Raw genomic sequence first — 72,089 nt, 5'->3', positions numbered from 1 at the left:
TCCCGCATCATGGCCCGCATCATCACCTCCATCTTAGACCCTCCTTTACCACCCCTTGGTCCAGGCATGTTAATAACTGCTACACTCCTAGCGTCCCAATCGGGCGTACTTGTGTTCAGTACCTTCACCAGATGGAGGATCTCCAGGGGGCTTTCAGCACCATGCAACGGCAACCGCAACACCACCGGCTTATCCGGCTATGTAAGAGGTGAGTAAACCTAATGTAAACCCACCCGGCGGCCACCAGGAGCGATGAATGCCAGCCCCCGTTTCCCTCTTACCGACCGGTCCTGCGAACTCGCCGCCGATATCGATCTGCGACCACGCCCTACGTCCACGCCTTCGCGCTGACCAGTCAAAATTGCAGAAAATTCACGTTAGAATCTGAAATAGAAAATTGAATTAATACCTGGGAGGACGCAGCCGTTCACCACTAAGCTGGTACCCTTACTTACACATAGCACAGGTGTAGCCTTAATGGAACCACCCCTTTCTGTAATTTACCACACTAAACAGTTGAATTTGCCAAAATGTACAATAATCCTCACTCAAACATAGAGTAATTATAGCTGTAAATAATGAACCCTCTTGTGATTGTCAAACCCTCAAATTGGTAAACATGCACTCAAAACTTGCACAACTGCACCAGGGTCTCCCCTCCAGGTCCTGCCCTGGTCGACCCTGCTTCGCTTTCACCGTGTAGAATTGTATTTAAATCCGCCTGATTGGCCCCGTGTGATCGCGGCGTTAAATGAGCGCCAACCAACCCCCTCGACAAACCGATCCCAAACCTTCCCGCTCCGCTCTAATATGGCGGGAAATACTCTTTTTGTCGTATCGCCGCTACCGGGTCTGCCCTTGTTTTCACCCGGCTACTTCTTAAATATATACCCGCCGGTTGGTGCGCACGCCTCCAATGCGCCCTCACCGCCCTGACCCTCCGAAAAATACCTCAGCAATCTCGTGAGTAATCACCGCCTTGTGCGACCTGTGCCACGCTCCCCCGCCGCCGCACAGCACACCGGACCCGTGAGTTCCCGGGTGGGAATCTTCAATGCGACATGACGCGACCAGGATGCTCCAATCCGCCGGCAGCCCTGGAACGTTGTAAAACCTGTAAAACAAAAGAGAAAATTAAAAAACAAGAGGCCCCTGAGCGCGGGGCACGACAGGCTGCGTGGGAGCGTCCAGGAACAAGAGGGTCTCCTGGGCGCTCCCTGCCTCTATATTCCAAAGGGGCCCGGGGGGGGGCGGCTACGCCCCCCACCCGGCCCCTCCTGCGGCCCGCCCCCCTGACCCGGAAGTCCTATGATGACATCCGGGTCAGGGAGGGCGCCACCCAATCGGTGCTGAGGCGCGCCCAGAAGGGCACGCCCCCACCACCGAGAGGCCTGGAGAGGGGGGCGGTCGCCGCGCCGCCATGCGGGCGGGGGGGCCAAGAGCCCCCCCTTTTCATTTGTTTCACAAATTGCACAAGATCGTGAAATGGAGTTTGCTACTGCCCGATACTTCTCAGTGTGAAACATTTAATTTCAACATTTGTACTTGGTCGAAGGGCAATAGGTAAGATACCCAGATGAGATGCAAGGCTGTGTAATGGCTCGCAATGGATGCGTCCACGAGTGAGGGAGGCTAGCCTTTTTAATATTTCAGAGATGCAGAAACCTTTGTTGCACGATTGAGGCAGCGAGTGAAAGAGGGAGGGGGAGAGAGTGTACATGTATATTACCGGTGTCTCAGAATGACTGAAGGAACTGTACAAGTCAATGACATGTCAAACTTACCCTTAGATGCACCAATTTGTTGGAAAACATCATAATTTCCCTATAGTCAAGTGAGCCTCTGCGTCTACCAAACACACTGGCTGCCTAGTTCATCTAAAGCATGTTTTCTTATATCGACTCCTTAGTTCCCAGACTTCCACTTTCATGCCACATCAGGGTCGGCTTTTGCACTGCTGGGCCACATGCAACAATCTTTTTGCCTCCACCCTCACAGGACCTCCTTTTCCATAAATTCCCTCACTGCCACCCTCCAGCAGTGCCCCCCATCTATACATAGCCCCTCTCCTCTGACACACATTTTATTTTTTAAACTGCTACTCATAGTCCACTCACATTCATCTGCTTGGTACATGTTTGCTGCTCGAACGACTGTAAACTGTTACACAGAGTCTAATGACAAGCTAATGAGGAGGAGTCTCACTATATCACATGATGGTAGGTCAATAATGTACCTAGCAGGAAGTTCTTGCATATAGCACACTCTATGTTTGTCTACCCTAAACACGGTAGGTAAACACTGCAGTGTTTGCCGACTGCCTGTGTCTGAGGGATTACGCGAACGATATAAATCTTTCTCCTGCGAAACATGAAACCCAGTTTTGTTGCTTTTTATGAGCTCCTTTATAATACAGGTATGAGACAAACTGGCCAATATTGCCAAAATTAACAATGTTGGCCATAAATAAATCAACCCAATTTTCTGAACGGGAGCTCGGGATGCAGTCCAAATTCTTGCTGAAGCATTGCGGAATTAGTACTAGGAATGCTCTGACTTACATGTTTTATCGTCTTATCCTTAAACAACAGAAACAGATTCCAAATTGTCAGATGGCAACCCTGGACAATAAACTGTTTGTTATGTTATACTGATTTATACAGCGCATAGCTGCCCTAAAACGGGGCTTACCAGCGCTCTCCCACTACACCAAGATGATTAGTCACAGAGCCAAAACAGGTAGACCGAAGCTGCAAACTGTCAGGTCTTCAGCTGCTTTCTAAATGAGAGACGATTATGAGTATTATGTAAATGTAAAATCAGGTTGTTCCATAAAGCCGGAGCTATCGCTTGAAATGAGCGACCTCTCAACCTGTTCCTATTGGTACAAAGTATCACAGCTAAATTCAAGTCAGCTGATCGGTGGGGCCCTAACAGTTTTATATGACTGCACCAGGGATGCCAAACTGGGCGCACCCTGCTTGTACATAATGCGATGGACTAAGCATAAGGCTTTAAATCGAATAGTTCCTCTATGGGAGTCAATGAAGTTTACCAAGCAGCTTAGAGACAGCGCTGAATTAAAATTAACCCAGATGAAAAAGTAATCTCGCTGCTGCATTGTGAACAATCCATAGCCTACCTTTTAAATTCCTTGTAGTGCCCAAATACAGAATATTGCAATAGTCGAGGGTGAGATAATTGGAGTGCCAGAACAAGTTCCAGGCAGGTGGAACCATCGAATCCTTGCATTTTTTACACAGATCACAAATTCTGATGGGCCTTTTCCAGATGTTTAAGGCTGGTGCATGGATTCTTGTTGGACTAGGTTCAAGCAGCATATTGCACTTTCATTTTTGTTAACATAGTAAATAGAGAATAGCAGGGGGTAGTGTAAAATTGAAAATAACAAGTGGACAGGGCTATTCTACCCATAATGGACAGGGAAATTATCTTTCATCTATCCACTAAATTATTAACTTCTTTGTTTAAGGGAGAGAAATTCTGTTCTTACAAATCTGAAAGATCATCCATTGCCCAGACATCCAAGTATCTTTCTAGGAGGAGGAGCTTCACGTGCACCCAAGATGGTCGCGTGAGCACAGGGCTCCCGGACCCTCGCCACCTCCATCGACTATCCTGTACTTTATCCTGGTTCTGACGACGGGTGTTTATTGGCGTAGTTCTACTGATCATTTATCTGTTTCAAAAAACTTTTTGGGACTTCGGGGTCCAGAGCTACAGATCGCCGCAGTTTTCTGGCCTGCTCCTAGGTGACGCCCCGAGCTCTCTTGTCTGGCCTGCCGTCCAGTAAGTGAACAACAACGGACTACCGGACTGGCATGGGCTGGCGACCGCTTTTGGTTTCGATTCCTGTCCGGAGATCAACCTGAATTTGCTAGCTACGTAGACGGCCGGACGTGCCTATATTTTTGGTCTATCCGTTTCTGATGCCGATCTGTCGTGGCTTTCAGTTCTGAGACTGGCACCACCTTCGCCCTTTTGGTCCTGCATTTGCCACTGCAGTCATCATTTTCACCCGACAACAGGCGACCCGTACGGGTCCAGGATTTAAGATGGCCACCAAGCCAGAGAGTGAGAGGCGCAAGTCTAAACCGGGCGTTCGAGGGAGTGCTTTGCAGACGAACATTATGGACCGGTACACCCTTACTAAAGGATCGCCGGGCACAGCGTCTAAACCCTCGACGACAATGCCGGAGGACTCATCGATTGCGGAGGAGCCCTCGTTGAGGGATCTCATGGGCGCCATTACCGGTATGAAGGCTTCATTGGGGCAACAATATGAGGCCTTGACTCTCAAGCTGGATACTGTGTCGATTGATGTCAATTTGATCAGGGCGGATTTGGCGAAGACAAACGAAAAGGTCAAATCCCTGGATCTCAAGAGCACTAGTCTGGTCACTGACGTCTCTGACTTACAGGCTGAAGTCGGGAATCTGCGGAAAGCTAATGACTATTTCTCTGGGCGCCTAGAGGACTATGAAAGCCGTGGCAGGCGCAATAACATCCGCCTGGTTGGGGTCCCGGAATCATCGACTGCTGCCTCGACGGACTTATTGGTGGAAGACCTGGTGCTGAATCACTTGGCGCCCAAGGGCCTCAGCAAGTTTTTCGCTGTCGAGCGTGCACATAGGATCCCCGGCGGCACGCCTAAATCGGGTGCTAACCCACGACCCATCATTGCGAGGATCTTTCATTTCCGGGACAGAGACGCTATCCTGCAGGCTTCGAGGCAGTCTGGTCCCGTTGCCTTTGAGAACTCTACTGTCAGTTTTTATCCGGACTTTACACAACAGGTCCAGAAACAGAGGCTGGGGTTTCAAGGGGTCAAGAAGAGACTCCGGGAAAGGTCTATGAAGTATGCCATGCTCTTCCCGGCCCGTTTGCGGGTGGTTCATAGGGATCGTACTTTTTTCTTCGACCATCCTGGGGTCGTGAGTGACTGGCTTGACTCGCTGCCTGCGGATCAAGAACCATTTGAGGACTCTGGCAGATCGGATCGGGCGGAAGGTGGCCCGACGGAGCAGGAATAGATGTCGACTTTGACCCCGTACCCTTCAAGTTGGCTTTGAACTGTGCTATGCTGTGTCATTAATGTTTGCAAGTAATAGTCCTTTTGGGGGTGGGTGGGGGGTGAGCGGGTCCTTTCTCCTCCTGGGTTTTCTTTTCGTAGATTAGTTGGGAGGTTGGGCGACAGGCACACTGCAAGTTTATGGGGCTTTTTGGTCTTCAGCAGGGGTGCGGGGTGGGGGGTATAGTTGTATTGGCATTGTTGGGGGGACTGGGTTATTTGTTTGAATTTTATTGTTATTTGCAAGGTGAAGGAAAGGCAAACTCCTGTTTTCTGCAGTTGCTTTGGATGTGGGGCGGGGGAGGGGCTGAATTTGGGGATGGGGGGTAGGGGACTTCAGATATTGTGTTGGAACGTGAACGGGTTGGGGGATGGGATCAAGAGGAGGGTGGTGCTGCAATTGCTGAAACGTTTGTCTCCTGATGTTGTCTTACTGCAGGAGACTCATTTGCTCGGCAACAAGTGCTACGCTCTGAATAGGCGTGGTTATCGCCTTGTGGCGCACTCGGGTTTTACTTCGGGCTCCAGAGGGGCGGGCATTCTGGTTCGGACCTCCCTCCCCTTGGCCATTGATGATGTCATACTGGATGATAAGGGACGATACGCCGCCATTGTGGGGCGCTGGGAAGGGAAGGTTCTTATTCTGGTTTCCGTGTACGTGCCCCCGGGCCTCCAAGCCACCACATTCGCTGATCTGAGTGGACTTATCCTGGGTCTCCCCGAGGGTCTGCTTTTGGTTGGGGGTGATTTTAATGCGGTGGTCTCGGGGATGCTTGACCGTCACCCTCCCAGGGAACTGCCGAAGGCCCAGACTTGGTTGAGTGACTTCCTAGAGACGCTGGGGCTCACTGATTGCTGGCGCTTGCTTCACCCGGGGCAGTTGCAATATACCTATCATTCTGGTGCTCATGGTAGTCTCTCGAGGTTAGATCATATATTATTGCCCTCGGCCCATGCATCCCTCATACGGGAAGTTAAACATCTGGCAAGGGGTATTTCGGACCATTCTCCGCTTTGGCTGGTGGTTGATGCACGGCGGGGTAGGCGGGCCGAGTGGCTCCGATTAACCCCTGGTATTTGAAGGACCCCAGGGTCAGGGCTGAGCTGGTTAAAATGCACGATTGTTATTTTGCGGAAAATGTGGGCTCTGTTTCCTCCCCAAGTTTACTTTGGGAAGCTTACAAGACTGTCATTCGTGGCCAGGCCCTCTCGTTGATTGGTAGCGTGAAGTTGGCCAACCGTGCTGAGATGGTTCGCCTGGAGGGGGAGGTCACAGCCCTGGAGGGGTGCTTGGAATCTGGGGTCACCGCTGAGGGGTTACATCTATTGGAGTTGAAACAACATGAATACAGGGCTCTGGTCACGGAAGCCGCTAAGGAAATGGGAAGGGACCAGCAGGGCCGCTTGTATGATGTGGGTGATAAGGCTGGGAAATTACTTGCTTGGCTGGATAAGAGGGAGAATGCAAGTCGTGTCGTCCCTGTGATTGTTGCGGAGAATGGAGAGTGTTGTACTGACCCTGCTGATATTGTTACATGTTTTGCCGATTACTTCCGCGAGGTGTATTCCCAGGTGTCTGATCGATCTGAGCAGGACTCCCACCTGCTATTGCGGGATATTGCACTACCCCGATTGCCTGACATTGATAGGGATGCTCTGGATGCGCCGCCTACTGTGGACGAGATTGCCGCTGCTGTCCGTTCGGTCCGATCCGGCAAGGCTTCGGGCCCTAATGGGCTCCCCATTGAGCTCTATAAACTACGCCCGGACACGCTAGCTCCGCATCTGCGCTCTATGTTTCTCGAGTCTTAGGAGGTGGGCTCTCTCCCACCAGACCAGAGACTGGCCACTATAGTCGTCATCCACAAAGATGGTAAACCTCGGGATCGCTGTGCCTCTTTTAGACCCATTTCGTTGATTAATGCGGAGCTAAAATTTTGGCCAAGCTGCTGGCGACACGTTTGGCGACTGTCATTGGGGACCTGGTTCACCCTGATCAATCCGGCTTTATACCGCATCGCAACACGGCGCTTAACCTCCGACGGTTTCATGGCGTCTTGGCGCAAGCCGAGACGCTGCGTGAGCCTGCCATCTTGGCGTCCTTGGACGCTACGATGGCGTTTGATACAATAGAATGGCCGTATTTGTGGGCGGTTCTTGCCAAGTTTGGTTTCGGTCCTGAGTTTGTTCGGTGGGTCAAATTGCTTTATGCCGGTCCCATGGCTCAGGTGGTGGTCAATGGTCGGGTCTCTGCACCCTTTGCTCTGGGCAGGGGCACGCGACAGGGCTGTCCCCTGTCCCCCTTGTTGTTTGCTCTCGTCTTGGAACCGCTGGCGGCCTGGTTGAGGTGGGAACCGTCCCTGAAGGGCATTAGATGGAATTCGGAGTTTGAGGACCGTGTATCTCTCTATGCTGATGATATTCTGCTGTATCTCACATCTCCCCGTAAATCCCTCATTGTATTGTTCGATGTCTTAACGTCCTTTCGCAAAAACTCGGGTCTTGTCATCAATTGGTCGAAGTCCTGTGTATACGTCCTGTCGGGAGACGCCCCTCTTCTGCCAAGTGGTTGTCCTATTGCGATTGTGAGAGATGGATTTAAATACCTAGGCATTTTTATCACTCTGAAACCTGAACTGCGGTTTGACCGGAACTTGCTGCCCCCTCTTCAGCGCCTTCGGGCAGATGTTGTTGCTTGGGGGAAACTCCCTCTCTCTCCCCTGGGTAGAGCGGCATTGTTTAAGATGATGTCACTGCCCCGCTTCCTCTACGCATTGCAAAACACACTTGACGTTGTCCCGGCTAAATATTTCCGTGAGGTTGAGAGTTTACAGAGACAACTGGTGTGGGGGGGTAGGCCCCGGATCGCCATCGCTAAACTGTCGCTCCCGTGGTACGACGGTGGAATTGCTTTGCCTGATATCCGTCGCTATTATTGGGCGTCTCAATTGGGGGCAATAAATCATTGCATGTATGGCCCTTGGCCGAATCCGGCCTTCGAGATGGACAAATGGTTGTTGCCGGGGGGTGACTATAATAGAGCCCTCTACTCGAGACTCACCCCTCGAAACGTAACGGGCCCCACTAGGACGGCTGTCCAGGTGTGGAGACATGCTTCCATGGCGCTTGGGTGGACTGATAAATTAACTCGTGCCACCCCACTGTATGCATCCGATAGACTTGGCTCTCTCTGGCAGTCGAAGGGGTTTGATAGGTGGGACTTGATAGGTATCAGCAGGATTGATGATGTTTGGACTAAGGGGAGAATGAAGACGTTTGAGGAATTGAAAACTGAGTACGCTCTGAGCGATCACGAATTTTTTCGCTATGCGCAGGTCCGCCACGCGGTACTCTCGGTCTTCCCTTCGGGTGTGGAGATTCCGGAGTCGTCCCCGCTTGAGGACAGGGTACTGGACGGACATGTTCCGGATAGTACGATTTCGCTTATTTATAAAAAGTTGATCAACTCCAGGTCTGATCTCCTGCTTCGCCTTAGAGAGGTCTGGATTGGTGACGGGCTGGAGCTGGACGATGAGGACTGGCAGGCGGCGATCTCCTCCCCTAAAGAGGTGGCCATCCAGGCGCGCCTTAGATTTGTGCAACTTAAAATCCTACATAGAGTGTATGTGACTGGTCCCCGTTTGGTGCACATGGGCTTTTCTGTGGATGGTTTGTGTCGGCGTGGATGCGGTCTCCTGGGCATCTTTTTCCATATCATTTGGGAGTGCCCTGAGGTAGTGCGATTCTGGACCCGTGTGCACGAGGTGATGAGTGAGGTTACGGGGGTGCGATCGATGCCGGAGGCTAGGAGATGCTTGCTGAATGTATGGGAACCGAACGACTACTCCGTTTCGCAGCTTCGATGGGTGACCTTGGGCAATATGATCGCTAAAAGAGACATTGCGCAACTGTGGGGCGCTCAGGGACCACCCGGGATTCGGAAATGGACACAAAACATGGACTGGTGCATGTTCAGGGAAAAAACTGTATATATTTCTCGGGGTACCCCCCGAAAATGGGGGAAGATATGGACTCAGTGGAACACTTACCGTGGCGATATATGTTCCCCCCCTCTCCCTGACCCAGATGTTGCACCTACGTCCCCGTAACCCGAGGGTTCCTCCACTTACTACTGTATATTGGATACATTTTGTTCCTTCTGCCCCCCCCCATGCGAGACTCTTTCTTGATAGCACATACGCTCATTGGTTGACCTTCCCGCTCTCACACCATGTAATGCAACGTTGTTTATATTGCTGTCTTTTCTTTCTCTTTTTCCTTGCAAATTGTTTGTGTTTGTATTTATAAAATTAATAAAAAGTTTCAACAACAAAAAAAGTATCTTTCTAAAGCATCTAGAGTGCCCCAACTGAAGGACTTCTAGTAAAACAGTCTCAGAGGTATTGAAGATTAAGGCCCCCAAATGGATGCATTTGGTGATCCATAAACAGTCCAATTGATTCAAGGACCTAATTCATATTTTCCTGCTTGGCTGATAAATATATTGTCATGAGCATATCATTTTAGTTAATCAACGACATTGATAAGTAGGAGTATTTCCTGAGATGTGTTTATTGCAATTGCCAATGGCTTTAACAACTTGTCGAAGGGAATGAGGGATTAGGGACATCATTGACCCATGCCCTGGTAACTGAGATGGAGCCTACCTTTTCTTGGTTGATGACCATAGAAGTAAATGAGTCAAAGTAGAGTGCATGATAACTGTGGCAACAATTGTATTCTATTGAATATGAGAAAAAGTGAATTCTACCCCTTAAAGTCTTTTCTATATCCGATAATGGGACCACTGCTGGAATCTTTGGTGTTTTACATAAATCAGTAACTCTGTTGAATAGTGGGTATTGGTAGCCACCAGCTACGCAGTCAAACTGCTGTTTTATGAGTTTTGAAGTTTGCTGAATGAGAGACCCCTAGTGCACCACCGACACTGCCCGCCATTCGCCAACCTCCTTAATGGCGGTCAGGGAAAAGCAGATGTTAAAGGGCGGTACAGAGACATTCACCACCTTCCCAATTACGAGTTGGCTGTCCGACAAGCTGACCGTGATGGTGGGACAGCCTGCTTCATCGGCCGAATTGAGGGATTTGGGGTGCATACTCACCCATTTCTGTTTCTTTCCTTCAGTCACCAACCTCTATACCTTCCTCCAGTGCTCCCTTTCACAGCAGAATTTTGACCCCAAAGCAAACAACCCTGCTGGCACTCAAATCCAGGTTAGTTCATTTTGTACTATTTACCCATTTACTGGATTGGCCCAGACTCCAGCAATGGGCAAGTACTCGCAGTAGATATTTTTTCACATGTCATGCATATGTGTATATTGCAGTAAAAAATACCCCCCTGCATCAACACACATCAATAAATAGACATCGCCTCAGAAACATAGCCACCGGCCCATGGGAAACCTCATAATACGGCGGGCAGGAAACCACCGCTCTGGCAGTCCTCTTGGGATCGCAGCAGTCAGACGGTCGAACTGCCAAACTCGTAATCGGGCCCTATGTCTAAAGGTAAAAATCTTGAACGGACAAAGCCACCAAAAGTATCCGAAGGTAGGAGGACTTGAGAATAAGGGAATTCAACTCCCAGGCACAACATTTAAATTTCTCCTGCTCTGAGCTCTTCCCACATCAACAATTTTATGAGCACTCCCTCGGAGACATCCTGCTATATTGCCCCGCTGACAGATTTTGACTTCCAGAAAAAGGCATATGGGCCCAATTTAGAGTTTGACGGAGAAGTTTCACCCAGCTCATTAAGAATGCCAACGGCGGAGACAGTTCTCTTTCCGACATACACCTCTGATGGTCCAACAGAGTAATCGTCGTCAGAGGTTTTGCCATTTGTCCACCCACCTTATTTAGAATGGGCATACAAATGGCAAGTTTCCACTGTTTTCACCGTCAAGTAAATCCGGACTGTAAGGGACAGTGAAAACTATAAAATGACCCCCCACACGTCATGGATGTTGTTTACTTTCAATAGCAAAATCCTGGTTTGGAATTTTGTTTTAGAAAACGAAAAAAGTGAAAGTTTGATGTATGATAATAGCAAAAGGACCCGCACAAGGGAGATTATATATACATTGTACTTTTTGCTCAGTAATGCAATAATGTTAACACATATAAAACTTTAGCGCTTTCCAAGAAGAAGTGAAGTCCAGATCTTGACAGATATGTAGTAGGGCTTTTTATTCAAAGATAAGCATGGTGTTCAAGATATTGCTAGCAGCCAACGCGTTTCGTCACCACTGTGACTTCTTCAGGGCTAGAAGCAATTATACATAAAACACAAAGTTACAAAATAGAAAATGTTTTTACATACAACATAAAAAGACACACAAACCTTATATACATCATAAAAAGGTTTCCTTTGATCTTAAAAAATGGTAATTTGCATTAAGCCTAATACAAATGACCATTGGTTATTCTATATCTGGAATCATCGCTATGTCGGGTGACCCCTGTACATGGTTATATTAAATATAATTCAGTTTTGTTACATTTCACTTCACACATTTGGAAAGCATTAAACGATGTCACCAATACATTATTTGTGAACATTAGCTTTTCACAGTATTCGAGTATGAAGCTAAGACAGGGAGGAAATTAACTTCAAAAACTCAACTCAAGATGCTTATAGGGAAAGTGCTAACAATTGTAACTCCTTTTTAGCCAGAGATGTCCTACGGCACCCAATAGGGATTCAATATTATGCAATGGGGGAATAGAAACACAGAGCTCCTTCATGTCTCATAATTGTATGCTCTTAAGGTCATAGACTCATACATCTCATATCCCATTCCTGAACTATTTTCTTCTCAGAATAAAGCATTTTCGCATACCTCTACGGTTGATTGAGCTGTGAAACATACACCTTGCGTCTTTTTGCACCAAAATTTATCAATCTGAACACCTATAAAGTAGCAAATATGTGCATTAGTTTCCCATGACTGTATACAAGTGATATACTCAGAGTTTATAAAATTATCTAGCACTTACAAGATAAGGGAATATATTCCTTCCTTCAATTCCTTTTATTGTTGATCTAACTTTTCAGTCTTTCCTCTAACGTGCAGCTTTTAATAGTATTCCCATCTGGATCACCGGGATCTAAAAGTATACAATTCACTTTAGTGCCAGGTCAGCACATATAAAGGGAAATATTAAGCACCCAAGTAGTTGTTACTTACAATATCAGAAGTAGTATGATATATTAAGTGTGGCGTCTCTCGTTTTCTGTCCTCCGAGTTCAATGAATGTAATTTACGGGACCATCAGAAATTTCTTCATTAAATATTGGGCATCTAAAGTAACATGCAAAAATGGAATCTTAGACACTCATGGTAATGATTACATATTATAGCGTTTCTTGTATGTTTCATATAATACCATGGCTCTACTTTGGCATGGTGATCTAATAATGCACCTGAAAAAGGTATGTTAAGGTACTTGCTATACTAAATCCATAGTCTCCAATACTCTATTTCTATGAGAATTTTTTTGGTATATAGTTATACTAACCAACTACCACTATCTGGTTATCACAATTGGTTCTTGTAATGTGTGGACTGGTAAGGCCATGAATATCATTTCGCGAAACAATCTGCGGTGATCAATTTCCCCTTTATATTTTAAAGAATTTTACCCAACCGGTAAGAACATGTTATGAGCCGGCTGGCCTATTTCTTGATTTTATTTAACAGACCCTGGGCACTTTACAGAGTGGTACTCAGTTTCCCCTCTATATTTGAAAGAATTTTACTACACTTGTGAAAACATGTAGTGGGCCGGCTAACCTATTTCCTAATTTTATCTGACCGACCCTGGGCGCTTTGCAGCGTGATGATCAGTTTCCCCTCTATGTTTATATCAATTTTACCCAACGCAGCCCGAGTACTGAATTGTCAGACTAAGAATCAGTCTCATACAATCATGCGTTGCCTCTTCCAAATCCCACACATAGTACCGGCCACTGCTTAGTTTTATTTATCAAAGGCCACGCCCCTCCGCATTGCTCGTATGTCAAACCTACAATCTAGCACGGAAGTGTCCCTAGTAAACAAGCCTTCGGGCTAGTGACATAAACGCCGCCCGGCTGCAACAAGAGCTGACGCTCAAGAGAATCATGCAGGGTTCGCTCAGTACTTACTTTCGCAGGTTTCCCGGATCCGAGTATATCGTCCCTTCCCAGTGAATCGAAATCGGACAAATGAAAATGCCCTTAAATACTCGTAACCTAGCCTCGTTAAGTCTAAAATTTAAACATTTGTGGACGGTACAAATTTGGAAGTGGGTCTAAGTCCACTATCCAAAGTAGTATTCTCCACTATATCTAGGTCACGTGCAAAGTCCACTAAACTCTCTATTTCTGTATCATTATCCAAGGTGGCAATAGTATGTGACAGTTGAATATCAGCAATGGTAAATTCAGAATTTGAAACAAACCCGCCAGATGAATTACAACCACCAGAACGTTCTGCAAAGTGAGTTTTTAATTTTAACTTGCGTGCAAATTTGTATAGGTCAATATGTACATTTTCCATGGCAGGTATTTCAGTAATACAATAATTGAGACCTTTACATAGTATGACATTTTCTTCTTGAGTCAATGTTCTGGTAGACAGGTTAATCACATTCAGTTCATTATCATTATTCATATCAACAGTACTGCCCACATCGTGGTTCACATTCTCAGTAGTCAGTAGTCAAAGTTTGATGTATGCTAGGCTCATTGATGGAGCCGCCTGCCAAACTGTTAATGCCTTTACAGGAACCTCCCGCTGTGGTGAGGGTTGTTTTGAAATGCAAGGGATGTCTGTTGGGCCGGCGGACATCTTAAAGTTTGGCAGGTGGAGTGCCCTCACCATGGCGGGAGTAAAGTACTCCATCTTAGCAAAGGTACATACTTTGTCCACCAAATTCCAAATCAGGCCATCTTGCATTGAAAGTTTGACCGATGACTCGGTTGACATGATGGAGCCTTATGTCAAACTTTCATTTTTATTTTATTTTCAAAATCAAAAAGCAGGATGTTGTTGTGACTGCTCAAGGACACATCAGCTTCACAATCTACAACAAATAATAGAAACTCCCTTCTGTGGTGATCTTGACTTAGATTGAACCATGACTCAGGCTTGCCATGAGAGACATGGGAAAACAAAGGTTCCCAAAAACATTGTAGGTGAGGAAGATGATGAACCAGTGATTTTTACTGTTTAAATTTAAAGTGACACAGAGGAGTTCCAGATCAACTCTATTCAAACTAATCTGAGTCATGTAGAACCACTAACACCGCCTGCTTACATCTTTTCAAAACCCCAAAAATCTACAGCAAGCACCACCCATACTGTAGTCAAACAGTCCCCTTGTGAAAGGCAAAACAGCCTTGCTCCACCTCAACAAGTTTGTAAGTCTTTGTAAAATAAGAAAGCTCTTTTCCCCAGTTTGGGAATTCTTTCACACAGGCCACTTGAGGAGCATATCGCTGAATGCTCAATTTGCTGCAAAAAGCTTGTTGTTGTAAGTCAGGTAAACATTATGGTACCAGGGATCAACCAACTCATCTGAAAAGGCTTCAGAGTCCTATGTTTCGCACATTTCATTAACCAAATTGTGCAGGACTTCTTAAAACAAGAAGCAGTAAACAACATAGTGGTCACCTGCCACATAATTACACTCATTTTAGCCATTCCTTCAATGCCTGGAAGCAGTTGATGATCATTCAGAATGTTTATAGAGACCCTGTAAAATCACTCACACAGGAGGGGTGAACAGGTTGGAACTCCACCTTCTAAATGCTGCAATGCCTATTTTAGCCGTACATTCCTAGCAATGATTACATGCCACAAAAGAGAGGGACGTAACTGCCTGTGCCATGACGATGGAGGTGGACAAATGGGGTCTAGTGGAATACCTAATCAAAATGTTAGTGCCTTTTGAGATTATGCCACAAGAAGTCCGCACTTAGAACAGTACCATGAACCCAGCTGTTTTTGTACCTGCTGTAGGAATATTAGCGAAAAGTGGAGCAACCATTTATCAATGTCAATGAAGAAGCAGCTTCTTTGGTCAAAAGCTTAACCCTTCACTTAAACAGAAATCAAAGGCTGCGATAATAAATTGTGTTCTCCATAGAGCACATCTGTGCCACAATACTGGATTCACTCAACAAAAAGCACTCTGGTGGCTTTCATTCCTTTTTTACAATTAGGTTTCTTACTTTACAATAATTGGATATTTAGGAAAGCAGATGATCTAGAAGATGAACAATTGTACATTTTAGGTCATGGTAGAACTAAAGTGCAGCTTTTGATCTCCGAAGATGGTGATGCTGTTGGCTCTCAGTCCTCCAGAAGCCTGTTGAAACTGTGGCAGCACCACCCAAGCCCATCACTGACTACTACTAAAACAATAATGACAACATCTTCACCTCCAACATTTGTAATGGGTAGATTTCATATGTCAGGAGGTAAATTAGGTGCAAAAAGAAGATGCCTCACATTGCAACCCTTTTTTTTTATTTTCATGTTGGACTGCCCGTGAAGATTAAAAAGATTGCATTGCTAGTATTTATACACCGTAAGTATCACCAACAATGACAATTGAGACTTGATGACCCAACAGAGGTGTACCTACATCAAGACCCATTGGCATTTTAGCATGGTAGGAAGGAAGAGTGTCCAAACTCAGAAGGCTGGCAGTAAAGTATCTATCATTTTCAGTAGATGTGTATGTTCTGAGCATGTGTTCAGTGCAGATGGGTAAGTTGTGACAGTCAGAACAACCAATCTCTCTCCTTGAAAATGGAGAGACCAGCAATGATTCAAATGAAAATTATCAAATTATTTCTGAATTATATGACCATTCTCAGTGACAGGAGTGGGAGCCGCTACCTCACAGGCTCGCTGGGACGCTTCTCCATCGTCGGTCTGCCTGCACTGAGGGCTTGGGACACTGGGGCTTTGCACTGCGGAGTGCACTGTTGCCTGGGCACCTGGTCCCCCCCGCCGCCACCTACAACTCGTGGCCGCCGAGCGAGTGGAACAAAAGCCCCCACAATTCCAAGTAGCCCCGCCCATTTACGGCCTTGCACGCGCCCGGAGGCGCACAAAACATCGGCGCTCCGCTGTAGGAGCGGGAGACCATTCTCAGTGACAGGAGTGGGAGCCGTTACCTCACAGGCTCGCTGGGACGCTTCTCCATCGTCGGTCTGCCCGCACTTAGGGCTTGGGACACTGGGGCTTTGCGCTGCGGAGTGCACTGTTGCCTGGGCACCTGGTCCCCCCCCGCCGCCGCCTACAACTCGCGGCCGCCGAGCAGGGGGACTACAGCCCCCACAATTCCAAGTAGCCCCGCCCACCTACGCCCTTGCATGCGCCCGAAGGCGCACAAAACATCGGCGCTTCCCCCCGCGTCACGGGACACGCGCGGGCGGTACCGGGCTAAGCCCGGGTAAAGGGCGGGCCATCTGTGGCCATCAGGGGCCAGAGGAGGCCGGGACGGGCCACCACCCCTGGTTGGAGATATGGGTAAGCGTAAAAAGGATAATCAGGGAGAGGGGGTGTCAAAAAAATCAAAAGTTCCCAGAAAATCAGAGTCCGTCATTTCCTATTTGACCTCAGCTGTGGGGGTGCTGAGCGTAGAGATCGCAAATGCGGAAAACGAACTAGGTCAGGTAACATCTGCCCCCCTGGATGAGACGTCCGAGAGTTTACCTGAACAAATCCTAAGATCCCCCATCCCTTTGGACCCGGCTGTGTTGATTAAGGACCCTGCACATGTGGAAAATAACAAGGATATTGGCACTAACAAAGAATTGAATAGAACTGGGGGATCTTTTTCCACTTCAGAACTCGTGGACAAAATTGCTGAAGTACCACTAGGTACGGATGGGATACGAAGGGAACTTCGGAAGTCAGCTACAAAGTCAACACCTGGGGTGGTACCACAGCGAGCAGACATCACGGGAACTGACCATTTGGCGTCCCTGTTAGAAGAAATGTTTGAGTCACGTCTGGAGCCCATCCTAAATGACTTAGCTAAGAACATTGTGGACTGTTTGAACACCTGTGTGGCTAGTTTGATCTCTAAATGTGCTAACATTGACAATTTTATAAAAACACACAAGGACTGTTGCAGGACAAGTGGCCAAATACAGAAAGAACTTACCAGTTGGGGGGGTAATAGGAGACAGGGAGAAACTAGCATTAGTATTCTGGTGGACGCGCCCATCATCTCGGCAAAAAATACCAAGAGGGCCAGGGACTTGATTAAAACCAAAACCCCTCAGTCCAAAATCGATCAGTCCCAACCCCCCATTAACTGTATGACTAACACGTCAAAGGAAGGGGCTATTCCACCCACTAGGGCAAGCCTCACCATCGGTATGGGCCAAGACCAGGGGAGAGGACACATTCTGGAGCTTCCACCAGATGCGGCACCCTTGGTGGCTATCCTGGCTGGGGTACCACCTCGGACTGGGGATACTAGGGAGTCTACACAAGATATTATGGGTAAAGCTAAAAACTGGGTTACCCAAATGAGCAGTGGTAATAATGATATCTCCTCGCATATTATTATGGCAAGACGGGTAGGGTGGGTTGGCCAGCGAAAAAAATCCATTGCAGGTGATTGCATTGTAGTTAATTTTAATACTACAAATATTGCTAACAGGTTGTTCTGGGACGCTTCAAAAATAGGGGGGGGCGGCATTAGGCCTCTCCCTCTGGGGTATTTCTACCCACCAGGTAATATGAAATCACACTTGTTAGCCCAGAATAATTTGACCCGTATACCCAATCTATGGTCAGACCCCCACCAAAGGATCGGAAGAGAATACAAGGGCAGAGTAGTGGAGAAAAAGGACAACACAGGAGAACCCCCGGCTAGTATCCTCGGTATAGCTACACCAAGCTGGCCCACAGATATAGCTTTGTCAAATTCTTTTTCCCCTTTATCCAATTTAGAGGACAATGATTGACTACCTAAAAGTGATAAGAGTACGGGGGACCACGAGAATGGGTTGGGTAGTCCCCCCAGTTGTAAAATACTGAGTTGGAATGTGGCCGGTATCAGAACAAAACAGAATGATGAAATATGGGTAAATTTTGTTAATCATTATGAGATTCTTGCCCTACAAGAAACATGGGACACTTCAATGGACTTTTGCCTGGATGGGTACTCTAGTTTTATTGTTAGTGCTATCCCGGGTTTAGGAGGTAGACCAAAGGGTGGCCTGATAACACTTACCTCGCTAAAATTAACTGGCTCCTTTATTAAACTGGAGTCCGGGTCTAACAACCTATTGATCCTGGAGTGGGCCCGGCCAGACTCATGCACTATTTTATTATTTAATTTTTATAACGCCAGCGAGCAGGAATTTCGGAATAACATTTAGGCTCCCTGGAACGATTTTTATGGGATTATAAGTCAGCACACAACACTTTATTAGATACCATTATTATGGGTGATTTTAATATCCACCCCTGTGGCTGGAACTGTGTTTTGGACAATAATTGTGGACCCATAGGTTTGTTGATCCCGCATTTTGAACATGACAGCCAGGGTGAGGCCTTAGAGGACCTTTTAGCTAGTCATAATTTGTTTGAGGTAGCATTTGATCAGGAAGTGGAAAGGGTCCCCACCTTTAAGGGCCGAGATTCAAACACGGTAATTGATTATATTTTCGTCTCCTCCAGGGTAATAGACAGGGCTACACGATATGAGACAGTTCCATCTGGTTTCAGTGACCACAATCCTGTGACCCTGGATGTTAGTTGGGGTGATGTCTTTAAAACAAGAAACAACTTAACAATTGACTATACCCAACTGACCCCAAAAGAACAAGGAAGGAGACTGAAATGGGAGAAGGTGATCCCAGAGGCCTCTATCGAGGGTTTGCTTCAAAAGGTAGAGGACCCATTAGGAGTTTGTCTAGATAGTGCAGCCTCAAGTAGTGATATTGTTGAGGCATATGTTACTATCTGTAACCTGATTGAAATGGACCTAATGGTACAAAAGAAATCAGGTCCTAATAAGCCTTTTAGATGGTTTGATGGTCATTACTCAAAAGCTCATGGTGCGCTTCTACAGGCACTAAAGCAAAAGCCCAGAGACACAGAGTTGGTGGTTACCTTAAGGAAGGCTTATAAAGGGGCAATTGATAATCGGAAAAAGGCCATCAAATCTGAGGCGTGGAATAACCTTCTAGCGGTAGACGTTTTAAGGGACAGTAGTAAGTTCTGGGCTATAATAAACCACCCTTTCTTTTCTGGACAAGAGACGTCTATTTTAGATTGTGTAATACCTGATGATAAATGGCTGACGCATTTTAGAGGAATTTATGCTGGGGAGAGCAGTGATGCCCAAGAGACTGAGTACGAGCCCATGCAGTCGGTGTCCCCTCTTCTTTTTAAAGAAGAGGACATCCATAAAGCAATAATGGAAATGTCCAAACACAAAGCCCCAGGTCCTGATGGGGTTCCAGCGGATCTGTATAGCACTTTACCCATATTTTGGGCAAAAATTTTAACTAATGTTTTTAATGCGTCAACTGTTAATGGGTTCCCGGTATCTTGGTCAACCTCTATAATAGTTCCAGTTTTTAAAACGGGGCGAAGGGATGATCCCTCCTGCTACAGACCGATCTCGTTGATTGACTCTGCCGTGAAGATCTTAGGCAGAGTCATTCTGTACCAACTTAGGGATTGGCTTGAGGAAAGAGGGGTCTTATCCAACTTACAATACGGGTTCAGGGAGCACAGAAGCACTTTAGACCAGTGTTTAAACCTCCACTTGTTGATAAGCAAATATACACAGGCTAAGGAAGGATTGCTTTACTTAGGTTTTATGGACCTTTCTTCGGCCTTTGACCTGGTGAACAGGTCAAAACTCTGGACTATTTTATGAAATATAGGGATTGACCCAGCGTTAGTAAATTTTTTAGCTGCTCTTCACCAAGGGCTTTTAGCATCAGTTAGGGTTACCAGGGAGGGGTGTCGCACTAGTCACTTTAGCTCAAGGCGGTGCGTCAGGCAGGGCTGCATCCTGGCGCCTCTCCTTTTTACTTTATATATTAATGAATTAGACAAAAATCTGGAGGGCGCCTCACTGGATGTTCCGCGTATAGGGTGATCGGCCATACCGGTCCTCCTGTACGCGGACGATGCAGTATTGTTGGCCAGGACGGGCCTTGGGCTCCAGAGGCTATTAGACTCGTTTGACACATTTATGGGTTCCCTGGATCTCAGGGTCAATAATTCAAAGTCACATGCCATGATTGTGGGTAAAAACCGGAGGGGCCTTAAATCTAAACGTTTTACTTGTAATGGTATGGAAATTTCCGGGGTATCTGTTTTTACATACCTTGGGGTTTTATTTGATGATAGAGGAACATGGGGCCCTCAACAGAAGCAAAAGGCTAATGTGGTGATGAGGTCAACATGTGCACTTATGGCCTTTGCAAAACGGCTGGGAGCGAGGCCTATGGAGGCCCTTTTAAATATATACAAGTCAAAATGCCTGGCCATAGCCTCATATGGTGCCTCACTATGGGGCTATATACCCCTGGAAAAGATTCAGGTGGCTGAGAATACATTTTTAAGATCCCTCCTGGCGGTCCCCAACTCAACCCCTACTTTTTCCATTCATTCGGAGGTGGGGTTGGGTTATGTGAGTGATCAACTGAAGGTGGCCCCATTGATTACCTGGGTTAAGACCTGGCTGAACCAGGAGATTACATTGAACCACCTAATTTTGAGAGAATGTATGGCCCTAGAGAGGTTAGATAGGGTACCTTGGTTAGTTTATATAAAGGCAATGTTTAGGAGACTTGGGCGCCCTGAACTTTATTGGTCCCCGGAGCTCATTAAGAAGGAAGATATAGTATGGACAAAGAAGAATGCCTTGGGTATGCTAGTTTTAGAACCAGAGGAACGGGAATTGTTAAAACCCTGTGTCAGATCCAATTACGCTCTGCTGACAACCATGTCCCTAGAACCATATTTAAAAATTGTTACAATTCCATTCCATCGGCACCTCCTAATTAGGTTTAGGTTTAACCTGATCCACTATTCTTTAGGACAATTTCCAGTGTGGGGTAAACCGGATTCCTCCCCACCATGCAGCTGTGATAACTTCTCCTCCCAAAATACGTTGCATTTCATTATGTTCTGTGATCATTATGCTGAACCCCGTAAAACCTTTTTAAAGCCGCTACTGAGGGAGGCTGGGTTTATACAAGTTAGACCCGGGGGGCGTGGCCACGAGCTGAGCATGGCGGACGTGCTCTAGGGTAGCTCCGTCCGATGCCCACGACATAAGCGGAATATCCTGTACACCCGAACCCACAGACCGCCCAATCCACCCCTAAACCAAACCGTAACCTGGGGGGACCATAAGACAGCCGCCGCCAAGCGGGAGATCCTTCGGACGGCCGGAACCGAGGAGCGACGAATATGGGGCCTTGCACCTGATCTGGAGCCGCGGCCCACAGTAGGAGCGCCGTGCCGACGGAGAAGCGCCCGACCACCAGGACCCATCGGAACAGCGCGAAGCGGCTAGCAGGAGACTCCTGAGAGCCGAGACACGGCCAGCCATAGCGATACCCCGAGGCAGGCGGGACGGCGGAGCACAGGGGTGAGCCGGGTGACGAGGAGGGCTTTCAAACACTGCACGGAGGCAGCGCCGACCAGACAGTCTTGGCGCAAAGAGCTCGGCGACCGCACCCGCTCCCGAGCACACGCCGTCAGGGGCATTAAAACTCACCGAACAGGGGAAGGGACCGCCGGTAATCCTGCCACCAGACCCCCGACTCCAAATTAGCGGTGCAACTGCATGTGGACCGACTCTGGTGGCGCGGCCGCCATCTTGCTTTGACTTACATCGCCTCTCCACCTGCCGCCGTGATCTCGGCGCTGCGCGACCTTGCTGGGGCCGAGTAGCTCCTACGGACCGACATCGCCACAGGGTGCGATACTTGACAGGGAGCTAGGGTGGTGGCGCCTTCCTCTGGGTCCTCCCACTGTTCCTTAACAAAAGCGATTGGAGGCAAGGGGCGACTCTGCCGGGACATTGGCATTGAACGTATAAGCACACCGCCAGGCGTCATCCGGAGCAGCCAGAAGACACCAACGTACTACTCGGTGAGACTAGTGCGCACCCTTGCCCACAGCCCATATAGCGGAACGCAAAGCCGGACGCGGAGAGAGCCATGGGGAGGAACAGAGCAAAGGCACAAGACATGGGCGCCAACACAGACCTACAATCTACGGGATCGGAAGACCCGCTAGCCTCCTCCAATGTGGAGATCATCCTACCAACCGGGAAGGCCACCCAAGACGCTAAATTGGACCTTATCCTGGCGGAAATAAAGGCATCCAGAGAAGTGCTGGAACTACGCATGGACAATATGGCGACTGGTCTGTCGCTATTACGAGCAGACTATAACAAACTGGCGGAAAAGGTATCCGAGCACAAGATCGCACTGGATGACTTGATCCCGCAACAGACGGTTCACTCCACGAAATTGGAAAACATGGAGAAACAAATTAAGCTGCTGTGGAATAAGGTGGATGACGCGGAAGGGCGTTCCCTCCGCAACAACGTGCGAATTTTGGGAATACCGGAGCGCAGCGAGGGGAAGAACCCCACTCAATTTGTAGAAGACTGGCTGAAGAAGGTCGTAGGCCCACAGGAACTTACTCCTCTGTATAGTGTGGAGAGAGCGCACAGGATGCCGGCGATACCACCAAAGCCAGGGGCGCCAACGAGGCCACTCATAGCCCGCCTGCTGAACTACAAAGATGGAGACTCTGTACTACGAGTGGCAAGGGAGAAGGCCCCGCTGCGATATGAGGACAAAACCATCTCAGTATACCCAGACTTTACCCCGACGGTACAAAGAGCCAGATCATCGTTTCTGGGGGTGAAGCGCAAGCTGCGAGACAGAAACCTTAAATACGCCCTTTTATTCCCTGCTCGCCTCAAGATACTGCACGGCAACAAATCCTACTTTTTCGACTCGCCAGAAGAAGCGGCAGAATGGATGGAAGTGACACTTACGCCGCCAACCACCCAAGACCTCTTCGAGGACGACCGGGGTGGTGGGCCTTCCCACCGGGAACGAGACCACGAGGCAATTAGACCGGAGCATCACACAAAAGAATCGTCATCAAGCAGGGGGCAAAAGTCGACCAGACCTGGGAGACCGACGAAAATAGGTCACCTAACGGAGGCAGCGCTGGCGGCGCACGATGCCAATGGTCACTCAGCAGCAGACAACCGCTCTGACACGCCGACGGAGGTATCAGGATCGGCTGATAGCCTACAACTATTCCCCAAAATCACGGCACAAGTGGCTAATGAATTCTGACCGCGGCCTCTAAAGACTTCGATTGGTAACGTATACATGGCATGAGGGGCGGATGTGGGTGGGGGTGCACCGGCTAAGGGCACAAAACAGTACCATCACCAGGCCCTGATACGGAGCGAGTGGCTCCCCCGCCCCACCAAACAGACATGATTAGGTTGTTCATCCGCCCACGTTGGGCGGTACGGTTTGGACCCCGAGAGTTTTTACTTAGGGACCTGAAAGATAGGGGGTTATCAGTTAACACGGCACTGGGACCTTGGCAAGCTCTATTAGGATTATTCGTGATGTAGCACCCACCGGCCTTGCCTACAAATTAACATAATGGGGACTACCAGTGAGTACAAGCTGTGCACCTGGAACGTTAGAGGCATGGGCTCTGTCCATAAAAGGCATAGACTGCTGGCACAACTCAACAGAAGGAACGTCAAAGTTGCTTGTCTTCAGGGGACTCATTTGAACAATGCGGAGGGTAGGAAGCTCCTTAAAAAATGGAAAGGACAATTGTTTGCTACCTCTTACTCTGTATTCTCGAGGGGGGCTGCGATATGGATTCGTAATTCTGTCCCGTTTAAACTAGTGGAGAAACGCATAGATAAGGAAGGCAGATATGTATTTGTCAGTGGGATACTGGATGGCACCCCAGTAGTGATAGGCAGTATTTATGCCCCTAACTCGGGTCAATCTGACTTTTTACAACATGTAAACGGTGTTATGGCGGAATGGGCGGACCATAGTTGGATAATTGGAGGGGACTACAATGCAGTGTTAGATGTCTCATTAGACAGATCGCACCCACCACTACAAGCCACTGAGAGTAGAAAACAAGCGGATGCGCTGAAGAGGTGGGCGGAGGGCTGGGGACTGGCGGATGCATGGAGGGCCAAACATGTGCGGGATAGAGAATATACCTTTTGCTCACCTCCTCACAGCTTGCACACCAGGATAGACCATGTCTTTTGTACTACATCACTGATGGGGAAGATAGCTATGGCGGAACACATGGGCAAGACTCTGTCAGACCACAACCCGGTAGAGGTTACATTCCATTGGGACAGGATTCAAACACCAATACCTACCTGGCGCCTCGCGCCGGAGCTATTGGAAGACACGGTTTATCGCACAACACTCGCAGATGCCATCACGTCCTATTTTGATACGAACACGGGATCGGCGAGTTCCCGCCGGGTGGAATGGGACGCTTTCAAGGTGGCGATTAGGGGAGTAGCAATGAGCACACGGGTAGGCATGAGACACATTGTACTAGACAAACTGCGAGAAGTGGAAGGGACACTGGCAGCGCTGGAGAGTGAGGCTGCCGGCACGAACGTACCGTTCACGCCGCTTCAGGGGGCACACATACAACATGCAGAGCTACTAGAGGAGCTGAGAGTGTTAGATTACAGGGAATACACGGGCAGACAACCCGCGCAGGCGGAGAGGGCCGGGCCCCTACTGGCTCGTATGGTACGGGATGACCCCGTCCACGTGCCAATAATGGAGATACTTGACCAGGAAGGGTCCCGAACATCGACACAGATAGGCATAAACACAGCGTTTAGGACATACTACGAGTCCCTATACGGCCCACCCAACCCGCAGTCGGACACGGCATTGGAAGAGTTTATGGAGGGGGTAGACCTACCGCGACTGATGGATAACCAATGCAAGGAGCTGTCCCGCCCTATCACAGCTGCTTAGATCCGCCGGGCGATACGAGCACTACCACGGAACAAAACACTGGGTACGGATGGCCTACCGGCCGAGTTCTATGGTGCTTTCATTGACCTTCTTGTCCACGCCTCCAGATAGTATACCACGAGGCACTACAAACAGGTAGCCTACCACAGACGTCGCTTCAAGCTTTAATAGTGTCACTGTTGAAACGGGGCAGGGACGGCCTACAAATGGCTAATTATCGGCCCCTCTCCTTGTTAAACATGGATTAGAAAATATTAAGTAAGATCCTAGCGACGAGGCTGGCGCAATGTGTACCGCACATGATACACCCCGATCAATGTGGCTTTGTGCCGGGAAGAAGCACGGCAATGAACCTCAGGACACTCAGCCAACTCATGCTTAGCGGGAATGAGACTATGCATGGAGAGGGTTGTATTTTTTTGGACCTGAAACAGGCCTTTGACTCCATCCGCTGGGACTATATGCTGGCGGCACTTTCACGATTCGGCATACCGCCCAAATATTTGTCATGGGTTCAACTACTATACACCCGCCCCACGGCACGAGTCCGAACAAATGGCTGCATCTCGGCACTCCTAGACGTGGCGAGAGGTACAAGGCAGGGATGCCCGCTGTCTCCGTTACTGTTCATACTTGCGCTAGAGCCCTTGCTGAGCAAACTTCGGGGTATGGCACAACACAGGGGCATACATAGGAATGGAGTCACACATGTAGTGTCGGCGTACGCTGACGATATCATTCTGTACTTCAGGGACATGAGAGGTGGTCTTGAGCCGGTACCCAACATATTTGAAAATTTTCGCTTGCTGTCTGGGCTTACCATAAGTGAACCGAAATCACATGGATTCTACTTCTCAATAACGGCGGAGGAGGCCCTCGTCCCCTTCGCACCACATAGCTTCCAGGTGGCGGAGACTACTTTCCGATACCTTGGAGTTCAAATTTACAGGGGAGCGAGGGATACGATAGACGGCAACCTAGGGAGAGCGATTAGGGCGCTGACATCCCATGTGCAATTCTGGACGACACTGCCACTGTCAGTGTCAGGCAGGGTGACCATCTCTAAAATGGTGGTCCTACCTCGACTCCTTTATTATTTTACAAACATGCCGTTTCTAATTCCTGCGTCAATGTTTACTACACTGAACACGTTACTAACGGAACTGGTGTGGGGTGCTGGGAGGAGACGGATTAGTTTGGCCAAACTACAGCTTCCTACAGCGGCAGGTGGTATGAGTGTGCCGGACCTGCAGGTGTACAACTTCGCCTGCCAACTACAATGGTTAGCCTATTGGGTGGCGGGAAGGAATCTGCATGAAATCAATGTCTCGGAAACAGACTGGAGCAGGGGGGATGTACACACTTTGTTGGCGCCAGGAGCTGAAATCCCCCGACGGGCGCCTCCACTGCTTCGTCTTGCGATCCTCTACTGGAGACAGGCAGTGAGATACACTTCCCGAACGACCTCCTACGCCCCCACGATACCGCTACTGGGTCTACCTGTAGGTCAGAGGCCACTATCGAGTCTGCAGTTGATGGAGTGGCATGAGGCTGGCGTAACACAGGCAGGGGATTTCTTTAATGACGGGAGGGTAATGTCATTTGAGGATTTCCGCACCACGCACCACACATCGGGAGGGTCGTTCCTACTAAATGCTGGGGTACGCCACTATATCACACGGGTGTGGGCGACGGATGGACTGGAGCCCCCCACAAACCCCTTAATCACCATGCAATACTTAATGGGTTCTGGCAGTCACCTGACCAGATGGCTAACACATGGTATACGGGAGGGTAGAGCAATCCCGTTACACTCGATACGGGGAAAATGGGAACGGGATATGGGGAGACCTATCAGAGACACGGAATGGGTCAAGATAATAGCATTTCCGAAAAAGGTGTTACGGAATCCGAAATTCAAATTTATACAGCTTATGATACTACATAGGGCATACCTGACACCGCGCCGCGTACATGCAATGTTCCCCACTGCACCGGACGCGTGCCCCCGTTGTGGTACGGCAGACGCAAACCTGATCCATATGCTCTGGGAATGCCCAAAATTGGGATACTATTGGACGGCTGTTCATGCTGACCTGGTCAGACTGGTTCCTTCCAAACCATACACTGCACTGGAATACACATTGCTGGGGCTGGGATCTGTAGAGAGGAGGAAAAGTGTAGGTACACGCTTCACTGATTTGGCTTTGTTACTAGCGAAACGCACCCTAACAATGAGATGGAAGTCGCAGAGGCCGCCGGACCCGGAAATATGGAGGGCGGAAGTGATAAGATGGGGTAAGGCTGAAGGGATGACGCTACAAAGAGAGGAGCGTAGGGGACTCAGAAAGAACCCTATCTCCCTAGACTGGAATGCATTAATTGGGTCCTTCGAGACAGGGGGAAGTGATGCATCCGACACCTCTACAGAAGTGAGTTGATAGTGCTTTGGTAGTGACTTGCCATCATACAGCCTATTAAACATGTAACTGGGTGCGCAGACCGTGATAGCCCTGCCCCACAGGAAATTTAGGTATGTTCCCAGTAGAAATGCGCTGGATGCGCTGCAGGTAATATGTTCGCATGAGGTGGACTGCGTAACACAATGGAAGATATTTACCCTAAGAGTGCCGGGGTAGGAGGGACTGGGAGGAGGGAGTTAGACCGGGGTTGTCTTGATTATAAAATGAAACTGTCTAATATAGCGAAGGTACAATAATTCAATAGTAGAGTGTTATGTAAGTAATGCCAATGTATTTGCTGTACCGTGTCATCCTACTATTATACTGTCAATAAAAAAGATTTTCCCAAAAAAAAAAAATATATACAAGTTAGACCCGCACTGACTTATTTGCAACTATTAAGTAGCAGCCGAGTAATGTTTGGTGTTGCAAACTTTCTGGTAGCAGCAGTACGGACGAAGGCTAAGAGAACAGTTATTTGTAATCTGCACGAATGAATTTGCCTTTTTAAGCTATTTACAAACTGATTTTTATTTGTTTATTTTTTAACTGGTGAACCTTTTTAACTGTTCTTAAATGTACACATGTGATGTATCTACAGGAACAAATGAATTGTTACATATTTGCTTTTATGATTTTAAATAATCGAATAAAGTATTTTTGACTGACTGACTGACTGACCTTTACACTTTATAAATGTATAAATTTATATTTGGTGTGTGGCAGCTTGGCTTACACCAAGTACTGTGTAAATGATCTTAAATTAACCAGTGTACACTGCACAAATAGTCAGTCAAGGGAGACAGAAGCCATTTTTTGCCAGGACTGATTGAGTCCTGAGTTGTGTCAAAGACTAATTCAACCTTCGGTTCAACCGTACACTTTGAACTGAGCAATGTTATCAGTCTGCAATGGAAGCCCTGTTTCATAAAAGCAGATGAAGGTGCCTCACATCATTATCCTTTGTTTCATTTCCTTGCTGGCTGTGAAGATTCAAAACACTACACGGCTTATAAGGATTGTGTAGCACTTCCATGGGGAAAGGTGATGCAAAGGTAAATGAACACCACACTGGAAATAGGTAACTTGCACCAATGAATACCAAATTATGATTATTGATCATAAGAAGGCTGGGAGGGTCGTCAGAGGCAAACTAAACTTCATAAGTTATGTATTATTAGGATGTCAATCCTATATCATCTATGCTTTAATGTTTTCACGTGTCACTAGGATTGTTAATTTACATGACTGTCCTTCCGTTAACTTAAGTCCATAATCTCTAGGCTGTTCTGAGACCACTCAGTTTACCTCGAGTAGACTAAAACTCAATTTCCTTTTATATTCTTTTTCATCAGGTCTATCATTTTTTGGATGACATGAAAGCATTGTATAGTTGATACCAGCCAGCAGAAGGACCAATCCTTATCTACTTCTATGGAAACAAGAGGACTCAAAGATGCTTACCCTTGTGGCTAGGAGAGAGGGGGTTTGATTAGGATAATGCATACTTGTGGCTCAAGTGCCAAAGTATAATTACGTGGTTGTGGTCTGCACATGCTATATGATGGACACAGATACATTTTTACTGCTTGGGTGATCAGTGAGGTACATGCAGCTGGTTGTCTAGTTATCCGGGATCAGTAGGAGCTGGTCCTCTGACTCAACATGCACCATGCATACCTTGTCTCTCCAATAATGTTATTATCTTTTTCCATTGCACATGCCTTCTCTTACGCACGGATCATTCCTGGTGCTCCTATTACACAGTTCAGCCCAACACCAAAAATGGACAATGTCAGAAGTATACAGATGCACTGCTCATTTGTACCCAGCATATTGTTTCTGTTTTTATAAATATTTTTTTAACTATGTGGACACTCCCTATTTTTAGTTTTTAAAACCTAGGTACAATTAGCTAACTTGGGAGTTTGGGGTCTGCTAAAGTGAAAGGTTGTTTGCATTTGGTAACTGAGCTGTCATGTTCCCTCCATGACAAAATCGATATGCTTTAGACTTGATGAATGTTGTGTTTTTCTTTATCTCACCTTTCTCAAATTACCACTACCCATCCATTCATAAAAACCTCACTCCTCTCACCCCAAGTTGTGAGATCTGTTGTCGTGTTACTTTCAACCACCAACAGATCTTTGACTTGGCAAGGTGGATGTGGTTAAAGCTATGGCAACTATTAGGATGAGGTAAGAATCAATTGCTCATTTCCCCACAACACCCCTCTTACCTGGGCAAGAAAGTGACATCATCAGTGCCTAATTTGAGCTTGTGTTTTCCAGCATTTAGCACCAGCACTTTATTGTCAACACCGGCACGTATGACAGTCTACCACACGTTGGCGCTGTGTATCTTTAGGGATGAGAACAACAAAAGTTTGTTTTCAATTCCATATACATTAAAAATTAGTAATACCTGCAGCCCCGTCATTCTTATAGTTTTGGGGGCCAGGAGTGATCCGAATTGTCACTTTTGTAAGAGTATGGAGGTTGGTAGTTGTTTTGGTAATGTCATTGGCAGTGCTGGCTTGGGCAATGGATGGTGCATGCTGCAGTACCAGCCTTTTGACACAGGCACTGGCAGGTATTTTTTTACAAATTAAGTTCTGGCATCATAGTTCACAGAATAGAATGAACCAATTGTTGGCCAAGGATAGGTAGTGTGCAAATATTTCCACAATCTATAGCACGTGGATTCTACCACATTAACCTTCACCTGAGCCCAGAAACATGGAGCCTTTATTATGCTTGCTATAGTAAATAACTTTACACTATGTAATTGGTTTATTGCGATGGTCTCTGTTTTGTATTTTATTACTCACGCTGCACTTTCGTTTAGTCTACTTGCCTGTGATGCAGAATGAGAATCCTTTGGCTGGTAAGCCAGCATAATTCAGAAGTTGAAGAACATTGGTTTTACTGTGTTGTCTTCCCTCTTAGCAGCAGGTCATCACTAGATTTAAGCCCCTTTTACCTTTGAAAAACCCAGCCTTAAGGTTTTGGGCCAAATGGGAAGGTAGCAGACATCACTGGGAAGAAAAAAGTTCCAAGAATGGAAATGAGGGATTGTTGTTTTGGCTTTTTGTTGGCAGACGCTATCAGTGGTCAATAGTTACCAAGAGTATAGCAAGGACAGCAAATATAGAACTCTTATTGATGGGAGAGTTGATGCTGCTCAGGCTGTTCATGCTATTAAATGGTGAGGTGGGGGAGGGTTGGGCATGGTCATGGTTGTTGTCAGTTTTCCAACAATGATTGCAAGGGAGTGAACTGGAGAAGGTAAGATGAGGTAATCTACCTAACATGGCATGGGAGTGAGGGGGAACATCCTTTACAACAAAACCTTTACAACGCGGTACCATTACCACGCAGGTTTTACAACGAAAGTCGTTACAACGACTTGCGCTGGAGGGCGCTATAGGATAGGGAATAGTTTAATTTACTATCCAACACCTTCCCTACTATCCATGGGGACTGGAGTTGGAATAGTAAATTAAACTATTCCGCTATCCAGCGCCCCCCAACGCAAGTCGTTGTAACGACTTGCGTTGTAAAACCTGCGTGGTAACGGTACGCGTGGTAAAAGCACGCGTTGTACCGCCATACATCCGGGAGCGAGCTCAGGTAGAGAGAGACTAAAGAGAGGACAATGGGGCTGGATACAGTTGGGCAATACAATTGTTTTTGATGGTCCAGGTGCAGGGTTTAGCTCTGTTATTACTACTTTGGTACAGTTCCATGTTTAATTAACTGGGATGCTAGTCTAACAAGTAATGCTTAGCAGTAAATTTAAAAAGACACGTATTGAAGAAATACATAAAGTCATTTTTTGGACAAAAAAATAAAATCTAAACTCCAACCTTCACCTCCCACAACAGACCCACCCCTTCTCACTAAGCCCTCAAAAACCTACTAAACTTAATTGTAAATAAAATTACCTTCCCTACCCCCATGTTCTCTCCGTCACCCCCGCAGCAAACCCTTCCATCTCCCTAAACTCTCATAACCCACTAAACTAAGCTCAAACATATCCCATCCCCATCTGTTCTTCTTACCCTCACCTCCCACAACAGACCCACCACATCCTTAAAAGAACTGGCCTTCTCTAGGTTTCAGCCTACTTAGAATATGCTCCTGGATGATATCAAGGGCCAGCTGGACCTCTGTCACCTACTCTAGGCATTTGAGCACTTACTGTAGGAGGTACTCTGTGCATGGGAGCGAATGTCTGCTGTGGATTCTGACTCAGCTGCTTGTGGTGACAGTGATGGGGTAGCCAGGATATAGGTGATGGCGTCCTTCTCCTACATCAGGCCCACTAGTCGACAATACTCAACCGCAATGGCCTCCATCTTCTTGAAGCGAAACCCAGTGGCTATCACCCGCCTGGACTCCAGGGTCTGGTCCCTGGCAGGAGCATTTGGATGACAGAAGGAAAGAATGAAAAACAACATAAATTGTAGTAAGCACTGCAAACACATGTTTAATATTCAGACAGTAACACAACATTGCTAGTCTCTTAGGGCCACTGGATTGTTTTATATGAATCTTTGCACAGGGTCTTTTTTTCCAAACATAAGTCATTTAATACACTACCATAATCAAAAAATATACTTTTCTTTAACAACAATTGATGAAATGTTTAAACAAATTCATCTAGTTAAATATTTAACCAACACGTAATGTGTTATTAAAAAAATACTGAACTGCAAAGTATGCATAGTCATTGCCATAGAAAAATTTGGCACATTAAATTTATAATGCACAAATTATTTAACTATGATATATAATGTGCAATATTAATTGAGACAATCTCGCAGGGCAACATGTTGTCTTTGGTCAACTGATAGTATTTCACAATATTTCCAATGGATCTGGTCTTAACCTACCCCTTCCTGAACCCCGCAATGAGTCTCTAAACTGAGTTCCGCATTACACATTTCACCATAATTTCATTAACTGCACAACAAATATTTTATTCCTGAGTTATGAAGCAAGTGAGTATTAGATAAGGTAAGTTCTGATAAAACATCAGGTTTAGGTTTTCCTATGGAAAAGCTATCATTGAGAAAAAAAAGTGACTTGTTACTCGCCCCAGCAGCCGCTTGGCTGCCCACCGTATGTAGATCCTCTGTGCCCTCTTCCACAACATGTAGCAGTTGAGGATCTAGATAGTCAACAATGTAACACTGTAATTTAGAATAGCAGTGCCGACCACAGAATTTGCCCAAGTTAAAAAAAAAATTAACTAATGAATGTGAAATTATTGCTGTCCAAAATATCACTCTGAAAGGTTAACTTGACATTTTAAAACTCAGGTAGTCAACAACTCAACAATATGAAACACTTTTTTAAGAATAGAGAGAAATGGCTGGCAAATTATCAGGAAAATAATGATTAAAGGAGGGAAAGGTAAATGGAAAGGATGTGTAAAATATGGATGAGGGAAATGTTTCTACCTCAGTAACAAAAAAGATGGGAAAAAAGACTACAGGGAGGAGGAAGTCAGCTGTAGAAACAGAGGGAACATAGAGGAAAAGACAAAGCCGTATGAGGGTTAAAGGATATTACAGTAGATACTTTGAAGTTGGGAAAATTGAATATACAGAAGGCATGAAAACATTTTAGATGAGATTTGTCAAAAGTAAGAAGTAATGAAAATGACTTACCAGCAGGAATGGCTGGTGTGGATGCTGTAGAGATGACGTTCCTGGGGGCTTGCCCACCACGGACCGTGGCGGTATTCCAGAAAATAATTCTTGGAGTTCAATTTTGTTATTTGTACTTTGAGATTCAAAGAAAACTTCTGTCGGCATTTGTAGAATTGGAAATGTTATGCACGGATAGTAGTAAGATATAGAGGTTACCAACCAGTTATAGTCTTCACCGGTGCCGGCTTTAGAGCTGTTGGTGCCTGGTGCGACAATCATTTTATACGCCCTCCCTCTCATGACCACCTCCTCGGAATACCTCATTACCACTAAGCAAAGGTGCCCCACATCTATCCATAGCCCCTCCCTCACATACATTTAATTTGTTTTAAAGCGCTGGTAAAGGCTGGCTTAACTAATAAGAAGGTATAATTACCCTAATAAACATTTCTCAGCAACATTAGGAATAGATGATGAAAGACTTGGGGAAAAAACTGAACGTCCTAACCTATTTTATGCAGTTTGCACGCAGCTATTTGATAACAATCACTGTTTTGTGAGCACAAGGATCTCTGCTGAAGGTGTTTTTGAAACGCAAGTTATTGTTCAACACAGCACCCCCACCTGAGGACAACCGCCCCACTCCAGGTCAGCACCCAGTGTTGCCACACCAGTCGCACTGCCCTAAAGCTGGCCCTGGCCTTTGCTATCCGTATGTGAACTCTGTTTGAAAGTTGCTTAAAATCCATACGTACCTACATATAGAAAGACAGTCTGATAAAATGCCGAGCTTAAGTTAGGAAACCTTCCTATAGCCTGTCTGTGGTTTGAGGATAGGGATAACATGTTTGAAGGATTTAGTGGAGAAGGGACAACTTAAATCCGTAGATGCCCTTCAAGTGAAATACGGACTCCATTCCTTAAGGCTGTAGTGGAGAAGGGACAACTTAGATCCTTTGATGGCCTTCAAGTCAAAAACGGACTCCACTCCCCAAAAAGGTTGGGTATTTGCAACTAAGACGCTGCTTAACTACGGCATTGGGGTCTGCTCCTTATTAAATACCTACCTCTCTGATTTTCTCTCCTCTGCATTGATTGGCACAATATAGAGCATAGTCTTGGACCTTAGCAGAACAACTATTGCCCCTCGGTTTTCGATATTGACTCTGGCAACACTTTAAGCAAAATGGCAGGATAGGATGTCCCAATATTATTTTGATTAGATTGGTCAGATAGTTTATTGCATTTTGGAGTAGGATGTAGAGACGCAAGGCTAAACATATCTTTTTTAAGGTTCTACATAAATAGCATTGGTCCTCAAAGAGTCTACAGTGTAACTATCACCTCCCGTGTCGGAATGGCTTATAGAGCAATCAGGCACTGTCTGTCAGGCTGGTCTGAAAAGTAGTGTCGGATGTGTTTTTTTTCTCTATTTGTGGGCCTGTTTTATGGTCTGCTGGGCAGGGTTAGATTGTTGATTTCCCTGATAGTAAAACAAACATTGCTTACAGCAAACACAATATTTATGTAGTCTTCCATACCTTGCAACATACCTGTCCAGAATGTCCTAGCATGTTCGAAACTGCTGTGATTTTCAAACATGGGCCCTTTTTGGCTATCTGATTAGCTAATGGGGCCACTTTTTTTTTGGTGCCCAGGCCTGATTTCTGAACTAGTTCGACAGTGATCACCTCTAGGTGCTGGAGATGGGGTGATGCAGACTTTGACATCCTACATAATATACTGTCCTGCCCATTGCTGTTTCCCTTTTATGACCAAGTACGGGACTCTTTGGAAGAAACCTACGACTTTGCGTTCTCATTGGGCTGGTTGTTGTGCAAGACTTCTCCAGCATAGCTGGATTGGCCTGGCACTGGAGGAGATGCATAGGTGGATTGGCCTGGTAATAGAGGAGATGCACAGCTGGCTTGACCTTTCACTGGAGAAAATGCATAGCTAGATTGGCCTGGCACTGGAGGAGATGGTTCAAGTCTTTGGCAGTGACAAAATGTGACTTCTGAGAAGTGGAAAATGGTACAGACCGCAACAATAGAAGACAGGTTGAAGGAGAAGGTGATAAGGGCAGGAGATTGATGGATAGATAGACTTATTCATCATGCTAATTTATTTACAATTATATGTAAATGCTTTCTTTTCCCGATTAGTTGGAGACTTAGGCTTAGCCCACGGGTATTTAATGTGGGGTTTGATCCCGGCATTTTTATTACTTGGGCAGCCTTCAAATTAATGTCAGGGAAGAAATGCAAGATTTGTAATAAGAATGAGTGGAATGCTTTTTCCCTTCTTCCAATGGCATTGAGGTTTAGGGGCCCATTATGATGCCGGGTGGATTGCCCCCACCAGGCTGGCAGTGGCTACCGCCAGCCTGGCGGGGGCAATCTGCCCAACGTCGACACTCGTTTCCCCCCCCGCCATATTAGTATGGCGGGGGGACCTCGGCGGACGGAAAGACCGCCTGCCGCTTTTCCGCCCCGGTTGCCTTGCGGCCAGGGCGGAAAATTAATAATATGGTGGCGGTGTCTATCAGACACCACCAGCCATATTAGAATGGTTGTCTTTAGGTGCCTTTCCACGGCGGCGATGCCGCCACGGAAAGGCATGCGGTCTTCACTCTGGGGTCCCCCTGCGGGCCCCCAGAGTGAAGTGTAGGTGAGAGGTGCACACGGGGGGTACCTGTGGTACATCCCTTCATTTTCATTAACAAAGCGGTAGGCACCGCGTGGTGCCTGCCGCTTTGATAATGCAAATGCTAAAAAAGCAGGATGTGCCCGCCACTGTGGCGGGCACATCCTAATACCCCCCACGGGACCCCCACCCTTATGGAGGGCGGTCCCGAATTCCGACAGGATGGCGGGCGGACAAAGTCCGCCCGTCATCCTAATGACCCCCTTAGTATCCAAATCCTTCTTTGTGTTATCCCTCCTACCCCGCATTTCCTCCTCCCCTTCCCCTGCAGCTCTAAAAACAATTGCTATTCTTGTTAATATTTTACACTGTGATAAATCTTGAGAACGTAGTCAGACTTAGGAAAAGGCATTACCTGATTGTTTAATATAGCAGATTGGGCCTTCTAAGTCTGTGATTCTAAAATGTGTTCCTAGATGTGATTTCTATACATTTATGGTGACAATGCCAGTATATTGCTGTACCTTATCTCTCCCTTACCTCCCCTTTCTGAACCCCTACCTGACCTCCCTCTTATTTTGGGTATAGCTTTATTTACTATATACGAGATTGATACCATATTCAATGAACCACATGCATCTTCTTTGGGTTTCTTAGAAGGACATGTACTTGATTAACTCAATAAAGAAATATTTTTAAAAGTGGGTATCTTATTTTAAATTAATGATTTGCCAGGTGCCTCAGAGAAGATATTGGTCTGAGCTCTTATCGCCCATCTGTTGCAACACAGGAATTTAAGAAAATGCTAGTTTGATCAATTACTATAGCCATTTAATACATTGGCGGGAAATGAACTGCCATTATTTTATCAGTTCCTTTTCTTCTGAAAAGCGACATGGTACAACAAATTTTACAAATGAAATATAACGTAATGCAACCCATCCCCATATAGCCTTGCCTTGCAATACTCAGATTAGGGCTGGGCAAAATAATGTAACTTTTTCTAGAAAAATATTGTGAAATTCTGAGAAAGTTTTGCCAAAATTGCCAGCATCACTTTATTTACCAGAGCATGTACCTCGCATAAAAAAGTCCCACATGGTACAAGCAGGAGGCTGATTCAAGTAGAAAATGTCAATTAGCGAGAAATTTTCTTTGTGCACCAGTCTCCCACTGCTATCTTGCAAACAATTATTTTTTAATGTGAGATGCATTCTTGCATAAAAAAACTATGCAACATAATGTGTAATTTTTAAACGTGAATTTTGCAAAGCGTTAAATATGTGAATTTTATAAATGTCACTGGCATAATTCAAATTTTGCTCACAAAAGGGTGACTGGACTGTGAAGAAAAAAGAAAACTGGCCAAAACTCAATTGTCTTCCAGGTGTACCCAAAGATATTGGAGTAGACGCCTCACCCACTTATCGTGACATGCTTCATCATTGATGCCAATCCACTCCCGGGCAGGGTAATACCACCAGGGCAGGCTCAACTAGAAGAAAGTCTCTGGGAGTTCTTACATAAAATGAAACTGGATTGTGCAGGGATCCAGAAAAGAGTGGTTGGTAGTGAGTTAAAAATACCTCACATTATATTCCAAAGCAAAGCTTTATAAAGTAGGATACTAGTGGTATGGTCAAAAATATGAGAGAAACAAGGTTATAGTTGAGAGTTATTAATCAATTAACCTTGATTTAAATGCGTGCCAACATGTTTCGACCCTCACATCAAGTCCAATCAGATCTGGGGTCTTCTTCAGGGTTAAAGTCCAATCCCTGCATGCTACACATGCATTCGATATACGGGTAAAAGGCCTATAGCTCTCACCTGAGATTATAATCTGTATGTGGATCATACCTGAGGACAGAAAAGACCTACTATAAGAGACACTCCCTCACTAGTGTCTCTAGATATGTGGTGAACTGATGCATACCTCGTGAAATGAGTCCGTCTTTTATATTCTACTCTAGAATGACCTGCTTTTCAAAATGCCAGGGCATACATTTTTTTTTACTATTTAACACAGACATAAGCCACAGACGTAGTACATTTTCTCTGATATAAACGAGATTCCTTTGTCTGTTTCTTTTTTCAACCCCTTTTGTCACCTTATTGTGTATATTGACAGGTTTCACCAGAGTTAGACACACGGGGTGCTTCTGTCTTCTATAAATAATTACATTTCTCTCTTCCCAGTTGAGTGATTATAATGGATGCAGTGAAATGGCAGCTCCTGCCAAGCCTGTATAACCATATATGGGTTTCCTAAACATTAATTCTCCACTGTATAGAATTCCCTAAAATCTGGACTGCATATATATTTTTTATGAATCACCACATGTAGTGCCTGTTGCTACTCATGTGTCCAGGCACCCCATTGTCGAAGATATTGTTCCCTCTATGTTGGTGCTTCTCATGTTAAAAACTGCCGCAGGTAGAATTTTATGGTATTTCATATCGTGGCTCGGTATATCTGTATGATGTTAATTTTAGTGAATATAAGCGGCCAGCGACATGCCCCGTTTGTGATGAAACATATCCTTTGCTACAAAAAGCGGTCATACTGCAGTCGATATTCAGTTTGCCTCGTATATCAAGTTTTCAAAACTATTACAGGGTGACTTAAAAAATAAGTTTATTGCCATATTTGTGCTCCTGTTCTCACCCCCAACAGCCTCGTATATGTTAAAATGAAGGATTCTAGCTCCAGTTCAATATCTCAAAATTACTCACACTTTTCCACACTGTTACTACAGTACTGTTACTCATTGTGTCAAGGAATTGGCCCCGCCCATAAACCTACGGGTTCTTGCTGCTCCGATCACCCCTGAATTCCTGAGTCCTCAATTCGTGCATGGTTTGAAGTATTTCCAGCAGCTGTGCCGCGCAGGAGTGTCATACATGATCAGGTCACTCCTGGCGCTTGGGAATTTTGAAACCTGCAGTCTTGGGGGATCCATGTGTGTCACTATGGGAATTCTTAAAGTCCTGAACCTTCAGTGGTATGATTAAAGTGGTAAAAGAGTGAAGTGAAAGTAAAATGATCATTTTTGAAAGATCAATGTGGTATTATTACCAATATATTATGCACAAAACTATAAATACATTCACTACAGATGTTCCTTTAGGGTAGTACTAAAGAACATGAATATGGTTTATCAGAAGGGCATTATTGGTCACTAGGCAGGATTGTACGCCCATAGGGTTGTTATTTCATGCAACCATGAGATGTTGCAAATGTCTAGTCCGAGTTTCCAAAATTCTTGATTAATAAAACAGAGGTAGCGGTATATTGTTAATTCTCTAGGAGTGACATAGATATCCCTCTTATCATAACCTGGGTTAAAGGGGATCTCTTCTCCCAAAACATGCAAATCTCTGTTCTGCAAGATTCTTGTCCTGGTTAGTATACCACAGAACTGGAAATGTTATGGTCCTAAAATATTGGACAAAAATGGCCATTTTCAGGGTCATGTTAATGTTCTAGTATTTCACGACAATCTCTGGGGTGCTAGTCAGTTCCTAGTTCTTTACATTGGTGATAATTGGGTCCATGGGATGTCATCATTCAGCCCAGTGGATACTCTGACCCAAAATGACGCATCAGTTTAGTGATGCTTCTTTTACACCAAAAAGTACTACGGTGCTCATTGAAATGAAATAAAAAATGGATTTATAAAGTGCTCTAATACCCTGAGGAGTCTAGGTGCTCATTGATGCAAGTTCTTATTTTAATGGTGGTCACGCCACGCTCTCAGAATACCTCTGTAAATCATGATGTAGACCACGTTAGAACTATTACAATTTGTTTGTTTCTGCAGAAGCAATGCGGTATGCAAGCCTAGGTCAAGTTCCATTTTGACCTTGGTGAGAGAGCAGATGTTGCATTGTACAGGGGAGATGCCTTTGATTCCACATGGTTCATATTGTTTGAGCTGTAGTTTCTTTTCTCTATGGTCTGGTAAGTAGCAGAAGGTCTCTCAGGGATTTTTTCCTCTTGAAAGTGAACATGGAATGAGCAAAGTCCAAACTAAGCCTGGGTGGAGTATGCGGAGTGGCACTCCATGGAGTTCCACAGTCCCGCCGACTATTTAAAGGGAAAAAAACACTTACCTTCTCTCTCGTGTCTGCGGGCAGCCCTCCTCCTCGCAGTAGTATCTCCTCTTTGCAGACATCCTCGGCAACAAGGAGACACCACAGTGAGGAGGAGGGTGGCCTGCATATGCAAGAGAGTTGGTAGGTGTTTTTTTTTACCCTTTTTTGGGGGCCCGATGGCATAGGGGCTGAGGGACGTACTCCGCTCCATCACGGAGTCAAAGTTTTGCCTCCACTTTGCGTACCCAGTGGAGCGCAGAGTTGGTAACAATCTGCAAATTCCTCTGGCGGAGCAGATTACGCCGCCCCGGGGTTAGTCCAAACACCCTGATGCTAAAGGTCTCCAATGTTTCAGAACCAATTTCTTCATGTGGTTTGAGTAGGTGTTATAAGTAGTGACACACACCAAGCACTCATTTTTAAGTTTATTGTAGTTTTGGAGAAATGATTCTCTCTGGATGTTTCTTGCTCATTTCCTTGCTCTCCATATTAGATATTGTGGGTAGAGTTTGGCCAGAAGTTTGCTCGAGAAGTGTTTCCCATGTTCATCATAAATGTTTTTTTGTACTACCCATGGATGTCCCATGTGTCTGTAAATAAAAGTTTTCTTCAAATTGAAAGAAGTTTCGTGTGAGTGCCATGTGTGAACAGTCCATGACGAAGTCATTGGGTGGGATGAAATCAGCGACGGTAAGTGCGGTAGGCCGGGCCAGAGTAGGGTGCGGTGGGGGGGAGTTGAAAGATGACAGAATAGGTATTATTAATTCATCTATTTCATTATACCTATTCCGTCTTCTGACGACTTCCCCCGCCTCCCACCCCACCTCACTGCGTTTACAGTGCCGGCCGCTACTGGATGGAATCCCAATCTGTGTCACTCAGTAAGGCATTCAAGAATTTTAACCAGGTATAAATTAAGTTTTTGATACAGTACTTCATTTTTATCTCGGCGTAACCTATGCATATCCTTTGTGTAATTCCCATGTTGACAACACGGGGTGTACTACTCATATTTATGCCTATAATTTAACTATGAGAAACTATTGTGTTGTTGAATTATACTGCATGATTAGTAAATTAACATATCATACTCACAAAATTATAGGATACCATTTCTCGCATTGCTCTTCCTACAAAGAGTGCAGGGATTGTGGTTAAAGGCAGCCTGTTGAGTAGGTGGTCCCCACGATTTCTAAGAGAATAATTAGTTACTAAAATAAAGAAGATTAAAGCTCTCTCAACATGTTTGATCTGCTGTCAAACCATTCTGTGTTTGTGTCTATAACACAGGCGTACATTGTTCCAGAGTGCTCCTAGATTCTGTGGCGTAGGGACCTCCACCAAAAAACAAAAGCGATCTAATTGCTTCGGCTTATTTTTCGTTTCTTGCTTAAGCTTAGAAGTTTACTTAAAGACAGCAAAATTGAAAGAAGTCTATGGTGAGGGAAGAGGGATGAGGTTTCCGCAAGCGTGTTTGGACACATGAAGGTAAAAAAAAGAAACAGAGAAAAGGAAAATAATTATGTGATAATTTGTGTTTGGCAGTGTTTGACTACTTTAAGATTTTGGCATCCTATTTTGAGCCAGAATATAATAATGTCTAACAATTTCTTCAGCTCGGAAGGAGATGTAAAACTATAGGGGTGTATGAATTTATTCTAGCAGACTGAAATGCAAGCACAATTCTGCCTTGTCGGAAAATTGTGAGCGCTCACAAATAATTGACACTTTTTTTCATATGTATTATTTACTGCACTGGGAATCCGCATAATGCAACCACATATCTTATAATTATGCCATTGACATATGTGATACAATTTCTATAGTAGGACATGATTTTTCAATATGGATATTATTTCAGATGCCACATCATCATATATAATTGTGACAAAATATGCCACTGTTGTGGCAAAATATTGCACAGTTGTACACAATTCCACTAAAATATATCGTGTCAACTGCACTTGTAATACACCATGCTGCATCACACAACGTGTTTGTGACCAAGTATCCAAGTATCCCGTTCCCATACTGTAAATATGTCCCTTGTTCTGTGACGTCATTCTCAATAAAAGAACTCAGTCAGTAACCAATTCAAACAGGTGTGAGATCACATTTTGACAGTAACTCACACCCTCACCTATGATACGACGACAACATCTATGCGTCCTACAGTGAAGTGCACCCACTCCTATCACAATCATATAGTAATCCTCAGAACCACTACAGTGCAGTGTTAAGCAGCTAAATCCATATAATTGGCAGAAAGCTGTTCCAGTTCTGGGGTTTGATTAAACATATCTCTGCATTCTGGGAGTTCTAGTTTTGTTTCTATTTAATGGATCCCATTGATGCAAACACCTGATTCACATGATATGTAAAAGCAAAGTCAAGTAAAGGAAAAGTGGTGTCCTGGTGACATGGCTCAATGCACTAACCCTAATGAACACACTACTGTTTCGCACATAATACAGACCCATAATAGTGTCCATAGTTGGGCGTTGAAAAGTGCATGGGATCCCAGGTGTATATAAAAGACACAGCATCTATTGCTCTGAAGACAATTGAGTGGGAATAGATTGATGTACATGTAGGTCCCACCAGGAAGCTGCTAAGTGGCCCGTGCCTGCTGACCAGAGTGGTGCAGCTGTGTGACTCAACTGTGGCACTGCATACCACTGGAGAGCACAGGATCTAAGTGGAAGTCCCACCGTGGCCTACAGCTCACCAGGGAATGGGTGAGAGGTCTCAACAAAAATACAGTCACAGGCACAGCGTAATTACCGAGGTGCTATTTCTTCATGCAGTCTAACCTAAATAGACACTACACTGAAATGGAGTACGGGTTGCATCAAAGGGACTCAGCAATCCTACCTGTCTCTACCTAATGATTGCATATTGGTTACCTGCTATTGATTATAAGTGGTATGTGATAATGTTAAACTTTCACATAAAACTATTGTTTTTAATGAAACAGAAGCAATGGGATATGTGATCATTTTAATACACGTGTAAGATGCGATCTAAATCTGCTGTACACCCTACCCTCCCTGAAAAGCCTTTGATTGCTCATCATTGCTAACACTGTAAGTTAGGTGCTGGAGGGTTGAACTTGGCTCAGTTTAGCAAAAATAGTAGAATGGACCCTGGGATAGAAAGTTAAACAATTCTAGCCTTCACAGTTGAGGCCAGTATCCCAAAGCTGCCTTGTGGACCAAAAATTCAGATCCCATAATGAGTAATACTGCAGGATGTCATTTATATGAAATGTTAACAGTCAGCCACACAAGCCCAATTACAAAAATACAAATGTAGGACATGATTTCTTAGTCACGGCCATGCAACTCGTAAGACGACATCTACAACAAAATTCGCCGAACAACAAGAAAGAAAACTAATGAAATACTAGAAATTTCTTGAAATGTATATGCTGTATTAAACATGGAAGGTACTTAAGGAATAGTCAACCACACACTCAACAGCACAAAATGCACACCTAGCTCATCAAATAAAAGGAGCACCGCCGTGGTGCTATCATACGTCTCATCAGGTTCTAAAAAATCGTGTGTGCATAGCAATATCCTACAAACAAAAGCATACATTTACATATATGAAAACTAAAAAAAACAGCATTAGTACAAACCTTACTGGAAGTATTAGCTGTAAGGTTTGTTTGAGTCACTCTCAAATGCCCATTCCAATGTTGCAGAAAAATTGACAACATGTCAGTTAGTTTGCCATCAATTAGGCTTTGAATGATCATGTAACACAAACCTAGTTTAAAATAGGATAATACATGCAAAATACCATGTCACACCGATTGTAAAACTTTCTACAAATAAAAAAGGGATATTTAAAGGTTGGACATTAAGGCCCTGATTTTGACGGTGGTCGGTCATATTGCCACTCGTTATTGCAGCGGTTTGGAGACTGGCCAACAAGCAGGTGGTCCAACCACTGCATTTCAATGTGACAACTGTGCTGGTGGTCGAAAAGTGCTCTGTATCATGGCGGCTTGTGCTGCAACCATGTTGTGCCTGGCCCATGGTGCATGGAGGTGAGTGGGGGCACTACATATGCCCCCAGGGCCACTTTGCATTGGCCCATGACAGACTGGGGCACTGATTTGGGCCCCCAATAACCCTTTCCAACAGCCTTTCTATGGTGGCGTTCCTGCCATGAACAGGCTGTTGTAAATGGATATCCAAATCCCTGTGGCAGGGCCTCTCTCTGCACAGCCACCATTCAGGGCCACTACTCCGACCGCCGCCCCATCGGGATCTGAGATCCTGGTGGATATATTGGTGTAGATTCTGACCACTGTGGTCTGACCACCAGCGTTAAAATGTGGCAGTTGGACCAAAGGGCTGTCTGCAGTTGGACCGCCATGATGACCTGTCGGTGGCAGTGTGACCGCTACTATAGTGAGGCCCTGTCACAAGACTCCGCTCAATATATCTTAGGTTTATTCCTTTAAACTACACTCAGGCCCCTCTGTTCCAACATTATGGTGAAGAAAACAATTTGTGAGATGAATGACCATACAAACATTAATAAAGGCACAATATTTAAAAGCATACCGTGCAAAATATAAAATAATAAGCTATCATTACAAAATAACCAACATTATGTATTTGTTTCCTTCTTTTCCAGGGGTTGCTGAAAGATCAGAATTATCTTGCTCTACAGTGCTGTCCACTCTGCCTAAGAATATAATGCCCCATGCCTTCAGTGGGAGCATCACTACTTCTGCTGATGAGGAAGATCATTCATGACAACCAGCCTGGCCCATCATGTTTGGCTGGCCAATGCCCTAGACCTCCAACTCTCCCTGATGACACAAGAACCAGAAAATGGCTCTGCCCCCTTTACGAACTTCAATGCTCACACATGCCCCTTTGGCACCACCAAACCAAAACTGTGGTCACCCCTGTTATGTCTCCTATTACAACTACAGCAACACCATCTGCTGTGTTTCCAGGAGAGATTATACCTGTGGCCACCCTGCCTAGGTCACAAAGGTATTTGGAAAGTGTTGGGATAGGACCTGCTGCAGGAGCATCGATCATGAGTAGTGACATGATGGGTGTAGCTATGCAGCAGGAGCATCAACTCAGCCTGATTATTCAACTCATAAGGTCCCAGGAGAACGATATCCTTGAGCATGAGCTGAGTGTGAAAACTCTACATTCTTGGGTGGTGTACGATGGCTTCAAAACAATGACGGCAGCAGTGTCCTATTGAGCTGCAGCTTTCCATGATCAAGAGCGCCGCGGCCATCTCTGTTCGTAGAACTTTGTCAGCTGGCAGTACCATGGGAAATAGGACACTGCTGCATATGGAGGTCCCTGTCACCACTCCTTGTTCTCTTTCAGACTACTGCAGTGGTCCTTAGGAGGGGTTGTTATACGGCCGAGTTGAAGATAAAGCCAAAGAACCTAACATTAAGAGATGCAAAAAATATGGTCCTAATATGAACATCTGAAAAAAACTCCTTATCCACTCAATGACCACACATTTCTGATTTACCCATTGGCTGTTGTTTGGAAAAGTACTCTACACATCTGTTTTCCGATCTAAGTTTTCTTATCCAACATCTAATTTACTTCCTTTTCTGAGAATAATATATGGAATATAACATACAAATATAACTAACATTCAAATGATTTGTGTATAATTCCTTATTGAAATTCATCGTAATAAGGTAGTTTTTATCACAACTTGTACACACTTCACATCATTGTTAATACCAGTGACAACCAATATATCCAGACACAAAGTACACATTTTAGGATCACAAACAGTTTTAGTCAAACTAATGCATGTCTCTAACAGCAAATACTGCAGGACAGACAATTATTTAATGCAAATATGGTAGACATCCAAAAACCCTGCAAGGGAAAAAGACACCTCAACAATTTGCAGACACGCTCATGTAAATATAGACTATATAGAAAAAAATACAACATTTAGAAGAAAAATAAGATTTCAATGTAATTTCAGTTGTTAATATGAATATCCACATGAATACAATTGTTTCAGTCCACCTATTATTATGATCTTAAGCCAGTGTTACACATTGATGACAATCTGATGCTCACAATACTTCAGGATACCAATCAGGGATCCTTTTCACCACATATGGTTGCCCTTATGTTCTGTTCAAACATTATCTTAATATGCACTCGTACGGTCAAGCAATAGGGTAGAGCAGATAACATGAAGTCAAAGCTCAAAGCATTGAGACATACACCACGTGTCATTCCCTTTGTTGCAATTCATGTACATTGTGATCAGTCATTAAAGGAGGGCAAGTGTATGGCAAACAAAAACCTTACAATTGGCAAACATGCATTACCGTTCCACCAGCTGAACTCGCCGAGCTACTGATAGGAATGAACCTAACGCAACAGGTGTCCTCGGCCACACATATCAAGGGGTATATCCATGACCCGGTCTGGACAGTTAACATCACTATGTCCCCTGTATCAGTCTCACCGAGTACATGGTCAGATCACCTTGTAATCAAATTCACTATTCATGATAATCTTGCGACCAAACCCCAAGCTCAGGAGGGGGCACACGCATAAACTGGAATAAGATTGAGAAACTCTTATTTTTTGACTCACTTGCTAACTCTATTCCTCCCATTAACTCTTCTATTAACTTGGCTGATGCACAGTTAACTAGCTGGTTACTGGCTGCTAGAGATAAGTTTTAGCCCCCCAGGAAGATCCATGCCACTCATCGCCATGACGCTCAGAAACGGTTCTCCACCGAGCTGAAAATTCAAAAACTAGCTTTGCGGCAATTGGAAAGAAAGTGGAGATGTAACTATCTATCTCTAGACAAACGGTCTTACCTGAACAACTTGAAAACATATAAAAAATCTATTTTGACTTCCAAAGTGGCATACTTTTCTTCTAAAATCCTGTCTGCAACGAATCGCTCAAAGGAGATTTTCTCTATTGTGAATGAGTTGTCTAAACCCGATAGAATCTCAATCAAGCCTCTCCCTTCCCAAACCTTTTGCAACTCATTGAATCTCTTCTTTATTGATAAAATTAAAAAAATTAAGTCCAGCATTCCGGTTTGCCAAAATCTGGATTCTAGTTCTCGTAGCACCCGAAATCATAGCACCTTTATGCAATTCCCTACAATTTGTAAGCACACCTTCGTGGACCTCCTCACTAAAGTTAAATCTGGCTTCCCCACTGACTGCTGCCCTCCTAGCATTATGAAGGAAATTGTTACTGCCCTCCCCAGTCCTGCCATCAATCTTTTAAATGAGTTGTTGTCCCAGGGCATCGTCCCTGAAACTTTTAAGGAGGCAATCGTTGTCCCCCTTTTGAAGAAGGTGGGCGTGGATCCGCTAATTTTAACAAATTATCATCCAATCTCCCTTCTTCCCTACCTAGCTAAGGTTTTGGAAGCCTATGTTACAAGATGTCTCACTGATTTCCTGGAGGAATCTGAATTTCTTGATCCCCACCAAGTGGGTTTCCGTCCAGCTCATTCTACCGAGGCGGTGATCCTCACAGTGTTGGATACTCTCCGCAGTGAGGTCGAGGGTGGGTCCCTGCAGGCTCTTTTCTTGCTTGATCTTTCCGTGGCCTTTGACACAGTTAACCATAATCTTCTGGTCGACTGTGTGAAGGACGCAGGAATTTCAGGACCTACTCTGGGCTGGATCAGTTCCTTTCTGGAAAATCGCTCCCAGTTTACTGCCCCAGAATCAGTCCCACAGGGCTCCTCCCTTTCTCCCCTGTTGTTCAATCTCTACCTTCTCCCTCTTGTTTGAGCCCTGAAAGAGCGTCAAGTTTGTACATTTAACTATGCTGATGATTTTCAACCTATTATTTCCATCAGCAACTCCTCCATGACTTTCAGTCTACCATGCTGATCATTAGTCAGTGGATGAACAGCAACCATCTAAAACTCAATCCCGATAAGACGGAGTTGGTTTTAACAGGTGGTATCTCTAAAAATCCCTGGGGACCTCATTTCTGGCCAAGGGAGCTGGGTCAGTCCCCCTCTCCATCTAGCTCGGCCAAGAGTCTTAGGGTAATAATCAGTCAAGATCCAACTATGAAGCCTCAGATTGGGTCAATGATCTCCAACACGTTTTTTCCAAATCAGAAAAATAAAAAAGATCTGCAGATTTCTTACCAATGAAGCTCGGATTCAGGTGACTATCACCATGGTCATGTCCCATGTTGACTATGCCAATTCGCTATACTTCGGCATCCCTCTTTACCTATCTAAACGTCTGCAGATGGTACAAAATCAGGCCGCACGTCTGATTGTTCATCAACCTAGACACCATCATGTCACTCCTCTTCTAAAGAAACTAGATTGGCTTCTGGTTGTTTAGCGCTGTGCCTTCAAGGTTGGGTGTCTTATTTTTAAGTCACTCAATGGAAGAAGCCCCAAATTTGTGAACAACTTGATTAACAAGTACGCCCCCATACGCAATCTCCGTTCAGCCCACAAGCAACTTTTGTCTATTCCCTCTTTTAAATTAAAGCACACTGGTGGTGCCAGGTTTGCTATTTTGGCCTCCATGTTCTGGAACTCCCTCTCCTCTGAAATTTTCTTTTGCGCCAATCTCCTTGGCTTCAGAAGCCTCCTTAACCCCTTTGCTACGGCACTAATTCCACCGCGGCGCTGGGGGGTGAGCGTGGCGCCGCCATGCTTGTGACGGAACCACACCGTCATGAGTCACGGGTGAGCTGTGCTCATGACGGCGTGGTTCCGTCACGACCCCGCCCACTCACTAATTCGCCCGCACAGGAGGGAATCAGTGCCGCGTGGGCGGAGCGGCCGCAGCATGAAGGAACAGCACCGTCATGAGCACACGCCGCCCGTAGCTCATGACGGTGTGATTTCGTCATGCGCAGGGAAGGGGTTAAAACTTGGCTATTCTGACAGGCTTTTTGAATAAATCTCCAGGTCTTGGGTATCAATCAAAGTAGCGCCATGAAACCACCCCAGTGTACATGCGCTTTATTTTAACATAACATAAACAGCTAACAGGCTAGAAACTTCCACTGCAAATTTCTGTGAAGCCAGTTTCTCTACAACAGTTCAAGGTTTTCACCAGTGACTTGCTGTGCCCTAGCAGACGACAGGATGGCATGACCTTGGAAGGAATAAGAAGATAAAATCATGAGAATTAGGCAAAGATTGCCCTTAAAGTTCTTGTTAAGGGTTCATTTGCTGCAATCACCTAATTGTAAACCCTCCTTATAAGTATTATAGTTTCCCCCATAGACATCAGTATTCGTTTCTATTCATGACACATGTAAATATAGAGGTTGTTTTCATGACTGAGGATACTTGTGGTTAGCAATGCTTGTTGCCTTCATTGAAATTCAGCTACTTGCTTCACATGAGTAAACCGCCTAACGTCTTGGTAAATCCCATGTGAGGCGCATGCAAATGCTCCAGGGCATGCCGTACTGCGGTTATAAAAGGCACGCCTTGGAACATGATGGCGCTTCGCTTTCCTTGGTACGCATCATCACGAGCTTTGCGGATCCGACTACGGAATAGGCTGACAGCCGGCTTGGGCATCTGAGAGACCTTCACCAGCGAGACCTGTTCCTTCACTGTTTGGCAACAACACAGAGACCGGCTAGTATCGCACCCTCCCTCCTCCCTTCTCCCGCTCCCTCTTACCTGATTCCTGAGGCTTCAGACTCCGGTTCTCGATCCTGGATGAATCGGGACTTCCTTCCGGTATTTCTTCTTCAGGAAGTTACGGTTGTGAACAAGAAGACTTCCGGCACAAAGAAACAGATTCCTTGTCACCACATTTGTTGGATTTATGCGCAGAGACCTTGATGTTTTTGGGTAATGATTATTACAATCGATAATACTGCAACTTAAACCATTGTGTTGATGAATATAGTTGCAACATGGACATAGCAACAGTGAAAAGACGTGTTGGTGATCATTGCAACTGTGGTGTGTTTGTAATTGCAGTTCTAACGCTGAAAGCATACAAGCTAATTGGAACTGACTATAGTGAGTTGAGTGTTAGGCAAAAGTAGAGTGTGCCTAATTCCAGAACCTTTTTGGTATTGTTGTTTTCTTTTCTTTTTTTTAATTATCTTTGCAGAACCCATTATTGAGGATTCTACATACAGTTTGAAGAGGTACAAATATTAGTGTGGGTGTTAAATCATTTTTTAACTAACCCTTATTAACCAGTTCAGCATTTGAGAGTGTTTTCTGAGTCTGAAAGTGTTTTGTGTCATTTAAGGTGATAAACTTCTATCGAATCACCAGAAAACTGTAGAAGTGTTTGCATGGGCCTTCAGACAATAGATATGTAATAGAGAAATGAGGAATAACAAACTAATGTTATTTTAAACTGAAAGTTATTAATATACTGATTGTATCTGGGTGTTATTTTCATAATAGGTCAAGGTTCGCTCTGCTGATAGATTGATCAAGGAAGGTCCAGAGCACTTCTGCAAGAGAAACCATTAGGATCCCCTGAGACGAAGATCCAGTGTTTGTTTGTTTCTCTCTCCACTTCCCCTTTCCATTGAGGACCAATCAGCTCGCCAAGTGTTCACTTCCTTGTTGGGCTGGTTGGTTCATGGGGGAATTGGGACCTTACAACTTCAAGAAGGAAACAACCGGAACGCTGTGACTGATTGCGCAACAGTTCTTGACTGTGTTACATTTTTTTAAATGTATCCCCAACAGGAGAATGCTAGAAAATTGCCAACATGCATGATCATGATGCAATGTGTACCGTTAACAATGTTACTGTCAATATTCTCTCCCATATTTCATCTCAAAAGAACATTGCAAAACACAACAAATGACTTAATCAAATGAAACACTTATTTTAGTTGCTTCTATTGACAAATATGACATGTTGAAATCTCTATCAAATCACACATCCGTTACAGTTACTTTCAGTCAGGAATAGATGTTTTTATTGTGTTCTCATCTGAGATCACTACCTTCTTTCTCTTTACTGTTATCATGCTGACGCACGTCACCAACATCACCCTGGGGTTTCCACTGGGAAGCAACATCTAGAATAAATGTTATGTTCTTGGTAGGGCACTGTTGTGAAACATACAACAGAGCAACACGATTTTGCAGACCGTGTCAGCAGAGTGGAGGAGGGAGACTCCGGTTTCCTCCAGGCACTTGGACGAGGCTTTTAGGAGCCCAAAAGTCTGTTCCACAGGACCACTCATTCACACATTGATTTATTTTGAATATAGACTTTCCCTGGAGTTGTTGGGTTTCTCAGAGTGGTCAATTGCCAGGTATGACACAAAAATGATCTTTAGAATATGATGGCGACATCATAAGAATAACATAGAGGAAATATAAAGACAATTTCCCAACAAACTAGGCTCTCCTTGGGGCAAGGCCTGACTTTTTGTGTCATGCTGCAGTTGTGTAGCACAAGTGAGTCATGAGTAGAATAAGCACATTTTTCCAAGAGAATTGTGAAATAGAATTCCACAGTGGAGACCACCTACCTTTGATGGAATAGAAATGCTTCTCATTGTGTGTGGTTCCTGCCCCCGTTGATGTGATAAAACCAATGCAATATGGTCACCATCTATGGCACCTACCATATGTGGTATGCAATCCATAAAACTCGGCCTTGAAATTCTTCTTTCTTGCTACATTGATGGGAAATTGTATGTATGCATGCATGCACCTTGGCATAACATCCAATATCTGATAAAAAGACATATGAAAAAGTTGGCTGAGATATCCCATTTTAGTGTATTCTAAAATGACCAGTTGTAGAAAATGTAACACTGACATGATCTTCACAATAGGTAGGATGGCAGTCTGAATTCTGATGTCTGCAGCAATTCAAATTGAAATTACTGATCCAATATGATGTTGCTGTCAAACCTGCACTTCTTAACGATATGTCTTTCTTGCATGGTCTATAGATTCGGATGTGGTCTATGCAAATGCTTATTACATTGATGTATCCTTCGCTGTCTACCTGGGTTGGTTGATGGACATATCTGGATAACAGAAATGCAATAAATAAAGGGTATTGCTAGACATATGAAATAATTATGCTGGAGTAATCAGAGTAATTTCAGTAATTATGCACTAGTCTAGAGAAATTACCGAAATTACACAATTACACCATCTTGAGTATTTAAGTGTAACTTGGGGCGATAATCCTACCACAGGAATGACAAACTAGGAGAGTGTGAGATACTGCTGGATATTGCAGTTCAGTCCTGTAGCATTTAGTGCTATTTTCGTAATACAAAATGCCTCCTTGGGCCCATTTTGGACAAAATGGTGCATTTTGCACTAGGAAAATAGAGATAAATGCTGAATTCTGCTTCTCACACAATTAAACATAATTACAAGTAATTTTCATCTCATTAGAAGTAATGTTGCTATTGATAATTACCCCAGTTACACCCACCCCTAAATAATCCTAATTTGCGTGTTGGTCTGGATGTTGCAGCAACATGGCATTCTAGGGGAGCCCATGCTCTGTGGATGAAATCCTTCCAGAAAGGATCCTGTTGGTCCCTTCACAGTACTGCAGAGTATAGAAGAACTGCTTAATGAGCCAAGGAAAAGATTTGCAGGTGTGCACACAAAGAAGAAAAGAACTCGGCCCAAAGCCCTGTTGGCCGACTCATGACGGCAGGGTGAGACACGTAGGCTAAGCTCACACACTAGAAGAGTCTTGGCCTGAGAGGGGCCACATTAACAGGATGGCCTGGATTCAGCACCGCCCTTTGGGTACAAGCAAAGGTGGGCGAGACACCCATGGGAGAACTCAACTAGAGGAGCCTGGGAGCCTGGCCTGGCTGCAGAGACCCCCGGAGAAACAGAAGCTGCACTCCCTTCCCCCACAACTAAAATTGAGAGGATACACACATTAACAGCAATAAAAGGTTACAACAAGGAGAGCTGGTGAGCTCTATAACTCACCAAAAGGGGGCCTCACTGCACAGGTTCCAGAATGGCCCAGGGGCTGCATCCTTGTGTGCTGACATACTGTGAACTAAGGACCCCCTGATTTTTTTCCCACTGCTCCTCCCTGGGTACAGCGAAGACTGCAGAAGATTTGTCCCTGCAAGAGATAACTTATTGGAGAAGGGGACATTAGCACCATCATTACCTCCCCTACCCCGGAGTATTGTGTGCCGCCAGTATTGATGAAGGACAGAAAAAGATTATAACCCCTGTTCTTGAAGTCGACGTATCTCTTAGATGACAGAGGCCTTCGCCCCAACCCCTTTGTTCTCCTAGCGAGATGATATGGGGTAAAGGCACACAGATCCTGCCAGTAGCGCAGCTGAAGAAATATGCTTTCTGTAGGGATGTGAACAATTAGACAACAACCACAACCACTGTCCCTGCAAGTGAGGGGATCGCAAACCATCACTTAAAGATCTAAAGTTGATAACCAGGGCACTAGATCTGCCTCGGACAGTCACCCTGATATGTGTATACTTTCAAAATATCTAGGGGAGCCACTCCAAAACAAATTCTAAAGAAGCACTTGGTCTTGCTGAAAACCCTCCAGATGGAGATACAACTCCTTCAAACATCAACACAAACACTCCACCCCAGAGCCGAGAATGCAGAAGGCAGGTTGTGCTGCGAATGACATCAGACCAATGTGAAGGTAGGGACCCAAAGACTTTCATGGAAGGCTTTGTAAAAATGATGATGTGGCCAAAAGATCTATCTGCTCACTTTGTGATTGAAAGGGCCCACAGCATCCCCAAGATATCTCTGAAACCAGGAACTAGATTTAGGTTGCTCACAGATAAAAAATGTAACTTCCTAGATGCGATCCTCAGTCCACCAAGGAAAACGGTCTGATCCAGTATGAAAATCAGACAGTAATAACATTTCTGGATTATATGCAGAAATTGCAGGTCAGATGTGATCATTTGATAAAGCAAAAAGGGAAAATAGACAGTGGAATATACAATACATGATGATCTTTACGGTAAAGTTTAGGATTATCACTGAAAGTTGGTTGTGGTAATTCACTACTCCTGAGGCAGTATGGGAGTGGTTGGAGGAGTGGATACTGGTGGGGCACAGAACACACAGGAGGGGGCAACCAAGAATCCTGGCCACCAGCTGGGCGAGGAGCCCTTCAGACCTAAATGAGTGGACACTTAGATGGAGGAGGAGATCTGGAAGAAAAGACGTGACAGGATCTATTTTGAACTATTAGATCACTATTTGAAATTGCCACCGTGAAGAGCTTGTGGTGATGGAGGTGGGTGCCCTCTATTGTGCAAACACAGATCACTCTGTGAACTATAGCCAGTGTCCTCTTGTGGACACAGTCACAGTTTAAGGTTGGAGGAGGTTTCATGTGGGTGATAGACATCTCACCATTAGGGTGGCGACCAGTTTTGAATGCAGCTTGAGGCAGTAGGGTGGGGAGAATGAGTTGGGGAATTTTGGCATCACTGGGTACCCAAAGCAGTTATACAGGGTGGGAAACAGAGAGACTATTGTAGAGGGTACTTCCTCACTAAGTACAGAAGGAGACATGGGGTCACATAAGCTCAGACTCAGAACACTCACATGGAATGTTAACAGCCCGAGAAGCAAACTGAAGGTATAATGGGCAAGTTCCTCTTTCCAAGACCCTGATGTAATCCTCTTACAGGTAATCAATACAGTAGCAAAAAGATGAGGATTTATGTGGGGGGACCAGTATAGAGTTCTGGTTCACTCTGGGATTACATCCAGCACCCAAGGGATAGAAAATCTGGTACGCAGATTGCTCCCTTTAGTAGTGACCATAGAATGGATGGACCAGGACAGCTGCTATGCAGAGGTCTATGGACAGTGAATGGAGAAGTTATTGGATTAATTTCTGTATACTCCCAGCTGTGCCTGCAGTCTGAAGGAATAGAGAAGTTGGACTATTGGATAGCCCAGGTCCCAGATCTCATAGTGGTCATTAGGGAGATCTGAACCTCACACTACTGTCTGATATAGACAGGGTCACAGACCAGGACCACTGTGGGAGAGAGGATAACAGGCCGAAAAGAGTCACCAGGGCCCTGGGATAGTGATTCTTTAGCGAGAGTCACACCCCACAACATAGCAATATTCATATGTCACAGACTGTAGAGCGCTCTCTCTTTAGGTTGGATTATTTCCTGGTGCTGGGGAACTGGGGGCACAGATTTGGAGATATGCATTACTTACCATGTGGTATTTCCCACCACTCCCCACACAGCACTGTCTTAAACACACCATTATGGGGGGGCGTGGCCAACTGCCAAGCATGGCGGCAGCTTGAAGCGGGAGCTCCCTGAGGCATATCGGCCCGCAGTAAAATCCGTCCATCTATCCGTCTCATCGCCCGCCCGAAGTGGCGGTATCGGCTCGGGGACCCGAGCGGCACTCTTTGAGCCGGTCCCGGCGGAAATCGGGAGCCGGGAACTGCTCCGTCTGACAGAGACGTACTGTGGCCTGTGACTGCCTGACCGCACCGGCCTTGCATATCTAGTGGGCCCCGGCGGAAGTGCATCCTGATCGGCTTGGGCGAGGTGGCGTTCGCCGGCCCCTTCGGGACACAGTGGCAAGGTTTGCTTCGACGGTCCAGACTGCAGGTGTGAGCCCCCGGGGGGGGCAAGAAAGACTACCGCACCAATACTGGCTGCATAGAACAGCGGATTACAGTGCGGGCACCAGCGCGGACGGGGGTGCCCCTGGGTCTCGGCCGGCGCCATATTGGGGACTGAACTTTGTCCAGCACACCACACGCAACGCAAGGTGAGGCCGATCGCACCGGGGGCCCCGGTGTCCTCCCGCAGTGACATTACTATCTAAGTCCCCACTTAAGACTAACGGAGGGGCAGGACTGGGCCCCTAGATCCTGGCGCAGTGCTCTGCAGCAAAGGGGAACCGCCCGGGGAGACCGTCCTGGAGGCGCTGGGCACGCTGAAGAGAAACATAGCGGTGGACGTCCCGGCGGGAGACGCTTCAGTACATCGGTCAGTGACATCCTAGAGCTGCAAACGTGGGGTGCCATCCTGCTGCGCAGGGGGGCCTGACCACCATTAAGCAGGGTGAGCCTTGCCAGGAGATCGACGAGGGGTCATAGGAGCACCGAGACAAGGCACAGTAATATAGACACGGGGGGCCGGAGTGGACGGCCGCTCGAGTGAACACCAGTGAGGAGTTCTATACCAGGAGGCGTGGAGGAGAGGCTGGAGTAGAGGCACCGGGACTAACGCACTGACCGTCGCGACGGCTCAGTTGGCTGTACCTCCACCACCGACTGAAGCGAGCCTGGGCCCTGTGAGAAACTGAACCAGATTTTGGAACCCGTGAGACACTCACCGACTGCGCTCCCCCCCTGCTGAACAAAGAACCAAGCACCTCGTTGACGGGTGGTGTTGTGGATACCGCTGGGAGCTAGCTGTACGTCCACAAGTACAGCGCCATGGCAGGCAAAGGAAATAGGAGTGCGTCGACACAGGCGAAACTTGACAAATTTGCGTATAACCAACACGGGCACACTCAGGTCGGCGGGCGGAACTCCACAGGCGCAGCCCCGGACACAGACGGGACTAAAAAGGTGACTTTGGAGGACATTATGAAAACCCTATCCGAGGTACAGTCTACGGTGGGCTCCATTTCCTCAGAAGTTACTCTGCTTCGGGCAGACTTTAAGAAAATGTCGGAAAGGGTGTCCCAGGTGGAGGTGGTTACAAAATTGCTCATTGAGGACACATCAGACCTGCAAATAGCGATGGAGCGAATGGAAAAAGTCACTAAGCAACTACAGGAAAAGCTTGATGATCAGGAAGGGCGCTCCCGAAGAAACAACGTGCGCATCCTTGGCCTGCCGGAATCGGAGGGAAAAGGTGCAATGGATCTGTACGTCGAGGACCTCATTAAAACTAAGCTACAACCTAAAGGCCTGTCCCACTTTTTCTCCGTTGAGAGGGCACACCGGGTGCCTGGCGGAACGCCCAAGCCGGGAGCCACAACGCGGCCTGTACTGGCCAGACTGTTTAACTTCAGGGATAGGGACGCAATCCTGCAAGCGGCAAGGGTCTCACCGCCTGTCAAAATTCAAAACTCGACTTTGGCCTTCTTTCCGGACTACACGGCGGAGGTGGCCAGGCGCAGGAAGTCATTCACTGAGGTCAAAAAGACGCTTCGTGACAGAGGCCTACTATATTCGATGCTGTTCCCCGCCAAATTGCGGATTGTAGCCGAAGGGAAAATGTGTTTTTTTGATACGCCGGAGGGGGCGCAGGAGTGGCTGGACGGATGGAGACAGATGGGCCAACCCCAGCGCCCACACAGGGAACGCCAGAACCATCGCAACGGCAGGCCAGCGGAACAGACGTCCAGTACTCCCTTGAACGTGGAAGGCGCCGCGGGACTGGAATCTGATCTTGAAAGGGACCCACTTGATTCAGGACAGCCGGTCCGAGTTTGATACAATATGCTGCATGAGAGACTGCACGCTTGCGGCATTTGGGAACCCGAAGCTGATGGAGCTGAGTAGGGCGGGCATTGGCCGGTACCTGTAGGGGTCTCACCAACCCCACGAGCAAGTAAGATAGTTGGGGATGGGATTAAGCACTCTGCCAAGTTGGGGAAGCGGGCGGGAGCCAGTCCGTGGTGCAGGGGAGCAGGGAGGGGGTGGGGGGGGGAAAGTTGTAATGTTAACGTTCTTGTTCTTTGTCATCACTAATTTCATATGGTACACGGTCCTAACGCAGGCCATACATTCCTGGTACCCTGGCACACGACACTGTGGCTGCGTTACATCCTACTGCTACACATCAGTCACACTAGCCACACACCCTAATGGCCCAACAGGGACACGCTGCCCCCATTGAGGGCGCCCAAGCAATAACTGCAGTGCCCCCCCTGAGACTGCTCACATGGAACGTTAGAGGCCTGGGGGACAAAATTAAAAGAGGATTGGTCTTGCAGTCCATCAAACGCCATGGGCCTGATTTAGTGATGCTTCAGGAAACACACCTGGCAGGGAGTACGTGTAAAGCGCTTGACAGACGTGGGTATGCCATGGCAGTACACGCAGAATTCACTACGGGCTCCAGGGGCACTGGGATACTCCTTAAAAGGAACTCGTCCTTTATGGTGGAAAGCCGCAGGACGGACGATCAAGGTCGTTTTGCGGCGCTACATGGCCAGTGGGAGGGAAGGCCCCTCAGTGTGGTATCCGTGTACATCCCCCCGGCACTCCACTCTACGGCATTGCCGGCACTTGGGCAGTTTCTCCTTGACCTCCCGGAGGGTGATATGATCATTGGGGGAGATTTCAATGCAATAACAGACCCCTCACTGGACACCTTCCCCGTACGGGACCGCCCGAGAGGGGCTGCCACGCTTCCTGGTTTTCTGACTGCAATGGGCCTCACGGATGTGTGGCATCAGTTAAACCCCGCAGCGACTCAATACACGCATTACTCCGCTACACATGACAGTCTCTCACGTATAGATTACTTTTTCTTTTTAGGGGTGGAACTGGGATCGGTGGACAAACTAGAAATTCTGCCCAGAGGCATATCTGATCATTCCCCAGTATCCCTCCGCCTTACTACTGAAGAGAGGAAGCGCGCTAGAATATATCCGATATACCCCAACTATTTAACAATCCCTCGTATTAGAAAGAAACTCAAATTAGCCACTTCACACTACTTCAAAGAGAATGAAGGGACAGTGTCCTCGCCCTCGGTGCTGTGGGAGGCATACAAAACAGTCCTGCGCGGCGCGGCTACAGCGGCGATCACTGGGCATAAACGGGATTCCAGGAGTGAGCTCGCGAACTTAGAACTGGCACTTCACAACGCAAACAACACCCACATGTCAGACCCCACCCCAGAAGCAGCACATTTGCTGCAACTCCGACAGCAGCAACACCAGGCTCACCTCACGACGACTATTAGGGGACATCTGGCAAACACCGCACATAGAATATATGACGTGGGCGACAAGGCTGGGAAGATGTTGGCTTGGTTAGACAAACGGGGTGGCTGTAACAGAGGGATACAAAGACTCTACGCGCATGATGGCCAGCTACAGACACACCCTGAACAGATAGTGCGCACCCTAGCGCGACATTATCAGGAGATATACACCCCGGTGCGAACCGTCACGGCACAGGAGGCGACGGCGTCACTCGAACGCATTGATATCCCCGTGCTTCCGCTAGAAGCACAGCAGGAACTAGATGCTGACCTGACGGAGGATGAAATCCAGTTGGCTATACAGGCGTTGCAGTCCGGCAAGGCATTGGGGCCCAACGGGCTACCCATAGAATGGTATAAGGCAACGGCCTCTGTATTGAGTAAGCCCCTGTTGAATATGTATGCTGAAAGTGTGGAACGGGCGGAGCTCCCGCTTGACCAGCGCATGGCCACAATCGTAGCCATACCTAAACCAAATAAGCCGCTGACTGCATGTACTTCGTACCGGCCCATTTCCTTGCTTAACGTTGAAGCAAAAATCCTAGCAAAGCTCCTGGCCAGCCGTTTGACTCAGCACCTACACACCTTGATACATCCCGATCAGTCGGGATTCATGCCACACAGGAGCACAGCACTAAACCTACGGAGGGTCCATGGAGTGCTGGCGCGTGCACATCTCCTTTCGGACCAAGCAGTGATTCTATACCTGGACGCCAAAATGGCCTTTGACTTGGTGGAATGGGAGTATCTGTTTGCAGTTCTTGTTCGTATGGGCTTTGGACCGAAATATCTCGCATGAGTACGGTTACTGTACACGTCACCGGTGGCACAGGTGGTTGCAAATGGTCACATTTCACCAACGTTCCCATTGGGGCGCGGGACTAGACAAGGGTGCCCGCTGTCGCCCCTACTCTTTGCACTGGTGATTGAGCCACTGGCCATCTTGCTCAGAGCAACGCCACTGTTCCGGGGCATCACTTGGGAGGAAGGGTGGGAGGATAAAGTCTCCCTATATGCAGATGATATGCTGATTTATATGGTTAACCCTAACGAAGGGATCCCTGCCCTGTTGAAACTTTACGATGAGCACGGAATATCATCAGGGTACACCCTTAATTGGTCCAAATCAATTATATACGTGCTCCATGGCCCGGAACCACAGTTGCAGGACGACTGCCCCCTGACGTTGGCAACCACCTCCTTTAAATACCTGGGTATTTTCATCACCAATAATGCCGCAGACTTCTGTGCCGAAAATTTGATGCCGCCTCTGGTCCGCCTCCGTGCGGATGTGAAATACTGGGCGACCTTGCCGCTGACCCTCCTTGGGCGGGCGGCGTTGTATAAAATGATGGCTCTCCCCAGATTTCTCTATGTACTGGAAAATACCCCTTATATGGTGGCACCGCGTTACTTCAAACAAGTCACTGCACCAGTCTCCAACTTACTGTGGAACAACGGCCCAGCTCGTATAGCGCATGACAAATTAGTGAAAAGCTGGTATGAGGGGGGGATCGCGCTTCCCAATCTTCAATTGTACTATTGGGCATCCCAACTTAAGATAATAAATCACTGGATCCACGTCTCACGGCGAGACCCCGCATACAAGGCGGACTGGTCGCAGCTTGGGACGGACGGTATGCTCTCCGTGTTGTATAATTTGTCACAAGTCAAACACCTGCTCGGTCCGACACATCATACGGCGGCCTTGTGGCATGCAGCGCAATCTCGACTGGGTTGGAAGGGGAAAATTACCAGGATGACGCCATTGTGGGACACAAAATCACTGGGAAACTTACGGACGTGTAAGGGGTTCGCACAATGGGACCACATAGGACTTTCCACGGTGGGGGACCTTTGGGACAAAGGCACGGTAATTGCTTTTCCGCAACTCCAGCAACAATATGATCTGGGCCCCACTGAAACATTTAGATATGTGCAGATAAGACACGCGCTGCTACAGGCAATCCCGCTTGACACCACACTCCCAGAATCATCGCCATTAGAGGATAGACTACTGACGGATTTTATGGAACAGAGGGCAACTTCTCTCACATATAAAAAGCTGGTTAACAGCCTGACAGATCCCACACGGAAACTTAGAGAGCAGTGGGTAGGGGAAATAGGAGACGTAGACGAGTCAGAGTGGAACGAGGCGCTTGCATCACCAAGGGAAGTAGGCATTTCGGCTAGGTTCCGGTTAGTGCAACTCAAGATATTACATCGCACTTACTACACCAGAACGCTACTTCACAGAATACAGAGGGCGCCACACCCCTTCTGCCTCAGAGGTTGCGGGGAGAAGGGAACTCTGTTTCACACACTATGGGAATGTCCACAGGTCCAAGAATTTTGGAAGCAAATTATGCGCACAGTATCCCAGGCCATCAAACTCTCGATCCTGCCTGAACCCCGTAAGTGCCTATTGAACATATGGGACCCTAATGACCTGGACAGATATGGTCTGCTGTGGGTCACGTTGGCCGTGACACTGGCCAAGCGAGATATTGCACAAAAATGGGGTGTCCCGGAATTGCCTACGGCGGCTGGTTGGATCAGAAATATGGACCTACTGATGGTAAAGGAGCGGGCGGTCTATGTACTACGAGCCTGCCCCCGTAAATGGAATAAGGTCTGGACACCCTGGAACAAATACAGGGGGGAACCATGTGAACCTTTACCGGAAGACGACGAATTGGACTCGGAGGAGGAGGAGGATTAGAGAGGGCGGGCATGAGTGGTGAGCTATTGTTCATGCTGGGGTGGCGAATGAGTGTAATAATACCTTTGCAACTTTTCTGGTCATGTGATGTGGATAATGACTAGGTTTGTGCAGGTACTATCTACTGTTAAGTGATGACACTAGTTGGGTTTTATTGTTTTTTAGTCACCTTATGCTAGGAACAGATAACTGTGTTGAAGGGAGTTAGAACATAGACTGACAAGATGGGTTTGTTATAATGTGTGTGACAATCTATATGACACGGTCACTGACATCGCCCATCCGTATCCTTGTTCAGACATCACTTACCCCGCGTCAAAATGTGATTTGTATTATCCGTTTCATTTTATAGTGACCGAAGAAAATATGATAGCGACCTAGGAATGTGATATTGTGCATATATCTTCTGCCTTCATGTTAATAAAGTTTAAAAAAAACAAAAACCACACCATTATAGGGTCAGACCTCAGAACAGAGACTAAACCCTTGGTGTCAGAGGGATTGGGAGGCCCACAAATAAATAACACAGTCTACTGACCAGGAGAACACAGCATTGGTTGCAGCTGAAGAAACATTGTGGGAGGCCTATAAAACAGCGATAAGAAGCCAGTTTGTGGCGAGGCATCATAAAATGAAAGCCCAAATACGACAGTAAGATGGTGGAATAAGTCAACACTTGAGATGTTCCTTTGGGACTCAAAGCTAGTGGGAGACTCGATGAAGCTGTTGGGATTTCATAGATGGGATCTGATAGGCATTGCCAAGATTAGGGATATATGGTGCCTACAGGTAATCTGCTCGCTTTTAGGAAGTGCTTAAAGACCTTGCTGTTCACTCAATAAAGTTACTCGGCTCTCCGACACCGCTGCCTAGTGAAGGATCTTAAGCGCCGGGATACTCTTCAGTAGTAGCCGAGCGCTATAGAAAACCCCCCACATAACATAACATAACATAACATAACATACAGGTTCTGCTGTCCTTTGCTTATCTTCAGATGTCTGATTAACAGTACTTCCGGTACATCTCATTGAAGCATGCCCTGTTCAAATATAAATTTCTACCTGATTATCTAGAGGACGTGTCCACACAGGAATATAGACTTCTGGCTGCCCCGCTTCGCAAACACTCCATTTCACAAATGTAATGGAGATTGATACACAACTGGCAGGAACTGCTGCTGGCACTAGGGAGTGTTGGAAAATAGATCTGGAGGTTTGTAAGACTGGGCAGAGGCCTACAAATATCTGCGAAAGGCTATGATTCGTGCGGGCTTCTGTTTGATTTAGCTCAAAATCCTGCATAGAATGTACTTAACCAAAACCAAACTACAAAGAATTGGTCGGATTGCTAGTGAAAGGTGCTTAAAGAATTGTGCCCAAAAGAATCTTTAATACAGGCATTACTAATATTGCCCTCAATTTAGAAACGGGCACAACATCTCTCCAGAGCATTGGGAACGAGCTGGCTCTGCTGGGGATATGGAAAGAACAAACATTATCGAAATACGATGTTTTATTCTGCAATATCCCTGTAATCGTGGCAAAGCATGATGTAGTCAAACTATGGAGCTCAGAAGCATCACCAAGGATAGACATCTGTTCAAACCGCCTCTCATCCATTGGACAATTTAGAACATTACTACATGACCCACATGCTGCACCACCTCCTCTGACTCATACACCTTCCACCTTAAACACACACAAAAAATATAAGCAACATGCCACATGTCACAACTTTGCTTCCCCATGTCTACTTCACAATAATGTTACACCACAAAAGCAACACAGCACTCCAACTCACTCTCATACACATGCAGAGCCATCAAAATGCCTTCTCAGCATGCTGGATGAGGAACACGACACAGAACAGCTACACGATTGCTATCCTAATACTGCTAATACCAGCACAAAAAAAACACCTGTTACAAACCCACACAATACTGATCACTCTTCTTCTACCAAACAAAGTCCCACTATCACCAAAGGCCACTCACTTAACTGTTTACTAATAAATGCTCGATCCCTCTCTAAAAACAAGCATCACATCTACCAAATAATCACCCAAAAACGTATAGCCAAAAAAGGAGGTGGTCTAGCTGTTGTATTCAGGCAATCAATACATATCACTAAAATTGACAACATTGCCATAAGGAATTGTGAGGCTCTTCTAACAAGATGCAATCCTACACCGTCTTCCTCCTGTAACTTCTGGCTCCTTTACAGACCTCCACCTAGCAAGGCAACATTCCCAGACGCACTTCTAGACACAGTTTCGAACCTGATAACAATACACTCCAACCTATGTGTGACCTTAACAGTTGGTTTGATAAAACCAATATGACCCATCCAAAAACTATAATCACCGGCCTAGACGCATTTAACCTGCATCAGATTGTCCACAATCCGACACACACCACTGGACATATGCTAGATGTCATTGTTGCCAATACTTAACTAGTTACCTTTCAAACTATAACTCCAGTCACATGGTCAGACCACCACTTGATTGCCTTCCAACATAAAACAACGCTAAGCGACTCACCTAAAACTACCTTACATCCATCTGATAGAGCAAGATTTCACATCGCGACTTGCTCGACTCAAGAACCTCGAAATCTGTTATAATCTTATAATCCCAATTGTTTCGTTTTTACTAATTCTATGTATTTTGAATGTGCGTGTGTATCATAGTGATGCTTGCCTATGTGGTTTACTAATACGAGTAATCCTTGTGAATAAAATGGCCGCTGCTTGACATTTGCTTCTGCGCATGCGTTAGGCACACTCACGTGACCTGACGTAGTTGCATTGTGGAGGGAAAGGGTGCGCATGCGTAATAGCCACAAAATGGCTGCGCTTTGTAATAACGAGGTGAAGCTTGCACCGCTGCTCTTGTGATATTGTCTGTTGCACTTACCCTTAACAGCATAGCATATTTTTATAATGATAAACCTGAAGTACAAAATCATAAAATGTAATGCATGCATTTATTTCTATGTTTTAGTTTGTTTTCGCTTACTTTTCATGTATCACGGTGACCGGGGGGGGGGGTCGGAGTGAAGCGAGAACCATCTTGAAGGTCCCTGTTGCGCATGCCCGATGTGTGGAAGGTGGCATTGAATGATTGCCAACCAGAGGCAGGAGCCAAAATGCGCCTGGGAAGATGCACCTTCACCCAGCAAGAGAAATCGACATGTTCCACATGAGATACATTGTTTAACTTGCTATTGTATTCTGTAGAATAGGTCATGGGAATCTGCTAGGCGGACCCATAACATGCAAATTGTGCCTTAGAAAAGTCTGTTCTGATTGGTGTGTTAACCCATCCTACCTTAGGACCAATCGAAATTTGGGACTCTGAGACTTTGCAACATTTGGGGGTGGTACACTGACCCAAAAACAGTATATCTAGCCTGGGTTCAGCTAGAGGAATTGTCCGACTTGTCCGAATAGCTGATCTGTCACTGACCCAACGCACTCAATAGGTGACCTGATACAGTGGTGCTGCGGAGCACTCTGTCCGAATATGACCATAGACTCTGAAGGTTTTACTAAACCTTAAGTGCTGGCGGAGCACTTTGCTGGGGAATTCGCTGACCCAATCGGGGTCCTGACTGATAGCTGCAGAGAGGGTGGAGCGCAGGCGTTGCTTCCAAACTGCGGGTGTTGGTCGTATCCTGGTGGTCCTGTCCTGATCCTAATCTGGTTTTCCTGTCCTGTCCTGGGGTGTCCATTCTGCACCTGGTGTCCCATTGAGGGTTATCCATCCTTGAGGGTTTTCCTGTCCTTAACTGACCCGTGGCCAGGGTTGGTTTTCACACCAGTCTAGGTAAATATCGTACCGAAACCCTTTAAAACTGCACCTTTTTCTAATTTTCTGTCTTTGCTTCAATAAAGACATATCTTTGCATATGATAATTTTCCATGCTTTTGTCGCAACTATTTCATATCACGAAAGTCATTTCCATTTGATTTCATAGCGTGTTCCTATGTTACCCTACCTTTTAGAAATCATTTTCTCCATTGCAGATTTCCATAAAGCTGAACTTTGATTTATAGCGTATTTTCACCTTTGCTCATTTTATAAGCTGTTTAAGATTTTCCAGAGTTCTTAGTTAGGTTTATGAAGTATACCCAATAGCTTAATTCTATTTGTGCATAAATTTGCCCATTTATAAAAGTTTATTCTTGCTTTACCATTTTTACTCCACTTAGCGTGTTCCCTGTTTCACTATTACTTAGAAAACTTAAATGATTGCCCTTACACTGTTCTTTTATAGCTATATGCTTTTCGTTATCCTTATCATTGATTGTCTCCTAACTGTAAGTCTAATACTTTATGAAAATGAAATCTAGATAAATCTTTTAAAACTTCCAGTTGTCCGTGGTCATTTTATAGAAAATCAAAATTTATATGTTGGGTTTGTATTTCTTCTGGCTTTCCTTTTACAGCTGGCTCCCTGACCCATCGTGGTCATAGGTACCCGTAACAGTGGTTGGTAAGTCGGGTACACTGGAAATAGTAGAAAGGGACTCATGATTATTGGTAGTAGGTTGTAAGGTCATCGGATCAATGCAAATGGTGAATTGAAGTATATGGGCCCGAGACCGAAGTTGGTGAAAATATTGGTAGGGTGACCTGCGATCTCTATCAGTAATTTTCTGGCAGCATCGAGGATGGTTAGGGAATAGTTAAAGGTTAGGTAGGATTAGTTAGACTAACTAAGTTGGATACTACTAGATAGGAAATCTTATTTGCTGCTACGAGAATAGGTAGTTCAGGTGATCTGATCACTCACTTGAAATGCTTGTTTTGTAAAATTATGAAATGTTTTAAAATTGTTATCCTTATTATTATACTGTTATATGTATTAATCCATTCGTTTGTTAAACGTTATTTGTGTTGTCGGAATCCCCGGGGAATGGAATAGCGAATGGTGAATAGAATCCATTTGCTTTGAGGTCACTTACTTCAGGAAGGTTAGTGCGGGTTAGGTAGAACTGGAAGCACTAACTAGGGTTTTTCTGAATGCATGTTTGAATAAATGTTAGCAACGAAGTTCATTGGCAAAATTCCTATTGTGGCATAACCTAGTAAAGGGTCCCATCGGAAGAGTAGCAGGTTCGTCGGAGCTTGCGTGATAGCAAAGGGGTTCGCGGGTGAAACTTTAGACTTAGCAAATATCCCAGAAAGTGGATGAGTCTGAGGAAGTACCAGGTTCCCTAATGCTGGAGTGAAGGATAGGCGGAAGAGATCTATCCGTAGTGTGTGAAAAGTAAATGGAAGTAGTTTACTTGCAGTGAAATTCTTTCTGTCTAGACACTTGAGTACAGTGGCGAATGTGTATTCGTTGTGAAATAACCACTAAGCACTTTAGAAAGAAAGAAAGTTTCCGTTACCTTGTAAAGGAGGGAGTCAGTCGCGAAGCTGCTCTGACGTCACTCTGTGCCGCGCTGGGATTGGTAGACGCAGCGGGCTGGTAGCGGAGCTGAAATTGTGAAGGAGGGGTGAGAGCCGAAGCGTGAGAACTGTCTCGTGAAGAGGCCGCGCACCCATTGGTCGAGATTATTTGAATTCGTGCATTTCATTGGTTGCACGAAAATAAGAAACGCATTTAGATTGGAAGTGATTTTGTAAACAGAGAGTCGTTTGAAGGAAATTATATGTGGCATACGTATAGACCACATACTAGACCAGATCCTAGGCATTTAGGGTTTGAGAATGATCAGTGGAAAGGACATAACACCGACATTATGTACGGAAATAAGAGGAAGTTGTCACTTGTGAACAAAGTTAAGAATTATTTCAAAAAGGACAAACCAATTAGGACTCGAGAAGGTGTTGTCATTCCACCGCCAAATACTCCCGCATCTTTCATGTTGTTTGACAAAGGGTACCATACCTGCGTATGGTTGGAAAATTGGGTGGAGTACACCAAGGATGACGGAGTATTGGCTTTTCCGTTAGACGGTACATTTAATGGCAGAATTTTATTTAACTTGAGAACCAGAATGAATGATTTGCATCCCAGACCCAGATTAACGCAGTATGAAGCACTAGAATTATGGGAGATTGAAGCTTTTGAAAGGGATAAGCCACGAATGGATAAAGGATTAACAAAATGTTATCCCAAACTGAAACAAGAAACCCGAGATAAAAAGATGAAACAGTGGAGACAGAATATGATTGTTGAGGGACTGTTTCCAATGATGCCAGCGGGTGGTCCTCCCGGGGGGGAGAAGAGGACAGAAAAATGCAAACATTGGGTGCCCATTGGAGAGTCGGATGATGAGTTGTTAGATGACATGTGTATGAGAAGTCCGCCTCCTTATAATGAAGGACACCGACCTTCCAGTGCAGGAGATATTTCCCGAAGCCTTCCTCCCCAGGAGGAGGCCAGGTCCGCGAGTGTGGGAGGGGGTTACCAAATACCTCCCTATACTGAAAGTCTAGGACCCATAGAGCCCAGAGAGATTTACCCAAAAAGACCCACTAGTGGGGAGACAAGATACTCGCGAGAAAGGGGGTCTTGTGCTAGACTTCCCTATGAAGGTGAGGAGAGACACTAAGTTCAGGAATGCCAATTTTAAATCCTCTTTATGAGGAAGAACCAAGATCCCTAAGCACGGGAAGTTTATTTCCCAAGCCTAATTATGGTGAAGGACCAAGAGAGACACATCCCACTGCCCCGAATTATGCTCCAATTTTAACTCCTCAGATATTACATGACAATTCAGTCGAAAGGATATTGGAGGACAGGGAACGAGATGCTCTAGCTAAACAGAGAGCTGAAATAATTCAGAAAATCTCCCAGTTGAATACAAGTCCTGAAGCCTTGACAATCCCAGTAACTATCGGACCAGTGGTTCCGTTGTATGGGGACCGTCAAGGGAGTCCGAAAACTCCAGTCATTACTCCAGTTATAGTACCACCAAGACCAGAACCCTTAATTGTAGATGACCAGACAAGTGAATGCGAGTCCGAGGTCTCACTACTGCATCTACCTATTAGAAACACAGGAAAGAGGATGCAGAAAAGGCATAACCCTTTCAACACGAGGGAGATTCAGATGGAATCGACTTCGGGTACCAGGAGTGTCACGTTGGTGACTCCTGAAGAAATCGAAAGATGGAGTCAAGAATTTGATAAACAAACTCCACCAACGAAACCTTTAGATCTCTACAAATTGAGAGTAGAAATAGAAGAATTAATGGCAGGAAACGTAGGATTAGACAGATTAAATACCTACTCTGAAGAAGAGATGCTGTTTATTTGCAAAAGTCTCACCCGAAACACCCGAGTACTTCATGAAAAATTGACAGACACCGCTGCTAGCAGGGAATAGATATCTCAAAATCGAAACCTTTACAGAAGCCGTACAGAGCAGATTTCTCAGACAAAGATTTGGAAAACCTAAATGTGTCCGGGAAAAAGGCACAGGTCAAAGAATTATTATCCGAGTTGCAGAAATGGGGAGATGTGGAAAAGTGGAAAGCTAGATGGGCCAGAAAGAAAGATGAGGCCAGATCAAAACAAGTAACTTCTGAATTTGTTGTAAGGGAAGTTGACAAACCAGAACAGTTACTCCCCATGCGCGAAGTGCCAGGTGGAAAATATGTGCATGTTCCTTGGTCCAGACAGGACATTGTGTCCTTTACTAATGATTTCCCAAAATTACGAGAGAAGCCTGTGGACTGGTACAGGCAGGTGGAAAGGTTTGTAAAGGTTCAAAAATGCCTGTGGAAAGATTTGGATGGGTTCTTTGACATTGTGGTCCCGGTAGATTTGTGGACCGAGTGTAAAATAGCCATAGCTTGGCCTAGTGAGGAATACCTGAGGGACTCAACGACAGGAGAACCATTTAAAGAAGTGATGAAAAAATATGAACAAGTAATTCAACACCTGAAACAAAAAGTGCCCGCAAAAGAAACTGATTGGACCAAGATAGATAGAACGACACAGGAAAGGGATGATACTGTGCACTCCTTTTATGAAAGGTTGTTACAAGTGTTCAAAACATACAGTGGTATAGATAACATCGAGATGAAGGACATGACCCACTTCATTTACAGGTTTGTAAACGGTTTAAGGCCCGAAATCTGTCAGTGGATAAAAGATAATAAAATTTGTTGGCAGTCCAAGAAAATGGATGAGGTCCTACGGTACGCAAAGTACTGTGAGGATGAGATGGCAGAAAAGAAAAAGGCTTTAAAGGAGAAAGTGATGTGGGCACAAGTTAAGCTCGCAGAACAGCAAGAAAAGCAACTGAGTAAATTAAACAAAAATACTCAGAACTTAAGCCCTGGGGGTGGGGGTGGAGGAAAGCCCCGAGCAAAAATGAGCAGAGAGGAAGCTAAAAAGAAATTTCCCTGCCACCAGTGCGGAGAAATTGGACATTGGCGAGACGAATGTCCCTATTTACAGCATGATAACGCCCAAACACCTGATTTAATTCCACAGACGCAGAATGAAAAGCCAAGAAAGACCCAGCAACAGGTAAAAACGATTCAAGTGCCCCGAGCGCCAAAGCCTAGTTTTAAGGGAAAATCACCGCAGGGTGACGACGTAGAGATCTGGGGAGGAAATGAGAACAGAAATGCAGCAACTTCGCAGTATTTACTAAGTGATACTTTTTTCTGTGACGACCAGTACTGACGGGGCCTGAGAGGGGAGGACAAGGAGTGCGTACTTGGCGCCTCCTTGCCGGTAGACCAGTCAGGGCCATACATTGAAGGAAAGGTTGACGGAAACGATGTCACTTTTCTGTTGGACACTAGTGCTACCCGTTCTACTGTGAGAACAGCGGACGTCCCAAACCTACCCCTCTCGGGAGAAGCAATCCAAGTAGTGGGAGTATCTAATCAATTGATTAGTACCCCCGTTACAGAACCAATGGAGATCTCAATAGGGAACTTTAAAGAAATGCACAGATTTGTCGTTTGCGATACCAGTCCAGTGAACTTACTGGGACGTGATTTGCTGTGCAAAATGAACTGCACTATCTTTTGCACACCAAAGGGTGTCGAAATTCAGACCCCAGATGAAGATGGTATTTACAAATTAATGTTAGTCAGACCTGACTCGGAAATAAAGCGAATGACTATACAGGACTTACCTACAGAACTTCAACAGACAGTGAAACCAGAAGTATGGGACTTTACTGGAAAGGATGTAGGATTGATGAAAAACGTAGACCCCATACAAATAACCATGAAAGAAGATGCAGTTTACCCCAACACTAAGCCTTACAAAATGAGTGCCGAAGTGAGAGCAGGTGTTGCCATTGAAATACAGAAATTGTTAGAAGCAAATATCATACAGGAAGTAATGAGTAGCCCGTGTAATTCACCCATTATGGGCATCAAAAAGCCTAGTGGCAAATACAGAGTAGTGCAGGACCTGAGAAAGGTAAATAAAATTGTGGTCCCTTGTTGCCCTATTGTCCCGAACCCAGCAGTGATCCTGTATCAGATTCCCTGGGATGCTGAATGGTTCACCGTGATAGATCTATGTCACGCATTCTTTTCGATCCCATTGCATCCAGACAGCAAATTTATTTTCTCATTTGCTTTCAACAGTCACGTGTATGTCTGGAATAGGGTTCCCCAAGGGTATACAGAAAGCCCCTCTATCTTTAATCAGATCTTGAAAAAATGTCTTGAATCTCTAGTCTTACCTGGAAAGTCTGTTTTGGTGCAATACATTGACGACCTATTGGTGGCGTCCAAAAGTCATAGGGATTGCGTGATTGACACCATTGCCCTACTGAATCACCTAAGTGAAAAGGGACATAAAGTGGCCCCTGAAAAATTACAGTTCTGTACGAAGTCAGTGAAATATCTGGGGCACCAGATAGAAAAAGGCATCAGAAAGGTCACCTCCGAGAGAGTCAGAATTATTCAAAAGATGCAGTTACCCCGTACTCAGAAAGAAGTCAGAATGTTCCTTGGAGTTGTAGGTTACTGCAGGCAATGGATTGTGGGATTTGCAGTCCTGGCAAAACCTTTGATAAATATGACAAACAAAGGAGCAAAGGACCCAGTAGAATGGGACGATGAGAGCTTAACAGCCGTCACACAGTTGCGAGATTGTCTGTGTACAGCCCCTGCTCTAGGGATGCCTGACTATTCCAAGGAGTTTGGCCTATTCTGTGACACTCGTGATAATTGTGCATTATCAGTCCTGACTCAGGAGCATGGCTTGACCAGAAGGCCTGTGGCATATTTTTCTGCCGCTTTGGATCCAGTGGCTGCTGGATTACCTGGGTGTCTGAAAGCCGTAGCTGCAACTTGCACAAGTTTAGAACAGAGTGAGTCCATTGTCATGGGACATCCTGTAACTGTGTATGTT

This window comes from Lissotriton helveticus, chromosome 7 (assembly GCF_964261635.1).
Source record: "Lissotriton helveticus chromosome 7, aLisHel1.1, whole genome shotgun sequence".
Taxonomy (NCBI): Eukaryota; Metazoa; Chordata; class Amphibia; order Caudata; family Salamandridae; genus Lissotriton; species Lissotriton helveticus.
Note: the sequence above shows the minus strand (reverse complement) of the source record.